The sequence below is a fragment of the Giraffa tippelskirchi genome, chromosome 5 (assembly GCF_054371585.1).
Source record: "Giraffa tippelskirchi isolate mGirTip1 chromosome 5, T2T-mGirTip1v1.2.pri, whole genome shotgun sequence".
NCBI classification, from domain to species: Eukaryota; Metazoa; Chordata; class Mammalia; order Artiodactyla; family Giraffidae; genus Giraffa; species Giraffa tippelskirchi.
Window position 1 is genome coordinate 68,296,720 of NC_137279.1, and position 72,089 is coordinate 68,368,808.

Below are 72,089 nucleotides of genomic sequence, written 5' to 3' on the forward strand. Positions count from 1 at the left end.
TATGAGTTACAGAGGAAATGTTACAAATTGTTCATATTTCTCTTATTTACCACACGTTTGTAATTAAATACAATAAATATGTCTGATTATATTACGTTTTGAAAAGCAGTGTCTTCTGTAACCTTTTCACTTTGGATTACACTAACACCATTGAATTTATGTGTTTATTACTAAAGTACAATGATTGTTTTTCATTTTAAAGGCACGGACAAAGTTTGCAAAGGTTTTATTTTTAAAAAAGATTATTCAAAAAAGTGGAAGAGTTCCAGGAAGCTGTCTATCTACTAATATGAAAATCTCATGACTGGATTGTATTGAAGTTAAGAGTGAAGGAGAAGGGTCACCTTCCCGCCCATGTCATCAGATTTCCTGCTTCTCACAGGGCCCAGGTGGGAGGAACTCATGCCTTCCACACTAGATCCCACAGCCTTCCCTTCCGTCTCATCAGTTTCACTGTCAGGAACCAGTCACCACAAGGATGCCTGGCTAGTTCCCCCTGCGCTTCCCCTTGCTCCTCCGCCCCGTCTCCCCCACCCCACTCCCTTCCTCCTCTGTTCCTTCCCTGCTCCTCCCCCATTCACCCTGACCCCTCCTAAGTCAGCCAATTCAGAGCCAGATAATTTGTTTCTGAATGTATGGATTTAGAATTGGATTTAGATATATGTTTTATAATTAATGTCAGAGGCCTTTCTGATAATGTTTCCTCGGTCACTCAGTCATCCAACTTTTTGCAACCCCATGGACTATAGCCCAAGAGGATCCTCTGTCCATCAAATTCTCCAGGCAAGAATAATTGAGAGAGTGCCATGCCCTTCTCTAGGGGATCTTCCCAACTCAGTGATCGAACCCAGGTCTCCCACATTGGAGGTGGATTCTTTATCATCTGAGGCATGGGGAATTGAGGATAGTTCTCTGTGCTATACAATAGGTCCTTGTTGGTTATCTATTTTATATATAGTATTGTATGTATGTACACTATCAATATCAATAACCTCAGATATGCAGATGACACCACACTTATGGCAGAAAGTGAAGAAGAACTGTTATGAAAGTGAAAGAGGAGAGTGAAAAAGTTGGCTTAAAACTCAGTATTCAGAAAACTAAGATCATGGCATCTGATCCCTTCACTTCATGGCAAATAGATGGAGAAACAGTGGAAACAGTGAAGACTTAATTTTTTTGGCTTGAAAATCACTGCAAATGGTGACTGCAGCCATGAAATTAAAAGACTCTTGCTCTTTGGAAGAAAAGTTATGACCAAACTAGATAGCATATTAAAAAGCAGAGACATTACTTTGCCAACAAAGGTCTGTCTAGTCAAAGTTATGGTTTTTCCAGTAGTCATGTATGGATGTGAGAGTTGGACTATAAAGAAAGTTGAGCACGGAAGAATTGATACTTTTGAACTATGGTGTTGGAGAAGACTCTGGAGAGTCCCTTGGACAGCAAAGAGATCCAACCAGTCTATACTAAAGGAAATCAGTCCTGAATATTCATTGGAAGGACTGATGCTGAGACTGAAGCTCCAATACTTTGGCCACCTGATGCAAAGAACTGACTCATTTGAAAAGACCCTGATGCTGGGAAAGATTGAAGGTGGGAGAAGGGACAACAGAGGATGAGATGGTTGGATGGCATCACTGACTCAATAGACATGAGTTTTAGTAGGCTCCAGGAGTTGGTGATGGACAGGGAAACCTGACATGCTGCAGTCCATGGGGTCGCAAAGATTCAGACATGACTGCAACTGAAATGAACTGAGTGTATGTATGTTAACCCCAGCCTTCTATTTTATCCTTCTCCCCCTTTCTCCTTGGGTAACCATAAAATTTGTTTTCTATGTGTGTGGGTCTATTTCTGTTTTGTAAGTAAGTTCATTTGTATCTCTTTTTTAATATTCCATATATAAGTGGTGTTTTATGATGTTTGTCTTTCTTTGTCTCACTTCACTTAGTATGATATTTCTAGTTCTATTCATATCTCTGCAAGTGGCCCACCTCTGTTCCTTTTCATGTCTGAGTAATATTCTATTGTGTATATGTACCACATAGTCTTTATCCATTCCTTTGTTGATGAACATTTAAGTTGCTTCCGTGTCATGGCCATTGTAAATAGTGCTGCAGTGAACATTGGATTTCATGTATCATTCCAACCCTAAGTCTAACTGAAAAATAACTGCAAATTAGAACTTACTACAAGCCCTTAGGCCGGTGTCTTCCTAAGTATTTTATGATTTGAAGACATTTCTTTGGATGTGGATCGATGCATTTTACTTTTCCTGAGTATAAAACTATTTCACTGCTCTTTTTATAAATGTAGAATTCCATTTCTTTTTGCACAAGTTATTACAAAAAGGTTGATGAAATTTTAGTTTTTGTGTAGTATATGTCACTCACTTGTTTGTTCTAGACTACCAAAAAAACTTATTTCTTTAAATCCCAGTAGTTTCAGTAGCATCTTCTCTGCCCTTACTACATCCAAGTTCTGTGCTTAGTGCACTCATTTATTATGCAGTTTCAAAGCACTTTTGAAAAATTTCTCCCCTCAAACATAGTCTGTTCACTTAGAAAGACATTTGGGACAACTTCCCCATCCTTTTCTCCAGGGAATCCTGATATGTTCATGGATTTCCCCATGGAGATCCTTATTGAGAGGCATTTAGGATCTTTTCCAAAATTTCCCTTTCAGAAAAAGGTGCAAAGAAACTAGATTTAGATCTCCTGGGCCAAGGTAACTACAGGAAACACTCCTAGAAGTGAAGTTGCAGAGCCCATAGAAGTGGGAAGATTCAGTGTTGACACATGAGGCCAATGGCACCTCAGAGAGGCTAGCCACTGCCTTATCCACTCAGCAGGGCGATTGTCACCATGGGGGCTGGGACCTGCCTGTGCACTCTGCAGTGAGGAAGGGCCTTGACCTCTGACTCCCTCCTGCCACAGGGGCTTGCCTTTCATCATTTTACCTCCACACCTGCCTGCCCAGTCTGCACCCTCATCCCTCTTTTTCTTCTCCAGCTACCTTCACATTCATAATGCTTCTCTCTGCCTTCCTAGTTGCACCTGAGGACCATCAGGCTCATCCCTCACCAGTGTGACTAGCTCCTGGTCCATGTGGCAGCCAACCTGTGGTCTCCTTTTAACCTTCAATGACCCCGTGTTAAAAGTGGGCTCTGTCTGCATCAATTTACTAATTTATGTTTTAGGAGAAATCAACAATTTCATCAATATTTCCAAGTTCATTGGAAAAGTTATTTATGTTACTCTTGTACAATAAAAGCAAACCCATCCCTCATCTTAGCCCTCTTTGTTTCCAGTGTTTTTATACCAGGTTTTCCTGTCTTGTGTGAGATTTGTTTATATCATTAGTTTGTTCACTAGTCATTAGTTTTGTTGCGATTCTTCACTTTACTTTTCTGGTCAACTACTAATCTGATGAGGGCTTGCCAGGTGGTGCTGCTGCTGCTAAGTTGCTTCAGTCATGTCCGACTCTGTGCGACCCCATAGATGGCAGCCCACCAGGCTCCGCCATCCCTGGGATTCTCCAGGCAAGAACACTGGAGTGGGTTGCCATTGCCTTCTCTGGCCAGGTAGTGCAGGGGTAAAGAATTCCTCTGACAATACAGGAGATGTGGGTTCGATCCCTGGGTGAGGAAGGTCCCCTGGAGTAGGAATGGATACCCATTCCAATATTCTTTACTGGAGAATCCCATGGACAGGGTAGTCTGCTGGGCTATAGTTCATGGGATCACAAAAAGTTGGACACAACTCACTGACTGAGCACACACACACACACTGGTCTGATTGTGGTTGCTTATTATCAGTTGCATTGATGTATAATTTATACCTCACATATTCACCCACTATAACTATACATTTCAATATTTTTAGTGTATTATTGAGTTGATTAATCATCAACACAATCCAGTTTAAAATATTTCTACGCAGTGTCTCTTGAAATGAAGAACTAATTTTAATGTCCAATTTACCAAATTTTCTTTCATTACTCATGCTTTTTTTGGTATCATATCTAAGAATTCTACACATAATTTAAACTCACAAAGACTTTATCCTATGTTTTATCCTCTTAAAATAATTTTATCTCTTACATTTTTGTCTAGATTACATTAAAAAAAAAAAAGATAAGCCCACTGACAGGGAGAACATATTTGCAAATCATTTATCCAATAGTAGACTGATATTCAGAACATATAGTGAAATCTTAGAAATAAAAAATAAGACACAGTTAGAAATGACAAAATATTTGAATAGATATTTCTCCAAAGAAGATGTGTAAGTATACAGAAATGTATTCAGCACAGTTCATTGTTAGGAAATACAAATTAAATCTACAATGAGACTTCACTACACACTAAAATGTAGAAACAGATGTCAGAAGAGAGTAAAAGAGTAGAAATATACTTTATTCAGTTATGTCAAGTTTCCTGCCATTTCAGTTTTGGTGCCAAACTTAAGGAGAATGCCATTTTAAAGAGAGCTTTATGAATTCAGAATTGTGGGGAAGGTCCAGAGATAGACTATTGCCTAAAGAAAGACATTTGAATTTTCAGCATGACCCCATCAACCTTCAGATGAGCACAGAGCTAGAATGAACAAAACAGCCTTGACCTCATTCATCATAAGGCTTCCAAGGCTAAAAGGAAAAGTGATCACCATGCAAATTGTACACAAATCCATGAGTCCTTACAAGCATGTGCACTGCATGGAAAGAGAAGTGCAGGAAGCTGTAAGGGCGCGTAACCCATACATCCTGATGCGAGAATGCAGAAAGCATATCCTTGCTACAACAACATTGGAGGTAGACATCATTCTTTATTATCTGATAACCATTGTATATGGTTTCCTATGTGTTTGTGTTTACTTGCCAAAAGGTTTATAGTGGTGGAGGCAGGAGTTCAAACTGCAATTACCTCACACTTGACTCTATGTGAGGAGGCCACTGTTTCTGTCTCACATGTGTTGGAGCAGTACCTCTGCTACTGAGCACTTTTTTTTTTTTAATTAAAGTATAGCTGATGTACAATATTATATAAGTTGTTGTTGCTTTAGTCTCTCAGCCATACCAGCTCTTTTGTGACCCCATGGACTGTAGCCCACCAGGCTTCTCTCTCTCTGTCCTTGGGATTTCCAAGATAAGAATACTGGAGGGGGGAGTCAGTCATTTACTTCTCTATGGGATCTTCCTGATCCAGGGATTGAACCTGTGTCATCTCCTGTGTCTCCTGCATTGCAGAGATTCTTTACCACTGAGCCACCACCAGAGAAGCCCCGTTATATAAGTTACAGGTGTGCAACAGGGCTTCATAATTTTTAAATGTTATACTCCATTTACAGTTATTATATAATACTGGCTATATTCCCCATGCAGTACAGAATATCTTTGTAGCTTATTTTATACATAGTAGTTTTATCTCTTAATCCCCCATCATTATTCTGCTCCCCTTTTCCCTCTCCCCACAGGTAACCACTAGTTTGGTCTCTCTATCTATGAGTCTGCTTCCTTTTTGTTATATTCACTAGTTTGTTATGTTACTGCGATTCTACATATAAGGGATATAATTCAGTATTTGTCTTTCTCTGATTTATTTCACTGAGCATAATAACCTCCAAATCTATCCATGTTGCTGCAAATGGCAAATTTTCATTTTTTTATGAATGAGTAGTATTCTATTGTATGTCTGTGAATATATATATATATGTATATATATGAATATATATATATACATATATATATATATGTATAACAAACACACACATCACATCTTCTCTATTCCGTTCATCTGATGTTGGGCACAAGGTTACTTCCATATCTTGGTAATTGTAAATAATGCTGTTATGAACAGTGGGGTTCATGTATTTTTTTGGATATTGGTTTTGGTTTTCTTCAGGTATATACTTAGGAGTGGAATTGCTAGATCATATGGTAGCTCTATTTTTAGTTTTTTGAGGAACATTTATACTGTTTTCTGTAGTGCCTGTTGCAGTTTACATGCCCACCAACAGTGTGGGAGGGTTCCTTTTTCTCCATATCCTCACCAATATTTGTTATTTGCATACTTCATTGTGTGTATGTGTGTGTGTGTGTGTTTTAATTTGCATTTTCTTGATGATTAGCAATGCTGAGCACCTTTTCATGTGCTACTATCGAGAATTTTTAAACTGATATATACAGGTATAAATCTTAACACCTATGCAATTTCTTTTATATTATTTCCACTTAGATGTGGGTTTAGGCCCTTTCCTTTAACAAGAGTTGATACAGAGTGATGAGGGCTTACTTACCACTGTCAGATGTCCTGGAAATAACACTGTGTAATGTCCACGGTTAAACTTGAAAAGGCCATGAGCCACTCAGGTCAGTCTCTTGTTGGAGCCGTCCATCACCAAGAATGAGCTCTGCAGTCCTGACTGCCGGGATGAAGCCCAGGCCTCATGGGGAGGCTTCCTGAAGCTCCTCTAGCAAACTCAGCTTCCACTGCAGATGTGGCAGTGACGTTTCCTCCAGAGGAGTCCAGCTCCTAGTGTTAATGTCAACCCCAACTGATGAGTCTCCTCTCCTGAGATCCCAACATCCTAGAGCAGAGAGAGCCATCCCCACTGCGCCCTGTCTGAATTCCTCACCTTGGGACCAAAGTGGGTGTCACGTGCCATGACATGGGGGTTAGTTTATAAAATCATTTTATAGTAAAAGCAACTAGAAAACCACACTTGTGGAAATTCACAGATTACAACAGAACACTGATTAAAATCAGTGTTTTCTTCCTTCCCTATTCTATGGCTTTCTAGATGCTGTCTCTGGAAGTAACAACTGTTACTCCTTCCAGATTTTTTGATGAAACTACCAGATAACACTGATGCTCTGAGAAGCATTTTTCTAAAAGCTTTACCTACATTTACTCATTTACTCTTTGTTCTCAGGTGGTAGGTGGAAGGGGAGTCCTCTGCTTCATTCTAATTTCCTTCCAAAACTGGGTGTCTGAACTGTTGTGCTTTACCCTCTTTTGAATGACGTTCCTCCAATATATTTTGAAATACATTTCCTAAGGACATGCCTGGCTGTCTAGTGGTTAGGATTTTGCCTCCCAAAGCGGGGGATGGGGGTGGTTTCGGATTCAATCCCTAGTCAGGAGCTAAGATCCCCCATGCCTGGAAGCCAGAAATCCGAAAACATAAAGAAAAAGTGAAGCAATATTGTAACAAATTCAATGCATTAAAAAAAAACAAAATCCTGTTAAAAAAAGGAATACATTCACTAATTCTCTTTTTATTTTATTCCTCAATTTCCTTATTTATACACAGGCACACACATTTTCCATCAAGCTGGGAAGCACTAAAATTGCTCATTTAGAATAATGTAAATTACCTATTTTTTCCACTCTTAGTCATATCTCAGTTATTGTTTTACTTCATCAAGGACCCACTTAATCTGTTAGTTCAGATACTTGGAGGTGAGGTGACTCAGCAATGAAGTGCTTCCCTGCTGGCTCACAGAGTAAAGAATCTGCCTGCAGTGCAGGAGACACAGGTTCAATCCCTGGGTTGGGAAGACCCCCTGGAGAAGGCAATAGCTACCTACTCCAGTATTCTTGCCTGGAGAATCCCATGGACAGAAGAGACTAGCTGGCTATGGTCCATGGAGATGCAAAGAGTTGACATGATTGAGTGACTCACACTTTTTTTTTTTCCCAGCAATGATAAGGATTTGTACTCCACCTGGGCTTCCCAGATGGCTCAGTGGTAAAGAATCTACCTGCCAATGCAGGAGATACAAGAGACAAGAGTCTCATCCAGGTTGGGAAGATCCCATGGAAAGGAAATGGCAACCCACTCCAGTATTCTTGCCTTGAAAATCCCATGGACAGAGGAGCCTGGAAGACCAGAGTCCATGGGGTCACAAAGAGTCAGATACAACTAAACACACAGGCACACACACACAGTACAGGATTCCATACCTTGTAAGGGCGCCTACTTTGTTTTAATAGGGCAACTTTTCATCTTTCTCCTAAAGTTTTCACTTCTATGTTTTAGGGGGCTGGTCACTTATCCTATAGCCAGTGTTCATGACCATGAGAATGAAGTGTGTGATTAGGTGTTGAATTATGACCCAGAACATACATTTAATCCTGGGGTTTCAGGTTGTTTAAAATTACTCATTTAGAAAAGCAATCACTACACTTTCACCCAACCTACAAGTGAAAACACAGTGATTTGTTTTTGTTACTTGTGCAGTGAATAGCCAAGATTAACACATAATAACAGATAATTCATTAAATAAATTGGCAGAAATTGAGAGATAAGTAAGTCTGTATATTTAGGTGCATAAAGAGAAAAAGAAGTGATACATGTAGAGAATTAGAGAAGGATTTACATAATTTGATAAGTATATGCTTAGAGAGAGAATATGACAATTTGCAGTTGAATTTCAATTGATGCTGCTTTATATTTCAACTGGAACATATTTTAAATTATTTCATCTGGTGACTTAGAAATACTAGAAATGACAGGAGATTATATATATATATATATATATTAGGAATAGCATTCATTTTTTTCTCAAGGTGTTAGCCTTGTTCCTCTTCACCCTGAGATGTTCATAAACAACTATATTTGGGGAGCAGGGAGTTTTCTCTCATATAAATTATTTTCTAAATCAGAGAGGAATCTGTGAGCCTGGGATTCAGTTTCTGAAATAAAATGTTTGCTCTGAAAAGCCCATTTGTCCATGGAAACACACTTTCTGGATGATAGCAGTTGAACTCATCCTGTGCAGAGTCCAGTTCACTCTGAAAGTTCTGTGATGATTTGTCACCTTGGTAACGTGGTAATGCATATTCCGCATTCTGTATCAAGTGCCAGTTTGTGAGCTAAGAGGTTCAAATACGATGTCAAGGGAGGAGGACTCACCTTCAACCTTGAGAGTCTGAAAATGGGCAGTTTGAACTGTTGCTCTGGAGGTAGGTTCCTACTCATCCTCTGAAGGCTGTTTCTTCAAATAGGCTGGTTAATTTTTACTGAAGTTTGTTCCTCATCTTTTTCATTTCCATAACTCTAGTTTACCTACAGCATTATAAATGTATTTTATAGTTTTGTTTGATTTCTTAATTTATATTTTTTGATTCTTGTCAGCTGACTGCATTAAATATCTTTCTAAACTTAGAAAAATGTACAATATCCTAGTGCCAGTTTTGTACACACTCTACCAGAGAACATTCTACACTCTCCTGAAGCAGGAGAACCGTGAGGTCTCCGCAACAATGGACATTATAGGAAAAGGGAATTATAGCTCAACCCTTCTAAATGTAGCTTCCCAAATCTACAAGTACTAGAAGTTTAAATCAAGACTTTTATAAAAGAAATAAACTGGAATTTACTGGTGGGATTTCTATGGGTGGATGTGGGCAGGATCACTGTTTGGCTGTTGCCAGGGGATTTGATTAGATGGGGAAGTGCTGTTGGGTTAGTAAAATGAACTTTTGGTCATTGAGGGAAGGAGGGTCTGTCTGTTGATTCTCAAGGAGAATCTTGGGGTGCAGTCTCCAGGCTGTGAGTATGGAGATGACTTTCAAAAAGAATACGGGGCTCTGTTGTCTTCCACTACAGGGTCTAGAATATGATGAGGAGTTAATAGAGTCAGAATGTTAGTGAGGAAAGACTTGAGCTCCTGCCCATTCTTAGCTAACACTTGGTCCAGACTGCTCAAATCAGTTCTCAGTTCAGCTCTGAGATTTTCAGAATCACAGACTTAATTAAGCCACCAAAGGCCAGCACAGATGGCCACCTCCCCAGTTAACGCACATTAACTGCTCATCCAGACTTGGTCAGTGGAAGGGAAGCTAATTCTTGGTAGAGCCACCATGTGACATTTGGTTTAGAAAGTCCTGGGCTCTGAGACAAATTGACAGCCAAACAGACCACTGGCCACTCAGCAAGGTGACCTGGGCATTAAAAAGGCTGTTGTGACACAGTTGACCATGTGAAGAGTCTGTGGAGGATGGACAGAGTTGGAATCCTGTGGTCTTTGTGGGGGACTTTGCTCAGAAGAAGCTTGTATTTTGGATCAGGAATTGAAATATAGAGACAAATGGTGGAAGGAGGATTTGAGCTCATTTTTAGGCTGAGGCATCTTCTCCAGGGCATCAGCTCTCATCCACAGAAAACTAGGTGCAGGAGAATTTGAGAGATAGGGGCATTCATCATTGCATGACTCTTGGAAAGTCACTTGACCTCTCTAAATTCAATAGCCTCCAATGTACCATATGGGTTACAGCCCCCACTTTGTTCCCCCTTCTTCCCCAACAGGGCTGGGTGTCAGAGGAGGTAATCATAGATACTCTGCATGAGCTGTAAAGCCTTGTTTCTGTGAAAAAGCTGGAGTAAAGTTCCATCCCCACTTACTTGGGGCCATCCAAATGCCCTCTCTGCTTTCAACCACTGCTAAATGTCCACATTATTCTTGCCATCATTCAAGATTGAACACTTATAGAACATTTATGAACCACCAGTGCTTTACTTTTCTATTTATTTGTCTATCTATCTATTTATTTATTTCTCTGAATTGGGTCTTAGTTGTGGACATGGGATCTTTGCTGTGTCATGTAGATCTTTCGTTGCAGGGCACTGCCGTTCTAGTTGTGGTGCTTGGGCTCAGTAGTTGCAACATGTGGGCTTAGTTGCTGGAAGCCATGTGTGGGATCTTAATTCCCTGACCAGAAATCAAATCCTCATCCGTGCATTGCAAGGTAGATTCTCAACCACTGGACTGCCAGGGATGTCCCTCGTTTATTTTTCTAATATTTTAACTGTACTTAATCAATCTTAGCCTCATAATACTAAAAATAGGACATATTAACATTTCTCCAAGTCAGGACAGGGAACTGAAGCAAAGAGAGATCCAAATATCTTTTTCAGATACCTGCTTCTCCTAAATGGGATTTGAATCTGGTCCATCAGGCATGGTTGCCATGCTCTGCTGAGCTTCTACATCTCAGTTAAATAGAGATGTTTATATGCACAGCCAGTCTATTGAATGTTTTCAGTGCACATCAAACCACAGATCTTCTTAAGTCCACCTTGGATTCAGGAGGCCCTGCTAGGCATCTGGTGAGGAGGGGACCAGAGGATTGAATTGTGGATCAATGATTATTAGTTTTCCTGTGGTCTTGTGCCAGCAAGAAGTCAACAGCTGTCTCCATTACAATGCATTTCCCAGGATGCTTCACCCAAAAGGCCAGAAGAAACATCCATCAGGGGTCAAGAACATCAGCTTCCAGCTGGGTGAACAGGGTTGGTAGTTGGTCACAAAATAAGATGCACCCTATAACTGACCAAGTTGAAGGTACCATGGAAATTTTCTCATTAAGTTAACTCATGAATAATTATTGTAGCATGTGCAATTCCTCATATTTAAGAAAAAAAACTGAAATATTAAGCAATGTTCGTCTTCTATTTTATGTGTTCAAATGGCAACTTACTACATCAGTTGGTACTGTTTTAACTATGGAAAGAAAGATGCATTTTAAATTCAACATCTGGTTCATGTTTAAGAGTGAAGATGGTCTCTAGCTATGATTTGGACATTAACTAACTTTTTAACATTAGTTGTGATATGTTCCTCCCTGAAGCCATATTTCAAGATTTCTTTAAATTATTAGACTTTACATTGACATAATGTTGTACAGACAATGCAGAAAATTCTTATATCCTATCACTCCAGTTTCAGCTATCATATGTTACTCATAGATAACATATGTATGGTACATTTATTATAATTAGTTAGATAATATATTTTTAGTAATTAAAAGTCCATAGTTCACCTAAAATTCACATTTTGTTTTATTATATTCAATGCTATTTTAAGTATGCATAGCATTTATCACCATTATGGTACCATACAGAAATCTGTACTCTAATGTTCACAGTGTATTATTAGTACTCAAATGATAGAAACAACCCAAAGACTGTCATGGAATGAAATGATAAATGAAATATGATATATACTCATAATGCTATACTATTCAGCCATAAAAATGAATTAAGGATTGAAATATGCTACAAATGGATGGACCAAATAATACAAAAATATATTATAGCTAGTGAAATAAGGCAGGCATATAAAGACAAATATTGTATGATTCCAGTGCTTATCACTCAGCCATGGGATTCTCATTCATGAATCAAGGGTGTCCCTACATCTATGTCCATGCATGGAATTACTAGCAGGTCCAAGGGTCCAAATCCTGCCCATCATTATAAGGTGGGCTCAGTGGTCAAGGAACCCAGGGCAATCAAAGGTGGATTAACAGCCAACTTTGGCACAGTCATTAGTATGAAAGGTACCTTGGGACTCGCATCCTCCTGGTCAGCTCACAGATCCGGAGAGTTGTGTGGCCTTGTGTAGACACTGTAGGTTATATGTGTTGGTGCTACTGTCATTGCTTAAACGAGGACAAAAGCAGATAATGATTAGGGAGATATTTGATTGTACTGGGTGACATTACCATAAGCCTTACATCGATTAAACCCTGTAGTACACACTCAAGTTAGTCAGTTCAGTTCAGTCGCTCAGTCGTGCCTGACTCTTTGTGACCCCATGGGCTGCAGCACACCAGGCTTCCCTGTCCATCACCAATTGTGGGAGCTTGCTCAAACTCATGTCCGTGGGGTTGGTGATGACATCCAACCATTTCATCCTCTGACACACTCAAGGGAAGGTATCAAATAAATCTCACAGTGGAACTTGATAGTTAGTCTAGTGACCATGGCTCTTATAAATCTCCTGCATAGCTGGGTCAGAGACAGTTAGCATTCACCCTATGCTTCCTCTCCATAATGAACTGTCCCACTAAATGTATCACTTCTGTGATTGTGGACAGCCACTGACTCAGTGGACGTGCAAACATTGTTTGGAAAATGAAGACTGGGAAAAAAATACCACCTGATTGATAATAGCTATTTCAAATAGCTATTAGACTGAATTCAGTCCCTAACAGAGTTTGCTTTTAATCAAGAACAAAGTGTCAAAGAAGACTTGGTAAGTACAGTAGCTGTAACTGTGGATCCTGGGGAGGCAGTGATCTGGGAAGAAATCCAGAAGACAGGGGTGATTTACCAGAAGCTCTACACAGACAGAAGGGTCATGGGTCTCTGTCTTTGAAAGCTGGCATGCATTTTGGTGTTTCTTTTTTCCCCATTGGTTAGGTTATCATTAGTTAAAATGCAGAAGTTTTATTTCATTTCTTTCCTGCTCCTGTCCTTTGCTCTCCTTTATCCAGCAAAGAGAATGATTCAACCGCAGCTCAGTACATAGTTACTAACCTCCCACGTGCATACACACCACCCCATGTTCCCATCAAAAAAAAAGAAAAACAAAACACTGAGGGATTGGTGAGCAGCCTCACCAGTGTCCTGACAGCTACTTTGTGTCTCACTAGTTCCCCAGGAGGACCTGGTGGAGGAACTCCCCCCAGGCTGGAATGAGGAAGGAGAGCTGAGTACCCTGAAGGTAAGATCACATGTCTTTATCTGGGATGAGACCCTTGCTTCACTTCTTTCTTTTTTATTCAGTCAAATACAATTATAGTAGTCTGACAATGTATGTTATCACTGATATGTAAAATTTACTTGGTTGGGGGAATATTGAGGGTAAATCTATTATCAACACAGACCTGATTCAAAAGGACATGTAAAAAAGACAACATCAGTTACTACTGTATAATAGTAAGTACTTTCCTTAGCAGAAATTTTTTCTTCTTGAAAAAGAATTTTATAATGTTTGATCAAAGTGATACTGAGAGATCTTATGTGAAATAGGCCAGCCTTTTCAACAGGGGGTCTTCTCTGTCTTCTTTTGGAGCCACTGACTTAAAGAATTTTAGTTTTCTGAGGACAAAAATAAGATCACAGAAGACTTAGTGCAGAGAACACAAGATGCTGACACCCTCACACTGTTTTCTTCTCTCTAAACATAGGTGCATGGAACAGCCAAAGAGATTGCTTCATATACAAATATCTACATCCCTCTGCTCAGATACCTTCAAAATTATGAAGGTGGGGCTCTTTGCCACCTCTAGTTAGAGAGGAGCCCTGAATTTGGGTTCCTACAGGTGGTGAGGTCTGGGGATACAGAGCAAGAGATTGATATCCCAGGAAAAAGTGCTTGCCCCAGTGTCTCCAGAAGCAACTTCATCATTTAGATGGTGTGGGATTTTGTGAATGAGGGTGTTTGGAGGTTGGGGATGGGCTGAACTCACATAGTGTGATTGTAAATCTGCCTGTCTGTGTATTTTCTCAGGAGATATTTGCTACTAGACAATAAACCCATCAATTTTCTTTGCAAAAAATCTTATCACCACTGCACACACTCTGTGCATTCCCTCTTATGCCTTCAACATAACTCTTTCTCAGGTTTAATTTGTGCTCCCTTTAGTTGGCTGGAGATGGTACAGAGATCGATGTTCTTAGCTTTTGATCTCTTAAGTGGAAAAGACAAACTGAAAATCCAGGGCTGGGTCTGAGTGCAGATGCTCTGGATTCCTGACCTGCCTTTGTCAGTGAGACGAGTGATCCTCAGTCATGGAGCAAGGGGTCCCTGCTCCATGTCCATGCCTGGAAGTGCTATCCGCTCCAGAGTTCCACACCCTGCCCTTCATTATAAGGTGGCCCCTGTGGTCACAGAACCCAGGGCAGCTACTGGGGGGATTAATGGTTGACTTCGGCACGGTCATTAGTGTGAAAGTTACCTCTGGATCCTCATTCTTTTGTCAACTCACAGAGAGTTGTGTAGCTTCATGTAGACAATACAGGTCACATCCATCAGTGCAGGTGTCAGAGCTTAAACTAGGCACAAACAGATCAGAATCAGGAAGACGTGTTATTGTATTGGGTAGCATTGCCATAAGCCTGTCGCTTGGTGAAATCCTGTAGTGCACACCCAAGGGACAGTGGCAACTAAGAACTCAAAGTAAAACTTGATTGTTAGCCTGGTGACCATGACCATGACTCTTGCTGAAAATCTCCTACCTGGTTGGTTTAGAGATGGTTAATGCTTACTCTGTGCTTTCTCTAATCAGCTGTTCAAATAAACATATGGTCCTTGTGAGAATGGACAGCAACTGACTCAGAAGACATGCACAGGCTGTATAGAAAACAAATATTTATACAAAAATATAGTATTATTGATAGTGGCTATATTTAAATGGTGGGATTTCAGTATTATCAAATCTTGTTTGTTTGTTTTTTTTTATTTTCTTTAAGACAAGTGATCAGTGAATTAATAGAATAGCATACATTGCCCAGGCCTGAATTCAGTCCTCTAAGAGTTCACTTTTAATCAAGTACAAAGTCCCATAGAAAACATGATGTAGTAGCAGCAACTGTGGATCCTAGATAAAGAGTGATCTGGGAAAAATCAAGAGACAGTGGCAATTTAGCAGGGGCTCAAAAGAAGCAGTAGGAGTCATGGGTTTCTTTCGGTGAAAAGTACACACATTTTAGAGTTTTCCTTTTTTTTGAGATAGAGTAGTTCGTGTTGATTAGGTTCCTCTTAGCTAGAAAGCCAAAGCTCTGTTTTCATTTCCTTCCTCCTCTACTTTCTTTCCTCCTCCAAAGAGGATGGATGAACACAAGTTCAGCCCATGCTTATTAAACTCTCACATCCATACACACCACCCCATGTCCACACAAAGAGAAAATCCCCTGAGTGATTCCTGAGCAGACTCACCAGTGTTCTAACAGCTACTCTCTGCCCCTCTAGACCTCACTGAGGACCTGCCAGTCAACCCACCTTGTGACAAGACAGAAGAGACTGGGTGTTTATCCAAGGCAAGCTGTTTTTTCTTTTTTTTTTTTTTCTTCTTCTGATCTGAGATAGAATTACTGTTTCATTTCTCTTTCAGTAGAATTAAGTTATGAGTCTTTGAGGGTATTTATTCCAGATAGAGACAATTCCGTTGGTTGAGATATGTAGAGTGAGAGTCTGATTACCAACTCAGGATGCCTCAGTCTGCAGGATATTAAAATTGTTAGCATCCATTACACCCTATAGGGTACAGCATTCTCTCTCCTGCAGTAGCCTTTTCTCTAGGAAAAGAATTCTGCAATTTGCAACCCAAATGGACTTGGAAGTTCCATCCTCCTGGCAAAGGTCTTGCCTTTCATCCTGAGTACCAGTGCTTTGATCTTGTTGGGTTCCCTGGACTCCACCACTGCTCCTCATCAGGTTTTCTATTCTCTCCAAATGAACAAAGATTGTGCATCAGTATGATATTATCCTCATAGTGTCTTCTGTACTTGCAGGTGGCCGTTTCAGTATGTGAAAGTGAGATTGTTTTCTAGAATCATTCACTTGGGGAGAAAAAACTTAGTAGATGAGAAAGTTGGGGCTTTCTCACTGGTTTTAGTGTAGAGGCCAAATTGATTCTAAATTCCTTCTGGGAATGAGTATAGAGGCCCTGGTGATAGAAAGTAGCTTATAAGTAGAATAATGTGGAGGATTACTGTAGTTCCAGGAAAAAGCTGTATTATGGTTAATAGTGTAGGTTTGTGTCCATGGAACTAGGTATGTCTCTATGTGTAAAGAGTAGAGTGATTCTTTGTGTGTGTGTGTGATTTTTTGTGTGTTGTGTTTTCCTCAGTTTATGTTACCCTAAACATCACTGTTACTGGTGTCAACTTCCCACCCAAAATTCACATCACCATTGCACTATGAATGAGTATCTATATAAGAATTAAAGTATATACATTCACTGTATGCTTGATATTATACCAAGTGAAATCCTTTAACCTGGAAGACAAATCCCATCACTCCCCAGGGAAATGTTTACAAGATTCTTTTTAATTTGTATTAATTTTTTTTAATTGGCTATGCTGGGTCTTCATTATTGCACAAGCTTTTCTTTACTTGTGGAAAGCCAGGGCAACTCCAGTTATGGAGTGTAGGCTTCTCACTTCCATGACTTCTTTTGTTGCAGAGCATGGCTTCTAGGGCTCTTGGGCTTCAATAGTTTTGGCACGTAGGCTCAGTAGTTACAGCTTTTGGGCTCTAGAGCATGGGCTCAGTCATTGTGGTGCACTGGCTTTCATGCTCTGGGGCATGTGAAATCATTCCAGACCAGGGATCCAGCCTGTATCTTTTGGATTGGCAGGTAGATTCTTAACCACTCAGCCACAAAGGAAGCCTTACAGGAGTGTTAATGAGCAAAACTGTTTCAGAATCCCCCTTATTGTGTCAATCACACTTTCATTTAATAGTAAATCTCATCTCTTAGTAGGCCTTATAAAGTTTTGATTGGTCATGATTCATCACTCTGCCACTTCCCTCACTCAAATTCTTTCCTATTAGAGGCTCCAAATGAATCCTCCCCCTTCACCCATGGCCCCCAGTACTGGGGAGGCTCCTTCCTTCTGCAGGGAGCCCCTGGTGGTACCCACACACCACACCCAGTTCTGGAGGAGTCTGACAAAGAAGGAGCCTCCAGACATAGATGCAGGAAGTTCAGTCCAGCTTTGCCTCTTAAATTTTGAAATGTCTAGTCAGTCCTGTTAACTCAATCCACCCTGTTGTTCAGCACAGCTCTAGAACTTTTCCATCTTTCTATTAAAATTGTATAATCATTGAACAGACCCTCCCTGTGTCAACCTCCTTCCAGCTCTTGGAGCCACCATTCTACTTTCTGCTTCTCTGAGTTTTCCTTTGGATACCTCAGGTAAATGGAATCGAGCAGTGTTTGTCTTCCTGTGACTGGCTAATTTCAGTCTTACCAATATCCTCCTGCTTCATTAATTATTTCAAGTGACAAGATTGCCTTCATTTTTAAAGACTGAATCACACTCCAGTGTATGCATACACCATATTTTTTTTATTAATTTATCTACCTGTGGACACTGGGCAGTTCCTCTATATTGGTTGTTGTGTACAATGTGGCAATGGATATGAGATTGTAGGTATCTCCTGGATATTCTAGTTTTATCTCCTTTGTACATAAACTCAAATAAATTATTGCTAGATTTTATGATAAGTCTCTTAATTTTTTGAGGGACTTCCAAACTGTTGCATAATGGCTATGCCATTTTCCATTCCAAGCAACAGGGCACAAAAGTTCCACTTATCTATATCCTTGCTAACATCTGTTATTTTCCTTTTATAATACATATCCTGAAAAGTGATAGCTCTTTTTGACTTGATTTCCATTTCCCTGATACTTAGTGATGTTAGGCACTTTTCTTATGTATATTGATCATTTCTATGAAGAAATGATATTGAAGCTTTTTACACATTTTTTAAACTCAGTTATTTTGCCTGCTGTTGTTTTGAAGTTAAGTTGTAGTACCTTCTTATATATTCTGGATTTGTATCTATGTGAGAGTTGGACGGTGAAGAAAGCTGAGCGCCGAAGAATTGATGTTTTTGAACTGTGGTGTTGGAGAAGACTATTGAGAGTCCCTTGGACTGCAAGGAGATCTAATCAATCCATCCTAAAAGAGATCAATCCTGGGTGTTCATTGGAAGGACTGATGTTGAAGCTGAAACTCCAATACTTTGGCCCCTCATGCGAAGGGCTGACTCATTGGAAAAGACCCTAATGCTGGGTAGGATTGGGGGCGGGAGGAGAAGGGGACGACAGAGGATGAGATGGTTGGATGGCATCACCGACTCGATGGACCTGGGTTTGGGTAGACTCCGGGAGTTGGTGATGGACAGAGAGGCCTGGCGTGCTGCAATTCATGGAGTCGCAAAGAGTCAGACACGACTGAGTGACTGAACTGAACTGATCCTTTATTCAAAGTTTGCAGATACTTCCTCTCATTCTATAGATTGTCTTTCTGTTGATTGTTGAAGAGACTATCCTTTTTTTCCTTGGTAATTTTAGAACCTTGGCAAAGATCATTTGGCCACACATGTGTCAATTTATTTGAGATTCCTTTCTTATGGTTCATTGGTCTCTCTTCCTGTTTTGTTGCTGGTAGAACACTGTTTTGACTGTTGTGGCATTCTTATGTGTTTTGAAATCAGGAAGCCTTAAGGCCCCATTGATCTTTGCCCTCAAGATTGGTTTTGTTTTTTTTTTCCTTTGGGTTTCCTCTGGGTTATATAAATATTAGTATTTTGGGATTTTTTTTCCATTTCTATAATAATGTCAAGAGATTTTGTGAGTGGTTTATGTTGTTTGGGTATTTCCTTGGGTGGTTGTAGGCAGGATCACTGTTAGGTTGTTCCCAGGGAGTTTGATGAGACAGGGCAGTGCTGTTGGGTTAGTAAAATGAACTTTTGGTCATTGAGGGAAGGAGGGTCTGTCTGTTGATTCTCAAGGAGAATCTTGGGGTGCAGTCTCCAGGCTGTGAGTATGGAGATGACTTTCAAAAAGAATACGGGGCTCTGTTGTCTTCCACTACAGGGTCTAGAATATGATGAGGAGTTAATAGAGTCAGAATGTTAGTGAGGAAAGACTTGAGCTCCTGCCCATTCTTAGCTAACACTTGGTCCAGACTGCTCAAATCAGTTCTCAGTTCAGCTCTGAGATTTTCAGAATCACAGACTTAATTAAGCCACCAAAGGCCAGCACAGATGGCCACCTCCCCAGTTAACGCACATTAACTGCTCATCCAGACTTGGTCAGTGGAAGGGAAGCTAATTCTTGGTAGAGCCACCATGTGACATTTGGTTTAGAAAGTCCTGGGCTCTGAGACAAATTGACAGCCAAACAGACCACTGGCCACTCAGCAAGGTGACCTGGGCATTAAAAAGGCTGTTGTGACACAGTTGACCATGTGAAGAGTCTGTGGAGGATGGACAGAGTTGGAATCCTGTGGTCTTTGTGGGGGACTTTGCTCAGAAGAAGCTTGTATTTTGGATCAGGAATTGAAATATAGAGACAAATGGTGGAAGGAGGATTTGAGCTCTTTTTTAGGCTGAGGCATCTTCTCCAGGGCATCAGCTCTCATCCACAGAAAACTAGGTGCAGGAGAATTTGAGAGATAGGGGCATTCATCATTGCATGACTCTTGGAAAGTCACTTGACCTCTCTAAATTCAATAGCCTCCAATGTACCATATGGGTTACAGCCCCCACTTTGTTCCCCCTTCTTCCCCAACAGGGCTGGGTGTCAGAGGAGGTAATCATAGATACTCTGCATGAGCTGTAAAGCCTTGTTTCTGTGAAAAAGCTGGAGTAAAGTTCCATCCCCACTTACTTGGGGCCATCCAAATGCCCTCTCTGCTTTCAACCACTGCTAAATGTCCACATTATTCTTGCCATCATTCAAGATTGAACACTTATGGAACATTTATGAACCACCAGTGCTTTATTTTTCTATTTATATATTTGTCTATCTATTTATTTTTTTGTCTGAGTTGGGTCTTAGTTGTGGCACATGGGATCTTTGTTGCATCATGCAGATCTTTCATTGCAGGGCACTGCCTCTCTAGTTTTGGTGCTTGGGCTCAGTAGATGCAACATCTGGGCTTAGTTGCTGCAAGCCATGTGTGGGATCTTAATTCCCTGACCAGAAATCAAATCCCCATCCATGCATTGCAAGGTAGATTCTCAACCACTGGACTGCCAGGGATGTCCCTCGTTTATTTTTCTAATACTTTAACTGTACTTAATCATTCAAAAAAGAACTAAAGAGCCTCTTAATGACAGTGAAAGAGGAGAGTGAAAAAGTTGTCTTAAAGCTCAACGTTCAGAAATCTAAGATCATGGGTTCTGGTCTCATCACTTCATGGGAAATAGATGGGGAAACAGTGGAAACAGTGTCAGACTTTATTTTGGGGGGTTCCAAAATCACTGCAGATGTTGATTGCAGCCATGAAATTAAAAGATGCTTACTCCTTGGAAGGAAAGTTATGACCATCCTAGATAGCATATTTAAAAGTGGAGACATTACTTTGCCAACAAAGGTCCGTCTAGTCAAGGCTATGGTTTTTCCAGTAGTCATGTATGGATGTGAGAGTTGGATGATGAAGAAAGCTGAGCACTGAAGAATTGATGCTTTTGAACTGTGGTGTTGGAGAAGACTCTTGAGAGTCCCTTGGACTGCAAGGAGATCCAACCAGTCCATCCTAAAGGAGATAAGTCCTGGGTGTTCATTGGAAGGACTGATGTTGAAGCTGAAACTCCTATACTTTGGCCACCTCATGCGAAGAGCTGACTCATTGGAAAAGTCCCTAATGCTGGGAAGGATTGGGGGCAGGTGGAGAAGAGGACGACAGAGGATGAGATGGCTGGATGGTGTCACCGACTCAATAGACATGGGTTTGGGTAGCCTCTAGGAGTTGGTGATGGACAGGGAGGCCTGGTGTGCTGCGATTCATGGGGTTGCAAAGAGTCGGACATGACTGAGCGGTCGAAATGAACTGAACGGAATCATTCTTGGCCTCATAATATTAAAAATAGGCCATATTAATATATTTCCAACTCAGGACAGGGAACTGAAGTAAAGAGGGATCTATATGTGTTCCCCAAATATCTGCTTTTCCAAAATGGGATTGAATCCAGCCCATCAGGCATGGTCCCTATGCTGTGATGAGCTTCTATGTCTCAGTTAAATAGAGATATTTGTCTGCACAGCTAGTCTGTTGGGTGTTTTCAGTATACATAAAACTACATATTTTCCTAATTCCACCTTGGATCAGGAGGTCCTGCTAGGCATCTGCTGAGGAAGGGGACCAGAGGATTGAATTGTGGATCAATTATTATTAGTTTCCATGTGGTCTTGTGCCAGCAAGGTGTCAACAGCTGTCTCCATTATAATGCATTTCCCAGGATGCTTCACCCAGAATACAGGAAGAAACATCGCTCAGTGGTTCAAGAGCATCATCCTCCACCCGGGTGATGAGGTTTCATGGTTGGCCACGAAATAGGGTGCATCCTATAACTGACCCAGTTGAAGGTACCATGAAAATTTTCTCATTAATTTGACGCAAGAGTAATTATTCTAGTGTGTTCAGTGCCTCATATTTAATAAAAAACTGAAATATTAAGCAATGTTCTTTTTTTTTTTTTTTTATAAATTTATTTATTTTAGTTGGGGGCCAATCACTTCACAACATTGCAATAGTTTTTGCCATACATTGACATGAATCTGCCATGGGTTTACATGTTTCATGTGTTCAAATTGAAACTTACTACATCAGTTGAGACTGTTTTATCTGTGGAAAGAAAGATGCGTTTTAACTTCAACATCTGATTCATGTTTAAGAGTGAAGATAGTCTCTAGCTATGGTTTGGACATTAGCTAACTTTTTAACATTAGCTGTGATATGTTCCTTCCTGAAGCCATATTTCAAGATTTCTTTAAATTATTAGACTTTATATAGAACAGGATTACATTGACATAAAACTTGTAAAAATAGTACAGAAAATTCCTATATCCTAGCCCTTCAGTTTCAGCTATCATATGTTACTCAGAGATAACACATGTGTGGAAGGTTTATTACAATTAGTGAGATAATATATTTTTAACAATTAAAAATCCATAGTTCACCTTAGATTCACAGTTTTTATTGTTACACTCAATGATATTTTAAATACTCACAATATTATTTATCACCATTATGGTACCATACAGAAATCCCTACACTACTGTTCACAGTATATTATTAGTACTCACATGATAGAAACAACCCAAAGACCATCATGTGATGAATGGATAAAAGAAATATATATATACTCATAATAGGGTACTATTCAGCCATAAAAATGAATTAAGGATTGAAATATACTACAGGACCAAATAATACAAAAATGTATTATTGAAAGAATACAACAATTACTGTATAATTGAAAAAAGTGGCTAGTGAAACAAGCAGGCACAGAAAGACAAATATTGTATGATTCCACTGGTTTAATGTACATAGAACAGGCAAACACACAGAAACTGGAAATAGAAATTAACAAAGCCAGGTGGCAAGAGGGAAGGTGGATTATGACTTAATAGGTACAGAGGTTATATTGGATCTGATGAAAAAGATTTAGATGTATATGGTGTTGATAAGTACACAGCATCGTGAATATAGAAAATGCTACATAACTTTTTAATTATTAAAAGTTATGAAAATAATAAATACAATGTATCTTTGATCACAATGCTCAACTGCTAAGTTGTGTCTGACTGTTTGTGAGCCCATGGACAGCAGCACACCAGGCTACCCTGTCCTTCACTATCTCCTGGAGTTTGCTCAAATTCACGTCCATTAAGTCGATGATGCCATCCAATCATCTCATCCTCTGTGACCCCTCCTTTTCCTCCTGTCCTCAATCTTTCCCAGCATCAGGGCTTTTTCAGTGAGTCTGTCCTTCACATCAGGTTGCCAAAGTATTGAAGCTTCAGTATCAGTCCTTCTAATGAATATTCAGGGTTGATTTCCTTTAGGATTAACTTGTTTGATCTCATTGTTGTCCAAGGGACTCTCAAGAGTCTCTTCAGCACCACTGTTCTAAAGCATCAATTCTTTGGCACTCAGCCTTCTTTATGGTCCAAGTCTCACAAATGTACATGACTACTGGAGCATAGTGTGATTTTTTTTTTTTTTAATTTATTTTAGTTGGGGGCTAATTACTTTACAATATTGTAATAGTTTTTGCCATACATTGACATGAATCAGCCATGGGTTTACATGTGTTCCCCTTCCTGGACCCCCCACCCACCTCCCTCCCCATCCCATCCTTCTGGATCATCCCATTGCCCCGGCCCTGAGCCCTTGTCACATGCATCGAACATGGAATGGTGTTCTGTTTCACATATGATAATATACATGTTTCAATGCTATTCTCCCAGAACGTCCCACCCTCACCTTCTCCCACACAGTCCATAAAATTGTTCCATGCATCTGTGTCTCTTATTCTGTCTCGCATATAGGGTTATCGTTACCATCTTTCAAATTCCATATATATGCATTAGTATACTGTATTGTTGTTTTTCTTTCTGGCTTACTTCACTCTGTATAATGGGCTCCAGTTTCATCCATCTCAGTAGAACCGATTCAAATGTATTTTTTTTAATGGCTGAGTAATATTCCATTGTGTATATGTACCACAGCTTCCTTATCCGTTCGTCTGCTGATGGACATCTAGGTTGCTTCCATGTCCTGGCTATTGTAAACAGTGCTGCGATGAACATTGGGGTACACGCGTCTCTTTCAATTCTGGTTTCCTCGGTGTATATGCCCAGCAGTGGGATTGCTGGGTCATATGGCAGTTCTATTCCCAGTTTTTTAAGGAATCTCCACACTGTTCTCCATAGTGGCTGTACTAGTTTGCATTCCCACCAACAGTGTAAGAGGGTTCCCTTTTCTCCACACCCTCTCCAGCATTTATTGCTTGTAGACTTTTGGATAGCAGCCATTCTGACTGGTGTGAAATGATACCTCATTGTGGTTTTGATTTGCATTTCTCTAATAATGAGTGATGTTGAGCATCTTTTCATGTGTTTGTTAGCCATCTGTATGTCTTCTTTGGAGAAATGTCTGTTTAGTTCTTTGGCCCATTTTTTGATTGGGTCGTTTATTTTTCTGGAATTCAGCTTCAGAAGTTGCTTGTATATTTTTGAGATTAATTGTTTGTCTGTTGCTTCGTTTGCTATTATTTTCTCCCATTCTGAAGGCTGTCTTTTCACCTTGTTTATAGTTTCCTTTGTTGTGCAAAAGCTTTTAATTTTAATTAGGTCCCATTTGTTTATTTTTGCTTTTATTTCCAATATTCTGGGAGGTGGGTCATGGAGGATCCTGCTGTGATTTATGTCGGAGAGTGTTTTGCCTATGTTTTCCTCTAGGAGTTTTATTGTTTCTGGTCTTACGTTTAGATCTTTAATCCATTTTGAGTTTATTTTTGTGTACGGTGTTAGGAAGTGTTCTAGTTTCATTCTTTTACAAGTGGTTGACCAGTTTTCCCAGCACCACTTGTTAAAGAGATTGTCTTTTCTCCATTGTATATTCTTGCCTCCTTTGTCGAAGATAAGGTGTCCACATGTGCGTGGGTTTATCTCTGGGCTTTCTATTTTGTTCCATTGATCTATATTTCTATCTTTGTGCCAGTACCATACTGTCTTGATGACTGTGGAACTGGAGGAATCAACCTGCCTGACTTCAGGCTCTACTACAAAGCATAGTGTGATTTTTAGTGTTTCCCTTCGTCAGACTGACAATTACAAGTCAATCAGGGTCCCCTCAGCTAGAACGTTAAAGGCTCTCTGACTCATTTGTGAAATGTTCATCTCCTTAGCCTTCCTCTACCCATGAGGAGGGTTGTCCAACAGATCTCAGCCCACACTTATTAACCACCCACATCCATACAATCCCCCCACATGTCTGCATTAACAACTCCTTCCCGATCAGCATCACAGATGTCCTGACAATTCCTCTATGTCCTCCTAGAGCTCCCTGACAACCAGCTGGAGGAGGTATCCAATTCAAAGTTGGAGGAAGAGGCTCTGCCCACCTCTGTGGTAAGTGCCCCTTATTTATCTGAGATAAAACCTTTGCTTCATGACTTTATTTATTTATTTTTTTTAACTGTAAGACTTTATTTTTTTCTCTCTCTTTTTTTTTTAATAAATTTATTTATTTTATTTGGGGGCTAATTACTTTACATTTACTTTATTTTTTTAGCTGAATTCAGATAAAGTTTCAAAATGTTCAAGACAACTGGTATATATAGGTTTTAATTTGATGGATGAATGTTGAGTCTTACCCAGCAGATAACTTACTCAAAAGGAAATTTTTCAAAAATGGTAACATAAATTTAAAACTGTAGTCAGGAACAGTTTCCTCAGCAGAAATTGTTCCTTCTTGAAATAAAATTTTGTAATTGTTGGTCAAAAAGGGCTGGAGAGATCTTCTAGAAAAAGCTCCAGCCTTCCCCACAGATGTCCTCTATGTTTTCTTTTGGAGCTATGGACTCAACAACACTTTCCCACTTGGTTTTATGAGAACAAAATGAGAATGAAAGACCTGAATGAACGGTACTCAAGATGTTGAAACCCTTACACTCTTTTCTTCTCTCTACTCACAGGCATGTGAAGCAGCCTATGAACACAGTGAGTATTCAGGGAACGTCTTTCGTCTGAGGAACAATCTAGCTGAGGAAGGTGGGGTTCTCTTGCCAGCTCTGGTTCGAGAGGTGCCCTGATCCTGGATTCCTATGGGGGTGAGGGCTGGGGGTGCAGAGAAGAGACTGATCTTCCAGGAAAAAACAGTGTCTGTGTTCTATCGTCCCTGGGAATAACTACATCATTTAGACGATGCTGGTTTGTGTGAATCAGAGTTAGGGGCCCATGTGTGGGCCCATGTGCTGTGACTTTGAAGCTCTGTATGTGTGTGTTTCCTCAGGACATGTTTCCCTCTTACACAGCACAAGTCAACTGAGAACTTTCTAAACACTTCTCATCACACTGCACCCTGGCTACACATTACTTTATTCTTTCCTCAACTCAGCCATTCCTCAAGTTTGGTTAATATTCATTTTCCTCAGATGGAGATGCTGCTAAAAAATGGCCCAAGCTCTTGACCTCCTAATTGGAAAAGCCAAACTGAGAACCTCGGGGTAGTCCCAGTCTGTCTGATCTGGACCCCTGATCTGAACTTATCACTCAGCCTTGAAATCCTAGTCATGGAGCAAGGGGGTCCCTGCATCTATGTTTATGCCTGGACATACTAGCAGCTCCAGAGGTCCAAACCGTGCTGATCATTATAAAGTAGGCTGAGTGGTCACAGGATCCAGGGCAAGCATAGACAGATAACAGCCAACTTTGGCACAATTATTAGTGTGAAGACCCCTCAGGACTCATATCCTCCTGGTCAGCTCACAGATTCTGAGAGTTGTGTGGCATTGCGTAGGCATTGTAGGTCATATCTATTGGTGCTACAGTCATTCCTTAAACAAGGACAAAAGCAGATTATCATGAGGGAGATATTTTGTTGTATTTGGTGACATTAACATAAGCCTAACATTGATTAAACCCTGTATCACACACTCAAGGGAAGGTGTCAAATAGATCTCACAGTGGAACTTGATAGCTAACTTGATAGTTAGTCTAATGACCATGACTTTTGTTGTAAACCTCTTCACAGCTTGGTCAGAGACAGTCAGCATTCAACTCATGGTATCTCTCCATAATGAGGTGTCCCAAAAATATATGACTTCTGTAAGTGTGGACAGCCACTGGCTCAGTAGCCATGCAAACTTTGTTTGGCAAATAAAGACTGGGAAAAAATATCACATGAATGATAACAGCTATTTGGAAAGGTAGATTTGAATTCAGTTCTCTAACAGAGTTTGCTTTTTATAAAGAACAGAGTCTCATAGAAGACTTGTTAAGTACAATAGATATAACTGTGGATCCTGGGGAGGCAGTGATCTAGGAAAAAATCCAGAAAACGAGAAATTTAGCAGAAGCTCTAAACAGGCAGGAGGATCATGGGTCTCTGTCATTGAAAGCTGGCATCCATTTTAGTGTTTCTTTTTTCCCAAACGGTTAGGTTACCTCTAGTTAAAATGCAGAAGGTTTCTTTCCTTTCTTTCCTGCACCACTCCTATGCTCACCTTCATTCAGGAAAGAGGATGATTCAACAGCAACTCAGTTCATAGTTACTAACCTCCCTCATGCATACACTCCACCCCATGTCCCCATCAAACAAACAAAATATTGAGTGATTTGTGAGCAGCCTCACCTGTGTCCTGGAGTCTATTTTGTGTCCCTATAGCTTCCCATGAGAACCCAGGGGTGAAACTGCACCAGGCCTGGGCTGAGGAACAACCTCTGAGTACTCTGAAGGTAAGCTCACCTGTCTTTATCTACATATTCAATCTACAGATTCAATGTGATCCCTATCAAATTACCAATGCAGCTTTCACAGAACTCGAACAAAAAATTTCACAATTCATATGGAAACACAAAAGACCCTGAGTAAACAAAGCTGTCTTGAGAAACAAGAATAGAGATGGAGGAATCAACCTTCCTGATTTCAGATTATACTACAAAGCTACAGTCATCAAGACAGTATGGTACTGGTACAAAAGCAGAAATATAGACCAATGAGACAAGATAGAAAGCCCAGAAATAAACCCATGCACCTATGGGTACCTTATTTTCAACAAAGGAGGCAAGAATATACAAGGGGGCAAAGACAGCCTCTTCAATAAATGGTGCTGGGCAGCTACATGTAGAAGAATGAAATTAGAACACTTCCTAACACCATACACAAAGATAAACTCAAAATGTAATAAAGATATAAATGTAAGACCAGAAACTATAAAACTTTTATAGGAAAACAGGCAGAACACTTGATGACATAAATCAGAGTAAGATCCTCTATGATCCACCTCCTAGAGTAATGGAAATAAAAACAAAAGTAAACAAGTGGGATCTGATTAAATTTAAAAGCTTTTGCACAACAGGGTGCAAATTCAACCTTCAGAATGGGAGAAAATAATAGACAAATGAAACAACTGAAAAGGATTAATTTCCAAAATATACCAGCAGCTCATACAACTCAATGTCAGAAAAACAAACAACCCAATCAAAAAGTGGGAAAAAGACCTAAACAGACATTTCTCCAAAGAAGACATGCAGATGGCTAACAAATACATGAAAAGATGCTCAACATTGCTCATTATTAGAGAAATTCAAATTAAAACTACAATGACATATCACCTCACACTGAACAGAATGGCCATCATCAAAAAGTCTACAAACAATAAATGCTGGAGAAGGTGTGGAGAAAAGGGAACACTCTTGCACTGTTGGTGGGAATGTAAATTGATACACCCACTATGGAAGATGGTATGGAGATACCTTAAAAAACAAGGAATAAAGCCACCATAGGACTCAGCAATCCCACTCTTAGGCATGTACCCTAAGAAAACCAAAATTGAAAAAGACACATGTATCCCATTGTTCATTGCAGCACTATTTACAATAGCTAGAACATGTGAGCAATCTAGATATACATCAACAGATGAATGAATAAAGAAGTTGTGGTACATATACACAATGGAATATTACTCAGCCATAGAAAGGAACACATTTGAGTCAGTTCTGATGAGGTGGATGAACCTAGAACCTATTATACAGAGTGAAGTGAATCAGAGAAAGATAAATATCGTATTCTAACGACTATATATGGAATCTCAAAAAATGGTACTGAAGAATTTATTTACAGGGCAACAATGGAGAAACAGACATAGAGAATGGACTTATGGACATGGGGAGAGGAGAGAGTGAGATATATGGAAAGAGTAACAGATATCTTAAATTTCCATATGTAAAATAGATAGCCAATGGTAATTTGCTGTATGGCTCAGTAAACTCAAACAAAGGCTCTGTATCAAACTAGAGGGATGGGATGGGGAGGGAGGTGGGAGGGAGGTTCAAAAGGGAGGGGTTATATGATTACCTGTGGCTGATTCATGTTGAGTTTGGCAGAAAACAACAAAATTCTGTAAAGCAATTATCCTTCAATTAAAAATCAATTTCAAGAAAAGCATCAGTTACTACCGTAGGAATTTTTCTCAGTAGAAATAATTCCTTGCTTCATAAACAATTTGGTAATTGTTGTTCAAATTGAAATCGAGAGATTTTATGTGAAATACTCCAAGCTTTTCAACAGGGGTCTTCTCTGTTTTCTTGGGGAGGCATTGACTTAAAGAGTTTTAGTTATCTGAATACCAAATAACTTTTAGTTATCTGAGGACCAAAATCAGCTAACAGAAGACTTACTGCAGAGAACACATGATACTGACACCCACACACTGTTTTCTTCTCTCTAATTACAGGCATATGGAACAGTCTATGAACATGGTAAATATTCAGGGATCATCCCTTTGCTGAGAAACAATCTAGTTGTTGAAGGTTGGGCTCTCTTGCCAGCTCTGGTTGGAGAGGCACCATTGGAGAGTAATATTCCATTGTGTATGGATGCTGATGCTGGATTCCTAGAGGGGTGAGAGCTGGCTGTGCAGAGAAGAGACTAATCTCCCAGGAAAAAAACAATGTCTGTATTGTGTTCTATGGTCCCTGGAAACAACTGCATCATTTAGATGCTGTGGGTTTGTGTGAATCAGGGTTGGGGGCCCATGTGTGGGCCCATGTGGTGTGATTTTGAAGCTCTGTGTGTGTGTGTGTTTCCTCAGGATGTGTTTCCCTCTTACACAGCACAAGTCAACTGTGAACTTTCTAAACACTTCTTATCACCACTGCACAGCGGCTATATATTACTTGATTCTTTCCTCAACTCAGCCATTCCTCATGTTTGGTTAATACTCATTTTCCTCAGATGGAGATGGTGCTGAGAAAAATGGCCCAAGTTCTTGGCCTCCTAAGTGGAAAAGCAAAACTGAGAACCTGGGGGTGGCCCCAGTGTGACTGCTCTGGACCCCTGACCTGTACTGATCACTCAGCCATAGGATCCTAGTCACGGAACAAGGGGGTCCCTGCATCTATGTCCACGCCTGGAGGTACTAGCATCTCCAGAGGTCCAGACTCATTTTAAGGTGGACTCATGGGGTCGCAAAGAGTCGGACACGACTGAAGTGACTTAGCAGCAGCAGCAGCATGGTCATGAAACCCAGGGCAACCAAAAGTGGATTAACAGCCAACTTTGGCACAGTCATTACGGTAAAAGGCACCATGGGGTCATATCCTCCTGGTCAGCTCTCAGATCTTGAGATCTGTGTGGCCTTGTGTAAGCAATGCTGGTCATATGTGTTGATGGTACTGTCATTGCTTAAACAAGAACAAGAGCAGATTATATCAGGGAAACATTTCATTGTACTGGGTGACGTTACCATAAACCTTACATTGATTAGACCCTGTAGCACACAGTCAATGGACCGTGTCAAATAGATCTCACAGTGGAAATTGGTAGTTAGTCTAATGACCGTTACTTTTGTTTTAATCTCCTGAACAGCTGGGTCAGAAAAAGACAGCATTCACCCTATGTTCCTGTGTATACTGAATTGTCCCACTAAATGTATGACTTCTGTGAGTGTGAACAGCCACTGACTCAGTGGACATGCAAACTTTGTTTGGAAAATGAAGACTGGGAAAAAATATCACATGATTGATAATAGCTATTTGGAAAGGTAGGGTTGAACTCAGTCCTCTAACAGAGTTTGATTTTAATCACGAACGAATTCTAATAGAAAACTTGGTAAGTACAATAGCTACAAATGTGGATCCTGGGGAGGCAGTTCTCTGGGAAGAAATCCAGAAGACAGGGCCAATTTAGCAGATGCTCTAAATAGGCAGGAGGGTCGTGATCTCTGTCATTGAATGCTGGCATGCATTTTGATATTTCTTTCTTCCCCATCAGTTATGTTATCACTAGTTAAAGTGCAGAAGCTCTTTTTCATTTCTTTCCTGCTCCTCTCTTTTGCAAACAGGATGATTCAACAGCAGCTTAGTCCACAGTTACTAACCTCCCTTATGCATACACTTCACCCCATGTCCCCATCAAAAAAAAAAAAAAGAAACAAACAATTGCTGAGTGATTGGTGAGCAGACTCACCAGTGTCCGAACGGCTACTGTGTGTCCCTCTACCTCTCCAGGAAGACCTGGTGGAGGAACTGTGCTGTCTATAATCAATTGTCCCACTAAACATATGACCCCAGTGAGTGTGGACAGCAACTGACTCAGTGAACATGCATGCATTGTATAGAAAACAAATATTGATAGAATAATACAATATTAATCATAGTGGCTGTTTTTAAATGGTAGGAATTTAGTATTATCAAATCTTGGATATTTGATTTTCTTTAAGACAAGCGATTAGTGAATTAATAGAATAACATACATTACCCAGGCCTGAATTCAGTCCTCTAAGAGTTCGCTTTTAATCAAGTACAAAGTCCCATAGAAAACATGATGTAGTAGCAGCAACTGTGGATCCTGAAGAAGAGTGATCTGGGAAAAATCAAGAGACAGTGGCAATTTAGCAGGAGCTCAAAATAAGCAGGAGGAGTCATGAGTCTCTTTCGATGAACAGTACACACATTTTAGAGTTTTCCTTTTTTTTAAATAGAATAGTTCGCGTTGATTAGATTCCTCTTAGCTAGAAAGCCAAAGTTCTGTTTCATTTCCTTCCTCCTCTACTTTCTTTCCTCCTCCAAAGAGGATGGATGAACACAAGATCAGCCCATGCTTATTAAACTCTCACATCCATACACACCACCCCATGTCCACACAAAGAGAAAATCCCCTGAGTGATTCCTGAGCAGACTCACCAGTGTTCTAACAGCTACTCTCTGCCCCTCTAGACTTCACTGAGGACCTGCCAGTCAACCCACCTTGTGACAGGATGGAAGAGACTGGATGCTTCTCCAAGGCAAGCTGTTTTGTTTTGTTTTCCTTCTGATCTGAGATAGTAATATTGTTTCATTTCTCTTTCAGTAGAATTAAGTTATGAGTCTTTGAGGGTGTTCCAGATAGAGACAGTTCCCCTGGTTGAGATATTGTGGAGTGAGAATCTTATTACCAACTCATGATGCCTCAGTCCACAGGATATTAAAATTGTTACCATCCATTACACTCTGTAGAGTACAGCATTCTCTATCCTGCAACAACCTTTCCTTTAGGAAAAGGATTCTGCAATTTGCAACCCAAAAGGTCTTGCCTTTCATCCTGAGTATGGGTGCTCTGATCCTACTGGGTTCCCTGGACTTCACCCCTGCCCTTCATTATGTTTTCTACTGTCACCAAATGAACCAAAAACTGTACATCTATGTGATCTTATCCTCCTAGTGTCTTCTCTTCTGTACTTGTAGGTGGCCCCTCTAGAATGTGAAAGTGGTATGTATTCTAGAATCATTACTCTGGGAGAAAAAACGTTGTAGATGAGAAAGCTGAGGCTTTCTCACTGGTTTTAGTGTAGAGGGCAAACGGTTTCCAAATTCGTGCTGGGAATGAGTATAGGGACCCTGGTGATAGAAAGTTATTTACAAGTAGAGCAATGTGGCTGATTACTGTAGTTCCAGGAAGAACTGTTATGGTTAACAGTGTAGGTTTGTGTCCATGAGACTGGGTTTATCTCTATGTATAAAGAATAGTGTGATTCTTTGTGTGTGTGTGATTTCTTTTCTGCTGTGTTTTCCTCAATATTTGTCACCCTAACCTTCACTGTTACTGGTGTCAACTTCTCCAACAAATTTCACAACACCATGCACCATGAATGAGTATGCATATTAAGATTAAACAAAGTATACACATTCACTGTATGCTTTAAATTTATACCAAGTGAAATCCTTTAACCTGGAAGACAAATCCCATCAATATCCCAGGAAATGTTTACAAGATTCCTTTTAATTTTTATTAATTTTTTTTATTGTCTCTGCTGGGTCTTCATTGCTGTGAAGGCTTTTATCTATTTGTTGAGAGCCAAGGGAACTCTCTAGTTTTGGAGTGTAGACAAGAACTTTTGTGCTTCTTTTGTTGCAGAGCATGGCTTCTAGGGATCTCCAGCTTCAGTAGTTTCGGCACGTGGGCTCAGTAATTATGGCTCCTGATTACAGAGCTGAGGCTCAGTAATTGAGGCACAGGGGATTAGTTGTTCCATGGCATGTGGAATCTTTCCAGACCAAGGATTGAATTCGCATCTCTGTCATAAGTCTGTCACTGTTTCCATTGTTTCCCCATCCATTTGCAAATAAGTGATGGGACCAGATGCCGTGATGTTCATTTTCTGAATGCTGAGTTTTAAGCCAACTTTTCACTCTCCTCTTTCCCTTTCATCAAGAGGCTCTTTAGTTCTTCCTCACTTTCTGCCATAAAAGTGGTGTTGTCTGCATATCTGAGGTTATTGATATTTCTCCCAGCAATCTTGATACCAGCTGCAGTTCATCCAGCCCAGTATTTCTCATGATGTTTTCTTGCCTTGAGAACCCCATGAACAGTATGAAAAGACTAAAAGATAGGACACTGAAAGATGAACTCCCCAGGTCGGTAGGTGCCCAATATGTTACTGGAGATTAGTGGAGAAATAACTCCAGAAAGAATGAAGGGATGTAGCCAAAACAAAAACAACAACCAGTTGTGGATGGGACTGGTGATAGAAGCAAGGTTTGATGCTGTAAAGAGCAATATTGCATAGGAACCTGGAATGTTAGGTACATGAAACAAGGCAAAATGGAAGTGGTCAAATAGGAGATGACAAGAGTGAACGTCGACATTCTAGGAATCAGCGAACTAAGATGGACTAGAATGGGTGAATTTAATTCAGATGACCATTATATCTACTACTGTGGGCTGGGATCCCTTAGAAGAAATGGAGTAGCCATCATAGTCAACAAGAGTCCGAAATGCAGTACTTGGATGCAGTCTCAAAAACGACAAAATGATCTCCGTTTGTTTCCAAGGCAAACCATTCAATATCAGAGTAATCCAAGTCTATGCCCCGACCAGTAACGGTGAAGAAGCTGAACAGTTCCATGAAGACCTACAAGACCTTCTAGAACTAACACCCAAAAAAGATGTCCTTTTCATCATAGGGGACTGGAATGCAAAAGTAGGAAGTCAAGAAACACCTGGAGTAACAGGCAAATTCGGCCTTGGAGTACAGAATGAAGCAGGGCAAAGACTAATAAGAGTTTTGCCAAGAGAACGCACTGGTCATAGCAAACACCCTCTTCTTAAAACACAAGAGAAGACTCTACACATGCACATCACCAGATGGTCAACACCAAAATCATATTAATTATATTCTTTGTAGCCAGAGATGGAGAAGCTCTATACAGTCAGCAAAAGCAAGACCAGGAGCTCACTGTGGCTCAGATCATGAACTCCTTATTGCCAAATTCAGAATGAAATTGAAGAAAGAGGAGAAAACCACTAGACCATTCAGGTATTACCTAAATCAAATCCCTTATGACTATACAGTGGAAGTGAGAAATAGATTTAAGGGACTAGATCTGATAGACAGATTGCCTGATGAACTATGGACAGTGGTTCGTGACATGGTACAGGAGACAGGAATCAAGACCATCCTCAAGAAAAATAAATGCAAAAAAGGTAATGGCTTCCAGTGAAGGCCCTAAATAGCTGTGAAAAGAAGGGAAGTGAAAAGAAACAGAGAAAAGGAAAGATATACCTATTTGAATGCAGAGTTCCAAAGAATAGCAAGGAGAGATGAGAAAGCCTTCTTCAGCGATCAGTGCAAAAAAATAGAGGAAAACAATAGAATGGGAAAGACTAAAGATCTCTCCAAGAAAATTAGAGATAACAAGGGAACATTTCATGCAAAGATGGGCTCAATAAAGGACAGAAATGATATGGACCTAATAGAAGCAGAAGATACTAAGAAGAGGTGGCAAGAATACAAAGAAGAACTGTACAAAAAAGACCTTCACTACCCAGATAATCACAATGGTGTGATCACTCACCTAGAGCCAGACATCCCGGAATGTGAAGTCACGTGGGCCTTAGGAAGCATCACTAGGAGCAAAGGTAGTGGAGGTAATGGAATTCCAGTTGAGCTATTTCAAATGCTGAAAGATGATGCTGTTAAAGTGCTGTACTCAATATGCCAGCAAATTTGGTAAACTCAGCAGTGGCCACAGGGCTGGAAAAGGTCCGTTTTCATTCTAATCACAAAGAAAGGCAATGCCAAAAAATTCTCAAACTACCGCACAATTGCACTCATCTCACACACTAGTAAAGTAATGATCAAAATTCTCCAAGCCAGGCTTCAGCAATATGTGAACCACGAACTTCCAGATGTTCAAGCTGGTTTTAGAAAAGGCAGAGGAACCAGTGATCAAATTGCCAACATCTGCTGGATCATGGAAAAAGCAAGAGAGTTCCAGAAAAACATCTATTTCTGTTTTATTGACTATGCCAAAGCCTTTGACTGTGTGGATCACAATAAACTGTGGAAAATTCTGAAAGAGATGGGAATACCAGACCACCTGACCTGCCTCTTGAGAAACCAGTATGCAGGTCAGGAAGCAACAGTTAGAACTGGACATGGAACAACAGACTGGTTCCAAATAGGGAAAGGAGTAAGTGAAGGCTGTATGTTGTCACCCTGCTTATTTAACTTATATGCAGAGTACATCATGAGAAACGCTGGGCTGGAGGAAGCACAAGCTTGAACCAAGATTGTCAGAAGATATATCAATAACCGCAGATATGCAGATGACACCACTCTTATGGCAGAAAGTGAAGAAGAACTAAAAAGCCTCCTGATGAAAGTGAAAAAGGACAGTAGAAAAGTTGGCTTAAAGCTCAACATTCAGGAAACTAAGATCATGGTATCTGGTCCCATCACTTTATGGCAAATAGATGGGGAAACAGTGGAAAGAGTGGCTGACTTAATTTTTCTGGGCTCCAAAATCACTGCAGATGTTGATTGCAACCATGAAATTAAAAGATGCTTACTCCTTAGAAGGAAGGTTATGACCAACCTAGATAGCATATTAAAAAGCAGAGACATTACTTTGCCAACAAAGGCCCATCTAGTCAAGGTGATGGTTTTTCCAGTGGTCATATATGGATGTGAGAATTTGACTAAAAGAAATCTGAGCACCGAAGAATTGATGCTTTTGAACTGTGGTGTTGGAGAAGACTCTTGAGAGCCCCTTGGACTGCAAGGAGATCCAACCAGTCCATCCTAAAGGAGATCAGTCCTGGGTAGTATTGATGTTGAAGCTGAGACTCCAGTACTTTTGCCACCTCATGCATAGTGCTGACTCATTGGAAAAGACCCTGATGCTGGGAAAGTTTGAGGGCAGGAGAAGAAGGGGACGACAGAGGATGAGATGGTTGGATGGCATCACTGACTCGATGGACATGGGTTTGGGTGGGCTCCGGGAGTTGGTGATGGACAGGGAGGCCTGGAGTTCTGTGATTCATGGGGTTGAAAAAGTCAAACATGACTGTGCAACTGAAATGAACTGAACTGAACTGAACTCTGGATATAAGTTAAGTAAGCAGGGTGACAATGTCCAGTCTTCATATACTCCTTTCCCATTTTGAACCCAGTCTGTTTCTCCATGTTCAGTTCTAACTGTTGCTTCACGATTTGCATACAGATTTCTCAGGATGCAGATCAGGTGGTCTGTTATTCCCATCTAAGACTTCCACAGTTTGTTGTGATCCACACAGTCACAGGCTTTGGCGTAATCAATAAAGCAAAATTAGATTTTTTTCCCAGAACTCTCTTGCTTTTTCGATGATCCATTGGCAATTTATTGTCTGGTTCCTCTGCCTTTTCTAAGTCCAGCCTGTGCATCTGCAAGTTCCCAGTTCATGTACTGTTGAAGCCTGAATTGGAGAATTTTGAGCATTACTTTGCTAGCATGTGAGATGAATGCAATTGTGTGGTAGTTTGAAGATTCTTTGGTATTGTCTTTCTTTGGGATTGGAATGAAAATTGACCCTTCTAAGCCTTCTACTCTCTGCTTCTCTGAATTTTCCTTAGGCTATCTCAGATATTTGTCCTCCTGTGACTAGCTTATTTCAGTCTTACCAGTATCTTTCACCTTCATTCATATTGCTGCAAATGAAAATATATCCTTCATTTTTAAACACTGAAACACATTCCAGTGTATGTATACACAACATTTTCTTTTTTGATTTATCTTCCCATGGACTCTGGGCAGTTTTTCTATCTTGATTGTTGTGTACAAAGTAGCAATGGATATAAGACCTTAGATATCTCCCGGACATTCTCGTTTTATTGCCTTTCAACATAAACTCAAAAGAGTGGTTCCTGGATCTTACGTTCTCAATAATTTTTGAAGGACTTCCAAACTGTTCTACAATGGCTATGGTATTTTTCTTTCCTACCAACAGGGCACAAAAGTTCCACTTCTCTACTTCCTTGTCAATATCTGTTATTTTCTTGATATCTCTTTTTGTCTTGGCTTCCATTTTACTGATACTTAGTGATGCTGGGGCTTCCCTGGTGGCTGAGATGGTAAAGCATCTGCCTGCAATGAGGGAGACCTGGGTTCAATTCCCGGGTCAGGAAGATCCCCTGGAGAAGGAAATGACAACTCACTCCAATAGTCTTGCCTGGAAAATTCCATGGATGGAGGTGCACATTTCCTATGCATATTGGTCACTTCTATGTCTTCTATGAAGTAATGTCTATTGAAGCTTTTCGCACATTTTTTAAAGTCAGTTATTTGCCTGCTATTGTTTTGAAGTTTAGTTGCAATAGTTGCTTATTTACTCTGGATATTGGCCCCTTATTCAGATACAAAGTTTGCAGATATTTCCTCTCATTCTATAGGTTGCTTTCTGTTGATTGCTGAGGAGAGTATCCTTCCTTCACTTGGTGATTTTAGAACCTTGGCAAAGATCATTTGGCCACACATATGTCAATTTATTCAAGATTCCCTCCTTATGATTCATTGATTTGTTTGCTAATTTTGTTGCTGGTAGAACACCATTTTGACTGTTGTGGCATTCTTATCTGTTTTGAATTCAGGAAGCTTGAAGCCCCCATTATTGTTTTTTTCTCTTAAGACTGTTTTCTCTGGGTTTCTTTTGGGTTACATAAATCTTAGTATTTTGGAATTTTGTTTTCTATTTCAGTAAAAATGACAGGGGATTTTGTGAGTGGTTTCAATATATATGTACCTCACTTTTAGGAGTATAGGAAGGTCAATAACACTAAATATTCCAGTTTATGAATATGGTATGTCATTCCAATTACTTATCTCTTCTTTCTTTCAAAAGTGTTCTATGGTTTTCAGTGCACAAATCTTTCACTTCCTAAGGGGCTTTTTGTGGTGCCTTGCTTGGGACCTCTAGAGTCAGGGATGGGAAAGGTGGGCTCATGAAGACAGTGACTGCCCCTTTCCTCCCCTCTGTACCTACTCTTTGGTTACTTGTAATACAGGTGTGTAGGGCTAGGCCCTTCACCTCTCCCTACAAGTGAGCCACCTATTGGGAATTTGCTTTGAGTTTGAGTGTTTACCTTACTACTGGAATGTCCACAAGCACACTCCCAATGCCTGGCCTGGGTTCAAGAGCCCCAGGTAAAGCTACATATGAATGATCTTATTAGGCCATAAAATTGTCTGGAATAAAGAAAAACCAGAACAGGCAATTAGCTGCCTTTTCCTTGTCTTTGGAGCTCTTATAACTGAAATTTCCAGTGTAGTAGCCATGAGTTAGATCTGCCTATCTATAATTAACATATGTCAAACAATAATTAGCTTGTTATATTAAAAATATCACAAAAACCACACAATTGTTTGATCACACTAGCCATATTTAAAGTGAGTCCATAAGTGTTGGAACTTAGCTTCATAAGCTTGAAGGTTACAGCTATATTGGGCCTGTAGAAGTGTAAGGTTGAACGATGATTTTCTCTGCATCTGTCTTTCATGTAAATTTTGCAACTGTGAGCACCATCTTGTTGAAGGGCTCTGACTCCACAGAAACAGGAGAGGTCTGTGAACCTGGAAGGAAGACCAGGGAGATGCTGTGTGAGCCAACCGGAAGAGAGATGGGTGGGTCAACTTGTATAATAACTGTATTATTGCTCAAAGTTGTCTTTCTGCAGACGGCTTCCTGGAAAGCGTTAGCAGCAGTGATGCAGAAGAGAATGTAGGTAGGGAACAACTCTCAGGTGGGACTTAGAGAGAGAGGGTTCCAGGAACACACGGGTTACACCTGCTTCTTTGGAGATGAAAGAGGTTGAATATAAACTGAGGAAGAAGAAGGTCATATTTCTAGAATTGTGATTTGTTTTTTTCATATTTTAATGATACAATAGAGCTATGTCTCCATGTGCTTTATTATTTACTTATAGTCATCTCCTCTTGCTTTTCCATTTAGAAATGTCCTTTCTCATAGACTACTACTTCCTTGTCCTTTCACTGCCAAATATGAAAGATTGGCTTCTGGCTAGTACCTGCAGGGTACTATGGACAGGGACTTTGGCTTCATGTTTAAATTCTCCTATGATGGCCACATCCTTGTGGGCACAAAATTCTCACAGTCAGTTGACACTGGAGACCAAATTCTTGCAGTGTGTGTCAGGTAGTGGATGAGACGTGAACTCTCTCCCTCTGCATTTTCAGGATGTGTGGCTTCCCCTCATGTTTGTCCTCACTGTTTATTCCTTGTATGAAAGGTGCTCTCAGGGTTGGATGAGTCAAAGCTCACGTGCTCTGGCGTCCCTGCCTGGGCTGAGTCTCCTGGATCTCATCTCAGCACCACACCTCCCCAAGGATTCTGTGCTGAAGTTGCTTCCACGTGAGAGCAGTTCATGTCCAGCTGCCCCTAGAGACCAGCATGGCTGCAGATTCTAGAGACTGTGAATGGGCCGCTGGCTTTCTTTACACATTTGCTCGTGAAGCCATGCTGACCTGGTCTTCTGGGACTGACCAGACCTAGGTCAGAGACTCAGAGCAGCAGGAGTCAGGGTCATGGCTCCTTAGAACCCAATGTTTCATCCAGAAAAAAGCTCCAGATGGTTTTGATCATCATGTTTGCACACTCATCAACTTGTTTTTGTTTTTTACCTTTTTTATTTGTTTTGCATTTGGGTTGTGGTATTTTCCTATATATTGTGAGTATGAGCTCCTTATCTGATATATGATTTATAATTTTTCTGTGGGTTATCTTTTCATCCTACTGATTGTTGAAGAGACAACCATTTCCCTATTTTGTTGTCTTAGAAAATTGGTGAATTTCGTTTGACTGTGTATCCTTGAGTTTACTTGGGGGTCTTGATTCTGATATTTAGGGCTATGAATCTGTTTCTATGTCAGTATCATACAGCTTTGATTCCTATATCTTTGAAATGTGTTCTAAAATCAGGTGAGAAACTGATCTTTGTTATCATTTTGTCTATTTGGAGTCCTTAGTGGTTCCATATATATTTTTGGACTTGTTTTTTCTATTTCTATGAAAATGACATTAACATTTTGATTGGTGTTGCAATGAATTTTTACCTAGTTTTGGATAGTGTAGAAATGTCAGCAGTACTAAGTCTCCAGTCTATGAGCATGGTATGTCTTCTCAATTCCGTGTGCCTTGTTTCACTCTCTCAGTGTGGTGTGTAGTGTTCAGTGTGTTGGTCATGTCTCTCTGAAGGCCCTCCACCACTGATGTCTGTCAGTGGTGGAGGGATGGGCTCATGAGGAGATGCAGTGTCTCTTCTTCCCTCCTCACCTCTTCTCTGATGATGTTCAGCACAGGCGCCCTGTGCCCTGTGTCCATACCTGTCCCCTCAAGTGGAACATCTGTTGGGAATTCCTCTAAGATCTGGGTGTTGACATTGCTGTTTCAGTGTCCCAAAGGCTCATGAGTACCTGGGATGTGTGCATGAGCCCAGGAAATACCTACAAATGAATCATCAAATCAGACCAGCCAAATCCTCTGCAGAAGCTGTTGGGCTACACTTCACAGGCCTGAAAGTCCTGTACTTGCCTGGACTTGAGACCAAAGAAAGATCCTGGAGTCCACAGAGATATCAGAGGGTTTAACAGATGGGATGTCTTACATGTCTGAAGTAAAAGGGTCCTGGAGAGTTACCCATTGTGGATAGCAGGTGACAGGCAGAACACAGCAGCTGCAGCAATTTTCACTCTGGGGGGATAGGGAGTCTACCAGTTACAGGGGGAATTAACAGCATATTGGCTCATTAGTTACATTGGTTACCATGGAAACTAGTAGAGGGCAACATCCCTCTCTTAGCCGCTCAGGCTAAATACTTTCATACTTTGTTAATCTATCAGCAAACAGCCATCTTGAAAAGGCCAGAAAATGCAAAGGGAATAAACAAGAGAAGGGTGGTAACATCCTGTATATATATTCATGCATGCTCAGTCACTCAGTTGTGTCCAACTCTTTGCAATCCCATGGACTATATCCCACCAGGCTCCTCTGTCCATGGTATTATCCAGATAAGAATATTGAGGTGGATTGTCATTTCCTCCTCCAAAGCATCATCCCAATCCAGGGATTGAACCCTTGTCTCCTGCATTGGTAGGCAGATTCTTTACCATTGAGCCACCTGGGAAACCCTACATCCTCCTTTGTACCAAAGTCTCCTGGTATTCCAAAAACTGTTTTGCCATAATCTATCAGAAGTGTTTGAACAAGTGGTACTGACCTCAAGATTCATGAAATCTTCCCTGGTGGTTCAGATGGTGAAGAATTCACCTGAAATGCAACAGACTGGGTTAGAAACCTGAGTCAGGAGGATCCCCTGAAGAAGGCATTGACTGCCCATTCCAGTATTCTTGCCTGGAGAATTCTATGACAGAGGGGCCTGGCAGGTTACGGTCCATGGGGGTCTCAAATTGTCAAACATGACTGAGTGAATAAGCATGAACACATATATAAACATATATAGTAGCTGTTGTGTTTTACAGTGTGGTAGCCACTAGCCAGATGTGACTGTCTTAATTTGCTTAAAAGCATGTTTTGCATGTGTCAAAAACAATTGGAATTTCAGGTTGGTTAGCATGAAGGTGAGAGCTCTAATGGGCCTGTAGAAGTGAGAGGTTGAAAATTGACTCTTTCAGTATCTCTGTCTTTAGGTTTCCACCTGAGATCAATGTCTTATTGAAGGGCTTTGACTGCATAGAGCACAGATGACTGCCTTCTGCTATCCACAGTGGGGTGTCTCTTCAGGACCCTGGGAAAAAAGATCAAGGTGATGCTGTGAGAGCCAGCAGCAGAAGTTGGTGGGTCACTCAGTCTAATCACCTTGTTGCTAATGGTTGTGTTTCTATGGAATGTATTGTGGAGAGCATTTGATGCAGTGTTGAAGAAATAGGCAGGAAATAACATTCAGTTGAGATCTGATGGGAGAGGTCTCCTGGAACTTTAGGGTTAAACACTCTGCTTGGAGGCTAAGGAAGGAGAACATGAAATTAGGAAGAAGGAAATGTGTGTAGAATTCTGATTTACTCTTTTCATATTTTAATGATATGATAGAGAAATTTTGTCTTGGACTTGCATTGTGCTCTGTTTATAATCATCTTTTCTTGCTTTGTCCTTCAAAGATTATTTTTCCTATAAGAGCTGCTCTTTCCTGCTGCTGTCACTGACTAGTATGGAAGCTTGGTCTCTGGTCAGCACATCTAGGGTATTGTGCACTGCAGACTGTTTTCTATTGCACATTTAACTATGATGGCCATATCCTAGTGGCACAAAACTCTCATTGTCACTTGATACTGGAGACTCTGTCCTCTCAGGACTTGTGGCTTTCTCTCATGTTTGCCTTCATTGTTATTTCTTCATGTAAAACTCACTCCTAGGGGTGGATGTGTCACAGAACAGAGGCTGTGGGTCCCTGCCTGGGCTTGGTCTCCTGGAGCTCATCTCAGCCTCCGCACCAGCCAAGGCTGATGTGCTAAAGGTGCTTCCGTGTGAGAGGTCCATGTCCAGCTGTTCCTAGAGACCCTCCATGGCTGCAGATTCTAGAATCTGTGAAGGGGCCACTGGGCTTCTTCACACACTTGCTTTCACAGCCCTGCTGACCTAGTCTCCTGAGATTGAGCAGTCCCAGTGTAGCAGGTCCTGGGATCACTGCTGCTCTCAGAACCCACTGCTCCATCCAGACAGTCCTGCCCCTTCTCCCCAGTCCCAGGCCTGCTCCATCCTCTGTCCTTTCCTTACACCTTCCCAGGTCTCATCCCTCCAATTTTCCAAGTCTCAGTGCAAACCCAGCAGCTACCAGATGTTTATGGAGGACCCTTGTCACATCATTCTGGGTAAATGAAATTGGAAGTGTTTGCCTCTGTCCTCCCTAAGGGTCTGGAAAACTGAAGGTGTTGCTGTGAGCATTAAGTATCTCCCAAGTAACTAAGGTCACCCCAGACAATGGGAGAGTGTCTGTTATATGAAATTTTTATCCTTCCTTCCCCCAGGGCCCAAAACACTCTTGGGTCCATGCCAGGTCCTCCCTGGTAGGGATGGATTGTTTAATTAAATCATGGGCTAATTGGAGACTGTGGCCATACACCCATGGTCCTTCTTCCAATGTGCCCATGTTGGAGAGCTCTAGGATTGGTGGAGCTTCAAGGAGGAAGGAAAGGAACAGTGATCAGAGGAGAGAGAAATGAGGAAGGAAGTAGAGAGGAAGCAGCCAGAAAAGGAGGCAAGGAAGTTCGTGGGCAGAGATGCATGGAGACAGTGACTGCCTGGAGGAGGAACGGATTGACACAGCCTCATTCCTGGTCACACGTAGAAAAGTTGAGGGTGGCACCAGGATGCTGGAGGTCAGAGACCCACTTTTTCATTGCAGAGGTGAAACTCTGAGGCTCTGGGAGGTCCTTGAGGCAAGGACACCAGGGGTCCCAATGCCAGGCTGTAAGGAGCACCAGAGTCCCCCGATCACATCCTAACTCTAAATCTCCCCTTTGCTTTCCCACAGCCTCTCCACATGACTGCTGCCCTCAGACACCAGACGACTACCTGGCAGATAATGAAGATTCAGAGAAGGAGACAAAGAATTCTGAGGTCATTTATTTCTTCTTCCATATCTTTCAAAAATTTTCTCTTTCTCTCATCCATAGACTCTTTCTTGTAACCCTTCCTTATGTCTTCTTTTCAACTCTTTTTGATTAACCTTCTGGAGGACCTGGTCTCTTGTAGGCACTTAGGGTCCTGGAAGCTTATATAAAATATTTGAAATCTGTCTGCAGCCCTCTTCCCTCATTTTCTTAGCATAGCCCTGGCTCCTGACCTCATGTCTGCACCCTTGAACATGGGTTTGTCACCATGAGTGGCCTGAACAGGAGTTGAGGCTGGAGTCAGCAGGTCTGGGCCCACCAGCTCAAGGGCCCCTGTAAAGTTTACACTGCCCTGAGCTATTCCATATGGCTGCTTTCCTGTCCTGGGACCAACCTGACTGATCTCTTCCTTCCAGATGTCAGAAAACTCTCTGGTTATTTTCTTGGGGAAGGCTTTTGGAGATGGCAACGATGATGATAAAGAAAACCAGAAAGAGCAAGAGTGAATGTGGGACCTGAGGCAGACAAGGGTAAGTGTCTCCATCATGTCCTCAACTCACTTGCTGGTGCTTGAGAATCACCAGCAAAAACCCTGGGGTCTGCTGCTGAGTGTGACCACAAAAGTGGAGACAAGAGGGTGGTAACAATCAGTGCAGAAGAGTGGAGGATGCCCTGAGTGTGTCTCCCCAGGGCACAAATCCCATCCCTAAATGCCCCTGAGGTTGCTGGGTTGGCTCCTCTGGCAGCTCTTACATTTGCAGGGAGGCTGGGGGCACCGTGGGGCCACTGTGTGCAGGTGTCCAGGAGCTGCTGTTCCAGCATGTTCTGTTTGAAGATCCCCCCTGGGGGCTTCCTCATCTCCCTCTGCAGGACCCAGCTCTGCCCTCCAACCCCTCTACAGGCAGCAGGGGGCATCCTTAGTCCATCACCAACTGCAGAGAGAGGTTGGAGCGGCCCCACCCTCTCCAGTACTGGGTTCCTGGGAACAGAGTGAAGGAGACACAGGTGCCCAGAGCTTGTGCAGGCAGGGGGTCACCTGGCAGCTCTGCATCCCTGTGGGTGCTCCATGGTCCTGAGGGTCCCAGCCAGCCTGGGGGGGTGACCGAGTCTGGGATCCCTCAGGTTCTGGAACCCTGGGGTCCTGGGTCACCTCAGGGCATCATTTCTCAACCAGGAGATGGAGGTTCTGTAGATTTTTCTGTGTGTGTTTCCAGCTCCAACTAAAGAAACACCAGAAGGCAATTCAGTGCTGTGTGTTCTTGGGATGATGGTGCTAGTGGTAAGGAACCCATCTGTCAATGCAGGAGACACAAGAGACTCAGGTTAGATCTCTGGGTAGGGAAGATCCCCCTGAGAAAGGAAATGGCAACCCACTCCAGTATTCTTGCCTGGAGAATCCCAGTGACTGAGGAGCCTGGAATGAGCAGATGTGAGAAAACAGAATCCTTAAATATAATGACGTAAGGACAGATGTAAGGACTAAATTTGCAGTTCCTTACTCAACGAAGACTGAGTTGTGTGTGAGGGGGGAGATCTTGGTGGTGGACACGAGGATGACTGCCTTACAACAATTCATTAAGTTCTACCTCTGTTGAGGGTATTTATCTACAGTTTTATCTGTATCTATATGTTAAATATTTATATGTATGGTTTTTCATTAAAATGTTTAATCTATCTTGTTACTTGTAAAATCATTTTTTACAATATCATCCATAGGGTTGCACAGAGTCAGACACGACTGAAGCAGCTGAACAGCAGACTTGGGATGAGTGGCAGGATTCAAGTTACTCATGTTCCTTTTATTTTGTTCCAATTCTGTCATTAATAACATATCTTGTTTTATTACAATTTAAAAACCTGTGCCTTCTGTCAAATTTTAATGTTGCTATATGCTAAACAGGCAAAATGTACCTTTTTATTACAATGACATAATACCAATTTAAAATCATAATCTTTAGAAAAATTTGGCAGGGATTAGAAATGATTACTAGGGAAAATAGAGACTCCAGGTGTCTGTCCATTTCCAATGCTCAGGTCTCAGTAGCAGCTGTACTGAGTGAAGGTTGGGTGGGCAGGTTCTCCTACCCCCTGTGTCATCTGACCTCCTACTCCTCCCACGGCCTAGAGGGATGGGGGGACCCAAGCTTTCAGTCCTGGATCCCAGAGTGCCCTGTTCCTCTGCCTGAGTCTCACTGTCCAGGGGACCCATCAGTTGAGGGTTGCCAGCCAGATGCCCAGGTGTACTTGCTCCTGTGGGACATTTCTAAACACTTCCTGCTCACAGACAATGCCATCAGCGAAGAGCAGCAAACAGACACAGCGCCCTGCAGATCTGAGCCCCAAAGCCAAGTCTAGATCCTGGGAAGTCTTCTGGGTCCTGCACACCCTCCCCAGGGAACCCTCCTCTGTCTGACTCTGCACCTCCCAGGGACTCTATCACTTGTGTTGGTGTTGCAGGCTCTGCTCTGAATCCCTGAAGACCTGGACCTGGACATCATCCTGGACCCCAGAGGGGAGGGAACCCCCACAGCACCAAGAGCCTCATCTGGACCAGAGGAGGAGAGGCCTCACTGCCTCTCTCCTGAGGGTCCTCATTTAGTACAGCTTCAGTTGTTTTGTTGTATAGATTTAGTATTAGTTTTATCTACAGTTTTATCTATATGTTTTGTATGTATCTATATGTTCAATATTTATATGTATGGTTTTCCATTAAAATGTTTAATCTATCTTGTTACTTGTAAAATAACTTTTTGTAAAAACACACACATGTACAGAAAAGCACCCTCAACAGAAGTAGAACTTAATGAATTGTTGTAAGGCAGTCACCCTCGTGGCCACCACCAAGATCTCCCCCCTCACACACAACTCAGTCTTCATTGAGTAAGGAACTGCAAACTTAGTCCTTACATCTCTTCTTACGTCATTGTCTTTAAGTATTTTGTTTTCTCATGTCCGCTCATTCCACTAGTCATAGGAGATCAATATTACCCAAGATCTTTCATGATTTGCATGTCAGGACTTTCAAAACTCATTCTGCTTGGCTGGAAAAAAGTTCATGATTCATCATTTCTCTCCTTGTGTAGCTTAAATGTGTTTGTCTCTTCTTCTAACACAGATAATTTCTTTCTGAAAATGCTCTTAAAATTCTAGTTTTTATTCCCTTATATTTCTCCCACTCTTTTATTCTAGCTACCCAAAGGACTTTTATTGTTAAAACCTAGTAGCTTTATTGCAATATCATTTGCTTTTAGTCATTGCAAGTATATGCTCATTATTCTTTTTAATAAACAATTTCAAAGCCTTTTGTTGCAGAAAACTTTGCATCATAATATTTAGCATTTGCTTTTCAACTTTGCTGTGATTTTAAGCTTCAGAGACTCCAATCATTCATATAAGGCCAGGGCAGCATAGTGTGCTGCAGTCCATGGGGTCGCAGAGAGTTGGACATGACTGAACGACTGAACAACCACAATCATTCATCAGATCTCTTGTGATGATCTTCCACTATTAACATATTCATCAAATATTTTACAGCTTTTTCCTTAAGTTATTTGTCAGGAGTTTTTTTTTTTTTAATTGTTTTTAAAAGACTCTTCTTTTCATCTGCTGTTTCTTATAAGGTATTATTTCTCAATATGTTTCGCCTACTTTTACTTTCACTTACAAAGTGATTTTTCAATTTTTTCTTATTCTTTTCTAAGTCCCACGCACTGATTTCTGAGTTTTCTCAATTCTGATGTATGACGTCCTTTCAAAACTTGATTTTTTTTCTTTTTCTCTATTTTTTGTTTTTTTATTGTTAAGAACATCATCATGCACGAAATGAGATGTTTATATCTATGGAGAAGTTGCTAAGCATTTCTGTAAATTTACTTATTCCCAAGTCTTTTTCTAATTGAAGTTTAATTGTAATTTAATTGAACTACAGCACTGATAGCTTCAGGTGCACAATATAGTGATTTGATATTTCTATACACTACAAAATGATCACCACAGTAAGACTAGTTACCGTCTGTAACCAAATTATTCTCATTGACTATATTCTCATGGTGTACATTTTGTTCCCCAAACTAATTTGTTTTGTAAAGGAAGTTTGTGCGTCTTAATCTCTCTCACCTAGTTCTCTCATTACCACAACCCTCTCCTCTCTGGTGAGCACCTCTTTGTTCTCTGTATCTGTGACTTCATTACTGTTTGGTTATGTTGGTTCATTTGTTTTGGTTTTCAGTTTCCACTTACAAGTGATATCATACTGTATTTGTCACTCTGTTTGACTTATTTTCAGGCATAAGTCAGGAATACTTTATGCATATTACCCTCTAGGTCCATCCATGTTGTCACAAATGACAAGATTTCATTTTTCTTTATGGCTGAGCAATAATCCACGTAGACCACATCTTATCCATTCATCTCTTGATGCACACTTTGAAAAAATACCCATAAGTGTAATTGCTGGATCATATGGTATTTCTATTTTTAATTTTTTGGGAAAATTCAATAATTAGTGTATATAAAAAGATATTACCCAATAATGCACCCTAATACCTACAGTTCATATTTTTTGTAACTGAATTATTTAGAGTGACACTTGGAGACCTCTACAAACTGTAGAAGCAATTTTAATAAAATCATTTTGATTAGAAAGCAAATTTGATTCTGTGTTATTGGATCAGTTGGGAGGATAAAGGTTGGAATTCTGAGTTATGGAGAAAGAGACAGAAAGTATGGGAATGCATAAAAGTATAGATTTTGCTACAGAGAGTAAGCTCCTCCTGCTCACCACAAAACAGAACAATAAATCCAGAGGCAAGCTGTTGCAGTGAGGAATAGTAACTTTATTCAGAAATTCAACTGACTCAGAAGGTGATGAACTAGTTTAGCCCCAAAGAACCATTTTACTCAGTTGATAATTCAACCTTGTTTTATACTAAAAAGGGATGGGGTATCACTTATTGCAAACTTCTTGGTACCAGAATCCTTTGTTCTTGCAGCTGTACATGTAGATCTGGTCACAGTGTTCTTATAAACCTCCGCAAAGACAAATATTATTCTCTATTCTACAACTTATATATATATAAGTTGTATATATATATACATATCTATATATATATGTGTGTGTGTGTGTGTATATATATATATATATATATATATAATTGAGGTATAGTTGACTTACGGTGGTTAGGTGCACAGCTAGGTGATTCAGCTATTCATATACAAATATATTACTTTTGATATTATTTTCCATCATAAGTTATTATAAGGTATTGACTAGATTACACTGTGCCATACAGTGAATATTTGTTTCTTATTATATATCTATTTTAAAATTAGAAATCTAGCATTCTATTCATGCTAAGTCAAGGAACTGGAAAAAAAGTGTCATAAATTTTTTAGTTAGGCAGAAATCATGTTTTCTAAAATATATATATATGTATACAAAATAATTTCTACTACACTTGATAAACGCTTGAGAAAGAACATCGAAAAAGAAGAGAAATTGGAAAACATAAACTAAATTAAATAGGACCACTAAATATGAAATGGAAAAAGTGAAACAAACTAGATAGAAGTGAAAGATAATCATACAGTCCAGTTGTTCTTAATCATGACTGCTCATTAGAAACCTATTACTATTTTCTTAACTGTTTTGAGTTTACTTTCTGTAGGTCTTTTCTTTGCCTTGTGTTTCCTGCCTAGAGAAGTTCCTTTAGCATTTGTTGTAAAGCTAGTTTGGTGGTGTGAAATTCTCTTAACTTTTGCTAGTCTGGAAAGCATCTGATTTCTCCATCAAATCTGAATGAGAGTCTTGCTGAATAGAGTATTCTTGGCTGTAGACTATTCCCTTTCATCACTTTAAGTATATCATGCCATTCCCATGTGACTTGTAGAGTTTCTTTTGAGATATCAGCCTGATGGGAGTTCCCTTGTATGTTATTTGTTATTATTTCCCTTATTGTTTTTAATATTTTATCTTTTTCTTTAACTTTTGTCGGTTTGCTTGCTATGTGTCTTGGTGTGTTACTTCTTGAGTTTTATCCTGCCTGGGACTCTCTGTGTTTTCTGGACTTGGTTGACTATTTCCCTTCCTATGTTAGGGAAGTTTTCAGCTATTATGTTCTGCAACTTTTGATCTCTACATGAATTGAAGTATTATACCTGTAAAGGTAAGAGTCTTGAGAATGTATATTTCAGGCTATGGGCAACATTCTTTTACAAGAGGTGCAGAGCCAGCATTTCTAAGCACAGGCAACAGAGCACAAGTCTTAAGAATAGATACAATATGGAGTCAGGCTAGTTCTTCTCTGTTACAATATCTCTGCAAAGGCAGAAACAAAATATTAATTTGTCCAAAGAAGAAAAACAGAATGCTGGAGAGTTTAGTGGAAAGAGTATTTTCCACAGTAAAATATATGAGATTTAATCCCAGGTATCTACGTGGCACTCAGTTCAGTTCAGTTCAGTTCAGTCACTCAGTCATATCCGACTCTTTGTGACCCCATGAATCGCAGTACGCCAGGCTTCCCTGCCCATCACCAACTCCCGGAGCTTACCCAAACCCATGCCCATCGAGTCGGTGATGCCACCCAGCCATCTCATTCTGTTATCCCTTTCTCCTCCTGTCCCCAATCCTTCCCAGCATCAGGCTCTTTTGCAGTGAGTCAACTCTTCTCATGAGGTAGCCAATGTATTGGAGTTTCAGCTTCAACATCAGTCCTTCCAATGAACAACCAGGACTGATCTCCTTTAAGATGGACTGGTTGGATCTTCTTGCAGTCCAAGGGACTCTCAAGAGTCTTCTCCAACACCACAGTTCAAAAGCATCAATTCTGTGGCGCTCAGCCTTCTTCACAGTCCAACTCTCACATCCATACATGACCACTGGAAAAACCGAAGCCTTGACCAGATGGATTTTGTTGGCAAAGTAATGTCTCTGCTTTTAAATATGCTATCTAGGTTGGTCATAAACTTCCTTCCAAGGAATAAGTGTCTTTTAATTTCATGGCTGCAATCACCATCAGCAGTGATTTTGGAGCCCAAAAAATTAAAGTCTGACACTGTTTATACTGTTTCCCCATCTATTTCCCATGAAGTGATGGGACCAGATGCCATGACCTTAGTTTTCTGAACAATGAGCTTTAAGCCAACTTTTTCACTCTCTTCTTTCACTTTCATCAAGAAGCTCTTTAGTTCTTCTTCACTTTCTGCCATAAGGGTGGTGTCATCTGCATATCTGAGGTTATCGGTATTTCTCCCAGCAATCTTGATTCCAGCTTGTGCTTCTTCCAGCCCAGCATTTCTCATGATGTACTTTGCATATAAGTTAAATAAGCAGGGTGACAATATACAGCCTTGACGTACTCCTTTTCCTATTTGGAGCCAGTCTGTTGTTCCATGTCCAGTTCTAAGTGTTGCTTCCTGACCTACATACAAGTTTCTCAAGAGACAGGTCAGATGGTCTGGTATTCCCATATCTTTCAGAATTTTCCACAGTTTATTGTGATCCACACAGTCAAAGGCTTTGGCATAGTCAATAAAGCAGAAATAGATGTTTTTCTGGAACTCTCTTGCTTTTTCGATGATCCAGCGGATGTTGGCAATTTGATCTCTGGTTCCTCTGACTTTTCTAAAACCAGCTTGAACATCTGGAAGTTCACGGTTCACATATTGCTGAAGCCTGGCTTGGAGAATTTTGATCATTACTTTACTAGCGTGTGAGATGAGTGCAATTGTGCAGTAGTTTGAGCATTCTTTGGCATTGCCTTTCTTTGGGATTGGAATGAAAACTGACCTTTTCCAGTCCTGTGGCCACTGCTGACTTTTCCAGATTTGCTGGCATATCGAGTGCAGCACTTTCACAGCATCATCTTTCAGGATTTGAAATAGCTCAACTGGAATTCCATCACCTCCACTAGCTTTGTTCGTAGTGATGCTTTCTAAGGCCCACTTGACTTCACATTCCAGGATGTCTGGCTCTAGGTGAGTGATCACAGCATCGTGATTATCTGGGTCGTGAAGGTCTTTTTTGTACAGTTCTTTTGTGTGTTCTTGCCACCTCTTCTTAATATCTTCTGCTTCTGTTAGATCCATACTATGTCTGTCATTATCGAGCCCATCTTTGCATGAAATGTTCCCTTGGTATCCCTATTTTTCTTAAAGAGAGCTCTAGTAGTGGTAAAGAACCTTCCTGTCAATTCAGGAGACATGGGAGATGCATGTTCAGTCCCTGGGTTGGAAAGGTCTCCTGGAGGAGGAAATGGCAACCCACTTCAGTGTTCTTGCCTGGACAATCCCATGGACATAGGAGTTTGGGTCCATAGGGTCCACAGTCCATAGGGTCACAAAAAGTTGGACATGACTGAAGCAACTTAGCACACAGCACATAATAAACCTATAAATGTGTGTCCAGTTTCTGCTTCTGTTTTTTCTTCTTGGAAGAATAAATATTAATACTTAGCTGGCATAGTTTACGTCAATAAAGTTTTATTTGCTCAGATATAGCAAAGTGATTTGTAAACTTTTTTGCAACTAACTGTATTGTTACATTGTTACCTAAGCTCATAAGACATTATATTTTCAAGGAAGAAGTACAAAATACTCATAAAATTTTGTAGTTGAAAAATTGTGAATAATTTTTGGATTGTATTCAGTAAAGTCTTCAAATTATACTCTTAAGTATTGACTAAAACTACAATTAAATTAGACTTGTGACCAAAATGACTATCTCATGACTGCAAGATCACAATGTGTTGTGTTTTGTGCAGAATATATGTATGTGAGTGTAAAGAAACAATACCTGGAAATGAGTTATAATAACATGAAAACATTCTGGAAGAGTTTTGTTTGCTTGTTTGGTCTGGGATCTAATGCCTTTTTTGTTAAAGTTGCTCTTTGAAAGGTTTCCAGGTCATATCTAATATCTCATAGGAGAAGGAAATGACAACCCACTCCAGTGTTCTTGCCTGGAGAATCTCAGAGATGGAAGAGCCTGATGGGCTGCTGTCTATGGGGTCACACAGAGTCGGACATGACTGACACGACTTAGCAGCAGCAGCAGCATATCTCATATCTCTGTTCATTTATGAATACTTCTCTGTCACTGATGTTTTTCATCAAACATGATGTTTGCCACTCCTTTGGCATCTTGCAGGCGCTTTCCCACTTCTCCATGGGCATCAGGTGTGAGCAGCCTGCTTGGCCTTCCCCTTACTCTCGTCAACTGCAGAAATGTTTCATTTTTTTCTGTCTCATAGTTGCTTATACCCACTCTTCCCTGTGACATCTGCAATCCTAAATATCTTCATTATTGACCCTTTTGTCTTCGTGACTCAGCCTTAACTTTTGTCCTGAAAGAATATGTTGGAGGAAAACAGGGAGCCCTTGACTCACAGAGTTTTCCATTGCTTTCTCCTGACTCCTAATAAATACTGTAACAATGATCATAAACCAGAGTTTCCATTTTTATCATGAAACTCACCAAGTAATAAAATATATCAAATTGTTAGATATTAAATATATAAGAGAAAATCCTTCCTAAGGTTAAAAATTAAAATATATTTATTTTTTCAATGACTATCATGTTCAAATTTTGAATATAACTAAACATTTTTATAATTAATATCCCTCATAGCTTATCACATTTTCAGTATTTTATCATATGAGTTTATTGAAGCTTAGGTGATACTGTTCCACAGATTAGTTTTCAAAATGCAGTTTTCTTTGGTTTAGCTTGAAAATTATTTCTGTGGTCTTTTCAAAGGATTATATAAATATAAATATATATATATATATTTGTTACCAATGTTCTCTGTAATAACTAAATGCATTTTTCTAATTACCAACCCTTTCTAAACAAAAAACTGAACTTTTTATATGAATTTATCTGAAAATTGATACTATTCTTCAGCTAGCAATATGGCTATTTTTAAATAGAAACACATCCAGACCTGTTAAAAGATTTTGAGAGGCAGATTGTAATTGTTAACCCTTATATATACTATCCAATTGAATAGAAAAAGCTGAATTTATTTCATGAAGAAAAGGATACTTTGCTGCTTTGTTTTCCAAAGGTATACTACAAATTTACACTCCAAACAGTAATGCATATGAATGCCACTTGTTCAATACACACATCACATTTTGGTATTTTTTGTATTTTTCATTTTAGCCATCCTGTTGAATATGTAATGCATCCTAATTTTGATTTAATACATATTTTTTCTGATGATTAATGATATTATGCATGTTAGCTTTTGGGTCATCCCTTTCTTTTGCCAACTTTCATTGGGTTATTTGCCTTATTAATACATTATACTTCTTTATATTTGGGAATATGAGTCTTTTCTTGGAAAAATATTTATTTCAAATAACTTTATTCATGCTTTGGCCTGTGTATTTACTCTTAAACAATGCCTTTGGTAAGGAAAAGTTCTTATTGATAATATAGTTCATTTTCTTATCTTTTTCTATGTGGTTATTATTTTTCAAATTCTGGTTAAGAAATAATTCCTCCTCTAAGATTTTGAAAATATTTCCCTTTGCTTTATCTTCTATGAGATGATTCTATTTTTATTTGAACTTATACCTATAATCTGTCTAGAATATATTTATGTGTTTAGTGTGAGGTTGTTGTTGCTGTTTAGTCGCTAAGTCCGACTCTTTGTGACCCTATGGACTATAGCTCGCCAGGCTCCTCTGTCCATGGAATTTTCCAGGCAAGAATACTAGAATGGATTGCCATCTCCTCCTTCAAGGGATCTTCCCCAGGGACTGAACCTACATCTCCTGTGTCTCCTGCTTGACAGGTGGATCTTTACCACTGAGTCACCTGGGAAGCCCTTAGTATGAGGTAAGAGGTTGCATTATTATTATTTTTTTCTATATACCAATTTAAATAATAAACCTATAGAATTTCTTAAAAATACTATTATTTCCTCTCACTTCACTGCAGTAGAACATTTGTTAACACATAGCATAACTGTAAATTATTAACGTATGTTTGTCTGGTTTCTGCTTTATTTTGTTTTACTGGATTTTTTTTTTCTTCTATTTTTACACTAATGCTTCACTATCTTATTTACTAATGCTTTATAAGAGGACTTCCCTGGTGGCTCAGACGGTAAAAGTGTCTGACTACAATGCGGGAGACCCAGGTTTGATCCTTGGGTCAGGAAGATCCCCCTGGAGAAGGAAATGGAAACCCACTCCAGTACTCTTGCCTGGAAAATCCCATGGATGGAGAAAGGAGCCTGGCAGGTTACAGTCCATGGGATCGCAAAGAGTCCGACAAGACTGAGAGACTTCACTTTCACTTTCTTTCACTTTATAAGAGCCTTGATATCTGGTGGTAAATGATGATGATACCAGTAATTGTGATACAAAATGTTTTTGCTTTATACATTTTTTTTCTTATGTTATTAAGTGGAAGAGTTACTTTAGTATTAGTTAGTTGCTCAGTCTTGTCTGACTTTGTGACCCCATGGACTCCATCAGGCTCCTCTGTCCATAGAATTTTCCAGGTGAGAATACTTGAGTAGGTAGCCTTTCCTTTCTCCAGAGGATCTTCCCTACCCAGGGATAGAACTTGGGTCTCTTACTTTGGAAGCAGATTCTTTACTGTCTCAGCCACCAGGGATTTATCTTCTTGCTAACATTTTACCTTTTAAATGAAAGCTGTCTATCCCACTAGGCAACGTTTTGCTGTTAAGTTAATTTCACCTTCACTGATTGTTTCCCAGTCTGATATTGTTAGGTAGGAAGTTCGATGTGAGCAATGAGTGTTGGCCTAGCCAAAAAAGATTCAAGCTGGTCACTATAAATCCCACCCCAGACAAGCCCCATTGTGGCCCAGGAGAATTCAAAGATATGCTTCAAAATAACCACAGAGACTCTTCCAACTCCACCTATGTGCCCTAGGCATGCAGTGAATATAAATTAACCTCAGGGGCTTCTCCAACTCCTAGGCACTTGCCCTTGATGCACAGCTGTGTCCTCAAGTGACCTGGGGTAGCTGGAGCCTATTAAGTGTTAATAAATATTCTATATATACATACATCTGATTATAACAGACTGAATTATAGAAAAGACATGTGCAGTACAGCATGTTGTTATGTAACTTACAACTGTCAGTCAAAGCTGCCAGTCCACACCCACCTAGATGAATATACAAATGCCCTGTCTTGAAAACCCTTCTTATCTCATCATTCCATCACCAGTGCTTCTCCTGGCCTGGCCCACCTCTCCCTTGTGGTGTTCTTTCGGGTTCTTTCCTTAATCAACTTGTTTTAGACATGAGTAAGGCCTCAGATTCTTCTTTGGGTCCTTACTAAGAACCAAGGCCCATGAGGGAGGATCCTCTTTTATCCTCCCAAATCTGATAACAATACCGGTAAGTAATAGATCTCAACCTGAGGAGGAGAGAGTTATTTGAGTGCAAAATTTTATTGAAAATACAGCACCATGGATCACAATATGAAATCAGGTCATACTCAGGAGTGGTGACCGATTATCCCAGATGTCTGCTTACATCTGACATGTTGTGATGCTATCTTCAGAACATTTCCTATGGGATTTCTGCAATATGTAATATCTGAAAGAGAAGAACTTGCTACTGCTGTATTGCTTGGTAAAAAAACTCATCATTATATTTTTTCAGCCCCATCTTTGAGAAATTATTCCTATTCTTGGGGAGAAAGGTAAAAGAAGACTCTGAGTTGTTTTTTTACTTATATCTCTCAAGGATACTAGACATCTGGGATTCCAGCTCTTCAAATGCTGGAGAGGGTGTGGAGAAAAGTGAACCCTCTTACACTGTTGGTGGGAATGCAAACTCGTACAGCTACTATGGAGAACAGTGTGGCGATTCCTTAAAAAACTGGAAATAGAACTGCCATATGACCCAGCAATCCCACTGCTGGGCATACACACTGAGGAAACCAGAATTGAAAGAGACACATGTACCCCAATGTTCATTGTAGCACTGTTTATAATAGCCAGGACATGGAAGCAACCTAGATGTCCATCATCAGATGAATCACTAAGGAAGCTGTGGTACACATACACAATGGAATATTACTCAGCCATTAAAAAGAATGCACTTGAATCAGTTCTGTTGAAATGGATGAAACTGGAGTCCATTATTCAGAGTGAAGTAAGTCAGAAAGAAAAACACCAATACAGTATACTAATGCATATATATGGAATTTGAAAGATGTTAATGGTAACCCTATATGCGAGACAGAAAAAGAGACACGGATGCATAGAACAGTCTTATGGACTCTGTGGGAGAAGGTGAGAGTGGGACGATCTGAGAGAATAACATTGAAACATGTATATTATCATATGTGAAACAGAACACCATTCCAGGTTTGATGCATGAGACAAATGCTGAGGGCTGGGGCAATGGGATGACCCAGAGGGATGAGATGGGGAGAGAGGTGGGAGGGGGGTTCAGGATGGGGGACACATGTAAACCCATGGTTGATTCATGTCAATGTATGGCAAAAAACCCTATAATATTGTAAAGTAATTAGCCCCCAACTAAAATAAATAAATTAGTAAAAAAATAAATGAATGCTGAAAACCTGCTCAATATGTCATTATTAATAATATGCATACTATATTGGATTTAAAAATATCAGCATTACTATAATTCAAGGAGAAATCATGTTAATGTTAAACGGGAGAATGTTTTTATATCACTTTTTTAGGTAGATGAATTGACAATAAAATATATAGCAATAATTCTAAGATTCTCATCTTCTCATATTAGTCTCAAAGTTCTGTGAATTTTGCTTGTAAATGCATATGTTCCATGTATATAACTTAACTTACTCTAAATTTTCATCCTCACTTTCACCATGTTTTTGTACATATTGTAAAGAGAAGTTACTTGTACCACATAGCAAATGATTACATTTCAAACACATCATATTGATCTTAGACCTGTGTATTCTGTTGTCAGATTGTGGGATTGCACTTAGTCCTTATGTTCTACTATTACTAATGGGGATGACAAATGTATCATGTGATTAAATTAGGTAATGATTATAATAGTCAGGAACAGAAGAAGATCCTATGTCTATTATATTTCTATTTATTTTATTGTAATATGATTGTTGATTTTTCTTATCTTGCATTTCTGAGGTATTATGAGCTCATTAAGGAAGATTCTGACTTTTACATAACTTCTTAGGGACAGGTCAGTTCAGTTGAGTCACTCAGTCATGTCCAACTCTTTGCAACCCCATGGACTAGAGCACGCCAGAATTCCCTATCCCTCATGAATTCCCAGAGCTTGTTCAAATTCATGTCCATCGAGTTGGTGATGCCATCCAACCATCTCATCCTCTGTCATCCCTTTCTCCTCCTGCCTTCAATCTTTCCCCACATCAGGGTCTTTTCATCGCATCAGGTGGCCAAATTATTGGAGCTTCAGCATCAGGCCTTTCAATGAATGGTTTAGTCACTAAGTTGTGTCTGACACTTATGGCCGCGTGGATTATAGCCTGCTAGGCTCCTCTGTCTATGGGATTCTCCAGGCAAGAATACTGGAGTGGGTTGCCATTGCCAATGAGTATTCAGGACTAATTTCCTTTAGGATCAACTGGTTTGATCTCCTTGTATGTTAAGGGACTCTCAAGAGTCTTCTACAATACCACTGTTCAAAGCATCAATTCTTTGGCACTCAGTTTTCCTTATGGTCCAACTCTCATATCCTTACATAACTATTGGAAAAACCATAGCTTACGGACAGGTCAGCTTTCATGTAATCTAAACATAAAGCGATGCCTAGTGCTAAAATTGTGTTTATTAATTTTTATAATAAACAGACTCTACCTAGTCAGGTGGTGGTACTGAAGGCTAATATAATGTATGCTAATATTTTTGCAAACTACAATATTCTGTACAAATGTATATGTGTATACATATATAAAACACCAAAATTTACCTTGCAATTTTCCTCTCTAACCCCTAAAAAGAAGGAAAAAAAGGGATATTTTTCTTTCTTCATGAAAATTGTCTGAATAATGCTGTCAAATTTAAGGCAAATTATGAAAAAATTCAGAATGAGCTCTCTGGAGAAAATATGCAAAAGCCACCATATGTTTTCTTGTTTTTACCTTTCATTATTCATGAGTCCAGAGGCAGCTGTTACAGACATAAACTCCATATGAAACTGGACATCTTATTTATTTTCAATAAGGAAAATGGTTGATGCCTCACATTAACAGCTTTTAGTACTTTGAGAAAATGTTTCCTGAACTCTCTCCTCACCAATACACATTCTCTCCTGTGATATTATAAGAAAATCATTTTACTAATGCCATATTAAATATGGCTGTTTCATAATTATAAAAGTCACATATATACATATATGTATTAGGTATATTAATACAGTCAAAATTTTCAAACAGATTTAAAGTATTTATATTTTGCCACTTATACAGCATTACATAGACTTTTACATACCAAGAAAATTATATAAGTAAAAAAATGTAACGACTATACTTGACTAATATATTTGAAGATATCCAGGGCAACACGACTACCCGAAATACATAAAGTAGATTTTTGTGCCAAATTCTTCATGTTTTATGAAACTACTACTCGAAAAAGGGAAAGAAATTGTGAACAGGTGGTATTTTTACTATTTATTTTATATTATTCTCTGGTTTCTTACCTTTGGCTACCATTTCCTACCAGATGTGCTCTTTATCTTTTATTTTAATTATATATAATTAAATATATATTATATATATATTTTATATATAGCTTTTATTTATATATAATATAAATATTAATGTGATCTATATCTTTACTTGGCTTCATACCTCAGAAAAATATTATTTTATATGTTATTTAATCACCATGATGAGAAAATATTGTAGAATTTAAGAAAGTAATACTAAGTTAATGAAATGTAGAAAGTAGTTATTTAATAAATATTAGATACACTAGGTAATATTTTTAAAAGAAAAACATTGGGGACCACAAAACCACTTTTAAATTTCTGGTTTCAACATATTTCATAGTTACATATGTCTAATAGTCAATAAAATACAGTTATATCATTATGTATCAGCCTTCTGGTGATAGATGGAATACATTTTCAATATTAAAATATTCTCAGGATCTGTGCATGATATAGTTCTAAAATACATAGACTTACTAATTTTATACTCTTTTGGAATTAGTTTCATGACAGAATCATAAATTAACAATTAGTCTTAAATACTGGAAGATTGATAAAAAATCTTCTTTAAGAAGTCATAGTCCTTAGTTTAGCAGGGTTCATTTTCTGTTTAGGTTAAATGTAGATAACTTAGCCATTATTTTAATCATACTTTTTAAATTTATATATTTGGAAATTAGAAAGCCAAATATAAAACATATAATGAGTGGAATGGTTGTCAATTCTGTTAGAACTCATAACTACTCAGAGATAAACAGTCATTCCTTGGTCACAGGGGATGATGGAACAGATGTAAATGGAGAGAGGGATTTCATACATAAAACTTGAATAGAATGATGATAAATGTTATGTCTGAATGCTTCTGAACCCTAAATAAAAATGTGACCCAAACTGAAGGAATAAATATGTAAAGTATTCCATAGGAAATAACGGCTTTTATCTTGAAACTTGAGAAAAAAATTTCAATATAAATTAATGGAGGGGAGTGATTTATGGGGAGAGGTTCTGGGAAGGAGCAGTCCTAGAAATGAAAGGATCTCTTACCATCTAAAGCTGTTTGCATAAATAGGAAACACAGATGCACTTAAAGTCGCCATGAGTTTTCTAACTTACACGCACACACACACACACACACACACACACACACACATAGACCCATCTCTCCTTTTTTATTCTATGATCCAGATAAATGAACAACTGTGTAGAGACAAGAAAGGAAATCTTCCTGTTATTTAGAGATGGGGGTGTATAGGGAAATGAACAGGGCATTTAGATGCTTATCTATTTCCTTGTAATAGTTGCTATCTTAGACTAAGCACATACACATTCTTCAAAGAAATAGTATAGTTCTCATTCCACTGGAGATGCCATACTGTTTTCCAAAACACTCAAAGAGCATGAAAATTAGGGTGAAAAATCACTCTGTCACAGCACAACACTTTTGCAGAGCCTGAAACCCTGTCTTTTTGCATGGGTCTCAACTTCTTCATCCACCTTGTCCTTCAGATTTAGAACATCAACTTGTCTAGAGCTGTCCTACCACTGGAGTGAGGGCACATGAACCCATGGATTCAATGTAGTGCATCCAATTTATAAACTTAGTTTTTAAAATATCAAAAATTATTCATGGTGTATACTAACTCTCCCTAGGACAGGATTTATATTCAGTGCTATGCATTCCACTGAATTCATGTTCTAGTCATGAATCTGCAGCAGTGAGAGCTGGTGGTTTCTGAAGCGATCAGCATCCTTTTGCAAAGCTCTGCTTCAGGCCAAGGCATTATAGAGACCGAAGAAAGTGTCCTCTAGGGCTTCCCAGGTGGCTCAGTGGTAAAGAATCAACCTGCAATGCAGGAGGCATGGTTTAACCGCTGGCTTGGGAAGATGCCCTGGAGACGGACATGGCAACCCTCCTCAGCATTCTTGCCTGGAAAATTTCATGGACTGAGCACCCTGGCGGGCTACAGTCCACCAGGTCACAAATGAGTTGGACACAACTGTGCAACTAAACAACTAAGAGTCCTTTAATCTCCGCAAAGGAGGGAGAAAGAGTGGAAGAGAGGTGGGAGGTAATCAGGTTGATAGTAGTCTATCAAAGTTGCAACTTTTAATTCTTAGGGAGTTCTTCTTCCCCAAACAAAACTAGAAATTTCAAACTAAAGACCATTTTAAATTACATTATACTGTTGCTACTCCAATGATCAAATTGGAGAACTTGGGTTCAGGTAGATGTATTTTCTGCATTTCCAAGAAATAAGAGACTCTTAGCATGCCCATAAAAGCATTGTGGTTCGAAAGGAGTGGACATCTGATCTAGAAATTCTGACTGTCTAGTTTCACCGAAATATTTTGCAATAGCTCTTGTTCTTCAAACTCTGTAGCATCAATAGATATTTCATTCCAGAAGATTACAAGTGATAATTTAAGCTTTTATTTATTTATTTGCCACTGAATTACATTTACTTCCACTCTCACAGTTCCCTGAACAGTAAGCCATTACCATCTTTTAATCTAACCAATTCAGACAACCAATTCCAGATTCACAGCATTAAGGGTCTCTTTCCTGGAACCACTTCTGTAGCAAATACTTTCTATTTTGTCTCTTTCTGTCCATGATTAATTTTTCAGGAAAACAAAGTGTTATATAATTGATCACATTAATTCTCATATAACTTAACGTTCATGTAGTTGTGTAATTGTTTCTCTCATCACTCCTTTAAATGTAGATTTAAATGTAGAGATTTTTGTGGTAACTCTTCTGAGGAGGAACGTATATAAGAAATATATATATATACACATATGTGTATATATATAATTCCTATATATGTGTGTATATACACATAAATATAGTAATTATCCTCTCATATTTGAAGATGATCTAGTTGATAAAATTTTAATTCCAGCATTCTCCTTTTGTGATTAATTTTTATTGGAGTATAGTTGATTAAAAATGTTGAGTTAGTTTCTAATATATAGTAAAATGAGTTAGCATACATATATATATATATATATATATATATAAATATCCCCTCCCTTTTGGATTTCCTTTCCATTAGATCACCACAGAGCATTAAGTAGAGTTCCCTGTGCTGTACATTATGTTCTTATTAGTTACATTTTAAAATACATGAAATATTATATTTCAATATCAATGTTATTATTGAGCAGTCTAATGTCTACCCCAATTCTTGTCACAGTCCCAGATGCATGACACCCTTCGGAATATCAGCTTTGTTGTCTAAAATTGTGGATGGGGAAACAGTTACAGGCAATATCTCTTCTAGTTTAAATTTAAATCCAGTTAAATTTTATATCAAATTGCAAACATCCATTGGATCATAGAAAAAACAAGAGAATTCCAGAAAAACATCTACTTCTGCTTCATTGACTACAGTAAAGCCTTTGACTGTGTGAATCAAAAAAAACTGGAAAATTCTTCAAGAGATGGGAATACCAGACCATCTTACTTGCATCCTAAGAAACCTGTATGCAGGTCAAGAAGCAACAATTAGAACAGGACATGGAACAGCAGACTGGTTCCAAATTGAGGAAGGAATACATCAAGGCTGTATATTGTCACCCTGCTTATTTAACTTCTATGTGGATTATATCATGCAAAATGCCAGACTGGATGAAGAACAAGCTGGAATCAAGATTGCTGGGTGAAATATCAATAGCCTCAGATATGCAGATGACACCACCCTTAGGCAGAAAGCAAAGAGGAACTAAAGAGCCTCTTTTATTTTTTTCTTTTAAATGTTCATTGAAGCCTTTATTGTAAAACAATCTGAAGATATTTAGTAACTGTGAACTCTTGACAGTAAATTTCAGTTCCAGTTGTTTTAAAAAAAGACTGCTCTGTTGTAGCCAACTAGCTTTTTAAAGTTTCAACTCAATAATTTGATATAGCTTTTCAGTGATACAAAGGAATGCTTCTCTATCATAGCAAATAAGGTAAATGTTATTTTCTACATTGATGACAAAATCTTTTCATATTCCAGGTTGTAAATCTACTTCTAACAGGTTCCCCCCACCTCACACCCCAGCACCAAGGAATCTTTATACTCAAGCCAAAAAATACTTTGCAAAAAGATTATTTTCAACATATAGAATGATAGTATGCTTTGTCCAGGTAAAGTCATTTAATTTACTAGGTCTCTGTCTTTGTCCCCACATTGAAATTTGCTTCTTTCAAAACTGAAGCTTTATAAGAGTCATATCGAGGTCTTGTTATGTTGCTGCTGCTGCTGCTAAGTCGCTTCAGTCGTGTCCGACTCTGTGCGGCCCCATAGACAGCAGCCCACCAGGCTCTCTCGTCCCTGGGATTCTCCAGGCAAGAGTACTGGAGTGGGTTGCCATTTCCTTCTCCAATGCATGAAAGTGAAAAGTGAAAGTCAAGTCGCTCAGTGGTTTCCAACTCTTGGCAACCCCATGGCCTGCAGCCTACCAGGCTCCTCCATCCATGGGATTTTCCAGGCAAGAGTACTGGAGTGGGGTGCCATTGCCTTCTCCCTTGTTATGTTAGAAGACACTTAAAAAAAAAACAGGTTAGAAACAGTAATGATCTCCATTCTTTAGTAGCTATTCAAAATACTGAATTCATTCCAGATGATTCATTTGGAAGAAATACTGACAAACTAAGATGTAGTCAGAATAAGGTGGTAATGATGATAGTAGTCTTTGAGATGCATCCTTATCAAAGGAATTGGAAAAGAAGAAAGGTATTTGGATGGCAGTCATGGAAGGAGTACATGTTTTGTTGTTGCTTCAGAGCTTATCTAGATGGGATGAATTGGTACTGACATATATAAATTATTAATATTGTGCATAAAATAGATTACTAATGAGAATCTACTGTATGGCACAGGGAAATTGACTCAATGCTCTGTGGTAACCTAAATGGAAATGAAATTTTAAAAAAATGGAGGGTTTAAATGTATATGTATAGCTGATTCATTTTGCTGTACATTAGAGACTAACACAACATTGTAGGGAAAATTTAGTGCTTAGTCATTCAGTCATGTCCTACTCTTTGTGACCCTTTGGACTGTAGCCCACCAGGTTCCTCTGTCCATGGGATTTTCCAGGCAAGAATGCTGGAGTAGGTTGCCATTGCATTCTCCAGGGGATCTTCCTGACTCAGGGATTGAAACTGCATCTCCTGTCCCCTGCATCTACTGGATTGCAGGTGGATTCTTTACCTGCTGAGCAACTATGTTGTTTTTCAGTCACTCAGTCATGTCCAACTCTTGCAACCCTGTGGACTGCAGCATGCCAGGCTTCCCTGCCCCTCAAAATCTGCTGGAGTTTGCTCAAAATCATGTCCATTCATGAATCAGTGATGGCATCCAACCATCTCATCCCTTGTCACCCCTTCTCTTCTTTTTATATTTTTTCTTTTTAAATTATTCTTTATTGAAAGATAACTGCTTTACAGAATATTGGTGTTTTCTGTCAAACTTCAACATGAATCAGCCATAGGTATACATATATCCCCTCCCTTTTAAACTGCCTTCCCATCTCTCGCCCCATCACACCCCTCTAGGTTGATACAGAGCCCCTGTTTGAGTTTCCTGAGCCATACAGCAAATTCCTGCCTATTTTACATATGATATATTAGTTTCCATGTTACTCTTTCCATACATCTCACCCTCTCCTCTCCTCTCCCAATGGCCATAAGTCCATTCTCTATGTCTGCTTCTCCATTGCTGCCCTGTAAATAAGTTCTTCAGTATCTTTTTTCTAGATTCCATATATAGGCATATATGGTATTTATCTTTCTCTTTCTCACTCGCTTCACTCTGTATAATAGGTTTTATGTTCATCCACCTCATCAGAACTGACTCAAATGTGTTCCTTTTTATGGCTAAGTAATATTCCATTGTGTATGTGCACCACACTTCTTTATCCATTCATCTATTGATGGACATCTAGGTTGCTTCCATGTCCTAGCTATTGTAAATAGTGCTACAATGAACAATGAGATACATGTGTCTTTTTCACTTTTGGTTTCCTCAGGGAATATGCCTAGGAGTGGGATTGCTGGGTCGTATGCTGATTTTAATCCTAGTTTTTTAAGGAATCTCCATACCATGTTCCATAGTGGCTGTATCAATTTACATTCTCACCATCAGTGCAAGAAGGTTCCCTTTTCTCCATACCCTCTCCAGCATTTATTGTTTGTAGACTTTTTGATGATGGCCATTCTGACTGGTGTGAGATGATATGTCATTGTAGTTTTGAGTTGCATTTCTCTAATAATGAGTGATATTGAGCATCTTTTCATGTGTTTGTTAGCTGTCTGTATGTCTCCTTTGGAGAAATGTCTGTTTATGTTTTTTTCCCACTTTTTGATTGGGTTGTTTGCTTTTCTGGCATTAAGTTGTATGAGCTGCTTGTATATTTTGGAAATTAATCCTTTGTCAGTTGTTTCATTTGACAGTTGTCTTTTCACTTTGCTTATAGTTTCCTTTGCTGTGCAAAAGCTTTTAAGTTTAATCAGGTCCCACTTGTTTACTTTTGTTTTTATTTCCATTGCTCTAGGAGGTGGGTCATAGAGGATCTTGCTTTGATTTATGTCATCAACTGTTCTGCCTATGTTTTCCTCTAAGAGTTTTATAGTTTTTGGTCTTACATTTAGGTCTTTAATCCACTTTGAGTTTATCTTTGTCTATTGTGTTAGGAAGTCTTCTAATTTCATTCTTTTACAGGTAGCTGTCCAGTTTTCCCAGCTCCATTTATTAAAGAGGCTATCTTTTTCCCATTGCATATTCTTGCCTCTTTTGTTGAAAACAAGGTACCCATAGGTGCATGGGTTTATTTCTGGGCTTTCTATCTTGTTCCATTGGTCTATATTTCTGTTTATGTGCCACTACCATACCCCCTTGATGACTGTAGCTTTGTAGTATAATCTGAAGTCAAGAAGGTTGATTCCTCCAGCTCCATTCTTCTTTCTCAAGACTGCTTTGTCTATTTGGGGTCTTTTGTTTTTCCATATGAATTGTGAAATTTTTTGTTCTAGTTCTGTGAAAACTGCCATTGATAATTTGATAAGGATTACATTGAATCTGTAGATTGCATTTGTAGTATAGTCATTTTCACAACACTGATCCTTCCAACCCAGAAACTTGGAATATCTCTCCATCTGTTTATGTTGTCGTTGATTTCTTTCATTAGTGTCTTATAATTTTCTGTGTACAGTTCTTTTATCTCCTTAGGTAAGTTTATTCCTAGATATTTAATTCTTTTTCTTGCAATGGTGAATGGGATTGATTCCTTAAATTCTCTTTCTTATTTTTCATTGTTAGCATATATAAATGCAGGTGATTTCTGTATATTTATTTTGTATCCTGCAACTTTGGTAAATTCACTGATTAGCTCTAGTGATGTTCTCATGCTATCTTTGGAGTTTTCTATGTACAGTATCATGCCATCTGCAAACAGTGAGAGCTTTAGTTCGTCCTTCCAATCTGGATTCCTTTTATTTCTTTTTCTTTTCTGATTACGGTAGCTAGGACTTCCAGAACTATGTGGAATAATAGTGGTAAAAGTGGACACCCTTTTCTTGTCCCTGATCTTACGAAGAATGCTTTCAGTTTTTCACCATTGAGAATAATGTTTGCTGTAGGCTTATCGTATTTGGCCTTTACTATGTTGAGGTAGGTTGCTTCTATGCCCGTTCTTTGTAGAGTTTTAATCATAAATGGGTGCTGAATTTTGTCAAAGGCTTTTTTCTGCATCTATTGAGATGATCATATGGTTTTTAATTTGTTAATATGATGTATCACATTGATTGATTTCCATATACTGAAGAATCCTTGCATTCTTAGAATAAACCCAACTTGATCAAGTTGAGCATGAAGGTAGCACAGCTGCTTGGCCATGACTTAGAAGGAAATAAAGAAGTGAATTAAATGTCTACAGATATCTGGTTAGTTTAAACCAGTATTCATCTGTTCTGATAATGACCTGTGAACACATAGACTAGATGTCAAATACTCTGAAAGAAAAAGAAGTAATAATTATTCTGGGTAACTAGAGAGAAATAAGATGTCAATGGAAGCATTCCACACTATTCTTTTTAATGCATAGTCAGTATTCATTGCAACACTGATACATATTTTTTAGTTACTTTTTTTCTGACCCAAGAATTTCTTTTCTCAACATTTTTGTACTTAAGTCTTTACATAAGAGCAAGTCTAGGGTATATGCATGAAAATGGAGTTTTGGGGTCATGTATAAGGGCATCTTAAAGTTTCTTACATATTAGCTAAATGCAATTTAAAGTACTGTAAAATATTTCTGTTTATATGCCAACAATGTCTTAGAGTTCCCTTTACATCTTTATAAAAATATTAGTATTTTAGACTATTTTAAATCAATATTATAGGTGTATAATGGCATTATATAATCTTTTATTTGAATACTGCTGATCATAAATGAGATTGATTATTTTTTTATTTGCTTTCTGACTATTTTGATTATTCTTCTTCAGATTCACTGCCAATCCAAAGATTTTATTAATTGTGTTATTCACTTTTTCACTTTTTTGTGTGTACATATTTAATATGTATTTTTCAGAATAACACTGGTGATTTTGTATATTGCATATTTGTCATGTTATTTAAGGTCATTTTTTAAAAAGTAAATTCTTATCTTACATAATGTTATTTTATGCTTTAAGTGTAAAGTATAGTAGGTCAAATGATTCCCCCTTTGTACTTCTCTCTTGTTGATTGGAATTATATTTATTATAGAAATTATTAAGGAAAAATCAATTCTATCATGTTATTGTTACTATATCACTTATCCCCACTATTTTTTGCTTGAAAACAATTTTTTCTGACTTTAATGTTACTTCTGAGCATTTTAAAATTGGTATTTTATGTTTTAATCTTATACGTTATACTATTTTTACAGTTTTTCATTTCCTCATCTGTTTTCCAGTTTTTATATTAAGAATTTTAGAGAAGTAACCTGGCATGTTTATTTAATTTATTTATTTAATATATCTTTGTGTTCCTTAGAATAAGCTTCCTCTATACATCTTTTGGCCATGCCAAGTTGCATATGGGATCTTAGTTCCCCAACCAGAGATAAAACCTGTGCCCCTGCAGTGGAAGCTCAGAGCCCTAACCACTGGCTATCCAGGGAAATCCCTAACCTGACATGTTTTAAATAAGCTTTATTTGTGGTAAATAGTAACTATACATTAATAAAACAGCATTTGTTTCTTTTTAGAGTACTTTGTTAGCTTAGATATAATATATTTATATTACTAAATATAAATATACATAAATAATGAAGCATAGTTAGAAAATGAACATTTACCAGTAAGTTCAAGACCTACAAAAGCATCATTAGTTTTGAGTCTAGATGTCTGTTCTAGTGTAATTTGATTTCACGTTTTTTGTTTCATAATTTATTGCTTTTTAAATGTAAATTATGCTTTCAGATATAATTTTGGACATCTTTTTCACACTTACTTCAAGACTTTGAAATATTAATATTATTCTTTAAAGATTAATTTTATCAGAAATATATTTTTAGCTGTCAACTTTATTGACATTTTCAGTATTGTACTTTTTTGTTTTTAACTTTCATTGAGAGTTCATTTTCAGCAAGAGATTTTGAGTTTGTCTCTATTTTCTCTTCTGTTTAGCATTTTGAAATTATTTACTTCATGAAAAATTATAGCCTTGAGATATGTTTGAGTGTGTGAGGGCTCAGTAACTCAGTCTTGTCTAGCTATTTGCATCCCCATGGACTGTAGCCTGCCAAAATTTCAATTCTATCCATGGAATTTTCCAGGCAAGAATACTGGAATGGGTTGCCATTTCCTACTCCAGGGGATCGTCTCAATTCAAGTAGATATGTTGAATTTAATGTATTTGTGTGCTCAGTAGTATTTATTTATTTTTTCTTCTTTTATTCACTGATAGAAGTGAAAACCCTGACTTCAAGCATTGAGCTAAACTCAGGTCGCCATAATCATAACCAGTAAGTTAGGGCACCAACCAAGGTGGAGCAGTACTCATGTGATAGACAAAGTCCCTGTTCTCAGTATTTATCTCATATATGAACTCAATTGTTTTTCTTAGTTTTCTTCATATTTATAGCTGTTCTGAGTTTGAAGCAAAGGACAACATTAAAGCTGGAAATAACTTGCTGTACTGTCCCAGTTGTTTGGCTGAGTTTCAATATTGCCTTAGAATAAGATAGAAAAAACAATTTTCAATAAGCAATTATTGGAAAGAAGTTCAATATATCTTGAGAATATAATAGGTAACTGAAGACAGTATACAAAGGGACATTCTATGTCATACTGCCTTCAAATTTATGATTTCGAGAAACCACTGAGAATTTTTATGTAACATTGATAACACTTTAATCTATGATAATTTGGTTATTAAATTAGAACATTTTATGTTGTCTAGGTTTGTGGATAACTTTCTCAATAATATTGTTTGTGTAGTCATGTATACTAGTGTGCATATTATATCAGCAAATTCATTTTTTAGTTTGAACTACTTCTGTTACATATATTTATTTCTTTTTTCTTCCTGGGGAAAGTTATGGTAAGTGACATAAAAATAGATATACTTTAATTTACAAAATGCTTCGTAAGAGCCACAAAGTGGTGTCTCTCACTTTGGCCACCTGATACGAAGAGCTGACTCATTGGAAAAGACGCTGATGCTGGGAAAGATTGAGGGCAGTAGGAGAAGGAGGAGGAAATGGCTAGATAGCATCACTGACTCAATGGACATGGGTTTGGGTAGACTCAGGGAGTTGGTGATGGACAGGGAGGCCTGGTGTGCTGCGGTTCATGGGGTCGCAAAGAGTCGGACACGACTGAGTGACTAAACTGAACTTAGGCCTATACAGACATCACTGGAGATTGAAATGCTGTGAGAAATCATTATTCTGGGGAAGACTCTCCTTATGCTTTTAGCTGTAATTAATGTTCATGTGATAAGTGTATTCAATTATTCATGAATTCTGACGTTTGTTTAACAGTAAGAACTACCTAGTCAAATACCTCCCCTTAAAACTAAGAAAAACAAGGAGCAGACTTGTGATATTTTTTATAAAATGCTGCAGCAAGTTGGAATGCATTATTGAGACAATAAAAATAAGTAAATTGATACAATTCTTTAACATTAAGCATTGTAGATAAGCTGCAAAACTTCTACAGTAACAAAGTTTGTATTCAAATTTAAGAAATGGTATAATTTTAACCGTATTATTTCTTACATAATACAATACCCTATAATTGGATTACTTCCATCAGATAATTCAGTTTTAAGAAAACATGATTTGGTAACAGACGACTGTATAATAGCTGCTTCTATGTACTGTTTTGCTTGAGTGTGTTCTCAGATATGTTTGATTCTTTGTTATACCAAGGACTGCAAACTGCCAGACTCCTCTGTCCATGGAAGTTTCCAGAAAGAAAACTGCAGTACTTTGACATTTCCTCCTCCAGGGGATCTTCCTGACCTAGGAATGGAACCCAAGTCTCCTGTCTCTTTCTTTGGCAGACAGATTCTTTACCACTGACCCACCTGGAAAGCTCAATGTACTATTTTACTAGGGCATTTAAATGTCTCTGGAAGGAAAACCTCCTTTATCAGAATGATAGCTTGATGGTACATAAATTTCTTTACTCTTTGCCTGCAATGTCAGCTATGCTGACTCTGCTATTATCATAATTTTTCATTACTTACAACAGTGCTGGTCTACTGAAAATAAATTACATATTCTGCTACCCTCATTATCCTAAACTAATGTCAGCCATGAAGTCTCCTGAATAACAACTTTTACCTTTGTTAGGGAAATCAGGTGGGATAGTAATGAAGAGCCCACTTACCAAACAATAAATAATAGCCTGTTTTATTTTGGTTGGACGATGTGATTTCAAAAAGAAAAGGTTTAAAAACACCCCATAAAATGGTTATTTTTTGCATT

The 72,089-nt window shown here is 39.1% G+C and overlaps 1 protein-coding gene and 1 long non-coding RNA gene across 2 annotated transcripts; both read left to right on the forward strand.

Moving 5' to 3' along the window:
• Positions 1-8,885: 8,885 nt before the first annotated feature.
• Positions 8,886-28,880, forward strand: LOC145507987 (uncharacterized). Its single transcript, XM_081495550.1, has 7 exons — positions 8,886-8,971; positions 13,448-13,518; positions 13,985-14,063; positions 15,769-15,836; positions 21,778-21,904; positions 25,386-25,456; positions 26,023-28,880. Exons 1-7 carry the CDS (start codon positions 8,944-8,946, stop codon positions 26,137-26,139), a joined length of 561 nt encoding a protein of 186 aa, XP_081351676.1. The 5' UTR covers positions 8,886-8,943; the 3' UTR covers positions 26,140-28,880.
• Positions 28,881-29,749: 869 nt separating this feature from the next.
• LOC145507988 (uncharacterized) lies at positions 29,750-47,154 on the forward strand. Its single transcript, XR_014055272.1, has 5 exons — positions 29,750-29,809; positions 32,267-32,334; positions 44,350-44,435; positions 44,845-44,958; positions 46,886-47,154. It is a non-coding gene; the product is annotated as an uncharacterized LOC145507988 (long non-coding RNA).
• Positions 47,155-72,089: the final 24,935 nt, after the last annotated feature.

Excerpts from the sequence above, each read along its gene's own strand:
- LOC145507987 (XM_081495550.1), top strand. The coding sequence starts at position 8,944 with ATGGGCAGTTTGAACTGTTGCTCTGGAG. Across the intron at positions 13,519-13,984 it reads GAGAGCTGAGTACCCTGAAG|GTGCATGGAACAGCCAAAGA; the intron begins GTAAGATCACAT and ends CTCTAAACATAG. Across the intron at positions 25,457-26,022 it reads AGGCTCTGCCCACCTCTGTG|GCATGTGAAGCAGCCTATGA; the intron begins GTAAGTGCCCCT and ends CTCTACTCACAG.